The 71,606-nt window shown below is 44.7% G+C and overlaps 2 protein-coding genes across 2 annotated transcripts in view; both read left to right on the top strand.

The window, feature by feature from the left end:
* Positions 1-13,193, top strand: part of LOC308665550 (lymphocyte antigen 6E-like) — a gene marked incomplete at both ends in the record, with an annotated part of 25,777 nt that extends 12,584 nt beyond the window's left edge. Inside the window, 2 exons of the mRNA XM_081323610.1 lie at positions 6,667-6,789; positions 12,985-13,193. Of these exons, the coding sequence (XP_081179736.1) occupies positions 6,667-6,789; positions 12,985-13,193 (332 nt within the window). The remainder of the gene's footprint in view (positions 1-6,666; positions 6,790-12,984) is intronic.
* Positions 13,194-30,871: 17,678 nt separating this feature from the next.
* LOC308665009 (lymphocyte antigen 6E-like) lies at positions 30,872-50,873 on the top strand. The gene is made up of 3 exons (XM_081322586.1): positions 30,872-31,025; positions 48,588-48,707; positions 50,109-50,873. Exons 1-3 carry the CDS (start codon positions 30,971-30,973, stop codon positions 50,315-50,317), a joined length of 384 nt encoding a protein of 127 aa, XP_081178712.1. The 5' UTR covers positions 30,872-30,970; the 3' UTR covers positions 50,318-50,873.
* The last annotated feature ends 20,733 nt before the right edge of the window (positions 50,874-71,606 follow it).

The following is a 71,606-nucleotide window of genomic DNA, read 5'->3' as shown; positions in this document are numbered from 1 at the left end:
GTTGTCTGTCTGCAGTTAAATTCCAAAGGAATTGCAAAACTAATTTATTTATTATTTATTTAATTCAATTTATATACCACCCTTTTCCCGAAGGACTCAGGGCAGTTTACAAAGCAAAATTAAAACAATACAATATAAAAATTAAAATAAAATTAAATCAATAGCCCCAAAATTTAAAATTAGAATTTAAAAACCTTAAAACCCCTCAGTCCAGGCCAGCTAACTCAAAAAGCCAGGTTTTTAGGTCCTGGTGAAATGAACGAAGGTCAGGGGCGATCCGGAGTTCCACCGGCAATTGATTCCATAGGGCAGGCGCGCCCACAGAGAACGCCCTCCCCCTGGGGATCGCCCACCGGCATTCCCTGACTGGCGGGACCCTGAGGAGGCCCTCCCTGTGGGAGCGCACAGGACGATGGGAAGTTGATGCCGGCAGCAGGTGCTCCCTTAGATAATCCGGACCCAAGCCATTTAGAGCTTTATAGGTCATTACCAGCACCTTGAATCTCACCCGGAGGGCAACCGGAAGCCAATGCAGCTCACGGAGAAGAGGTGTTACACATGAGTATCGGGAAACTCCCATCACAACTCGCGCGGCTGCATTCTGCACCAGTTGAAGCCTCCGCGTGGTCCTCAAGGGCAGCCCCATGTAGAGAGCGTTGCAGTAGTCTAGCCGGGAGGTCACGAGCGCATTATAATAATAATAATAAATCCATATAGAGACTTCAACCTTTTTTTAAAATTTTTTTTATTGATTTTCTAATTTTACATTGAAGTGTTTAAAAAGTGGCATGGAGGCTGAGTTACTCGATAATTCAATGACATACAAGGATCCTTAGTCTCCAACTAGCACATTAAACATTTCCTCTCTTTTCCCCTGTTTACTGTCTCATGTTTAAACTAATACAATTCTTATTATATCGATTTAAAAAAATAATATCCTTACATGTATCAATAATGTATAGCTTACACATATCCTGGTTATTTTAACATTCAGTAGAGACTTCAACCTTGTTCACAGATGTGTGTGTGTCTGTGTATACATACATACATATATATATATACACACACATATATATACACACATACATACATATACACACATACATACATACACATATATATGTGTGTGTGTATACATATATACCCCTTCATGGATTACTGCCTTGTCATGGCGAAGGGGCTTGCGTAATTCAATGAAGCTATGAGCTATGCCGTGCAGGGCCACCCAAGACGGACAGGTCATAGCAGAGAGTTCTGACAAAACGTGATCCACTGGAGAAGGAAATGGCAAACCACTCCAGTATCTTTGCCATGAAAACCCTATGGACAGTACCAAAAGGCAAAACGATATGACGCTGGAAGATGAGCCCCTCAGGTCGGAAGGCGTCCAATATGCTACTGGGGAAGAGCAGAGGGCTAGTACTAGTAGCGCCAGAAAGAATGAAGCGACTGGGCCAAAGCCGAAAGGACGCTCAGCTGTGGATATGTCTGGTGGTGAAAGGAAAGTCCGATGCTGTAAAGATTTTTTCTCCATAGGAACCTGGAATGTAAGATCCATGAATCAAGGAAAACTGGACGTGGTCAAACAAGAGATGACAAGACTGAAAATTGACATCTTAGGTATCAGCGAACTAAAATGGACAGGAATGGGTGAATTTAATTCAGATGACCATCAGGTATACTACTGTGGCCAAGAATCCTTCAGAAGAAATGGAGTAGCCTTCATAGTCAATAAAAGAGTAGGAAAAGCAATACTGGGATACAATCCTCAAAATGACAGAATGATCTCAGTTCGAATCCAAGGCAAACCATTCAATATCACAGTAGTCCAGGTCTATGCCCCAACCACCAGTGCTGAAGAGGATGAAATTGACCAGTTCTATGAAGCACTACAGCACCTTATAGAACTAACACCAAAAAATGATGTTCTTATCATCATGGGGGATTGGAATGCTAAAGTAGGAAGCCAAAAGATAACTGGAATAACAGGCAAGTTTGGCCTTGGAGTGCAAAATGAAGCAGGGCACAGGCTGATAGAATTCTGTCAAGAGAATACGATGGTCATAGCAAACACTCTTTTCCAACAACCCAAGAGACGGCTCTACACATGGACATCACCAGATGGTCAACACAGAAATCAGATTGACTATATGCTCTGCAGCCAAAGATGGAGAAGCTCTATACAGTCAGTAAAAACAAGACCAGGAGCTGACTGTGGCTCAGACCATGAGCTTCTCCTTGCAAAGTTTAGGCTTAAACTGAAGAAAGTAGGGAAAAGCACTAGGCCACTCAGGTATGAATTAAATCATATCCCTGTTGAATATACAGTAGAGGTGACAAATAGATTTAAGGAATTAGATCTGATAGACAGAGTGCCTGAAGAACTATGGACAGAGGTTCGCGACATTGTACAACAGGTAGCAACCAAAACCATCCCAAAGAAAAAGAAATGCAAGAAAGCAAAATGGCTGTCTGAGGAAGCTTTGCAAATAGCTGAGGAAAGGAGGGAAGCGAAAGGCAAGGGAGAAAAAGAAAGATACACCCAATTGAATGCAGAATTCCAGAGAATAGCTAGAAGAGATAAGAATGCCTTCTTAAATGAACAGTGCAAAGAAATAGAAGAAAATAATAGAATAGGGAGGACCAGAGATCTTTTCAAGAAAATTGGAGAAATGAAGGGAACGTTTAATGCAAAAATGGGCATGATAAAGGACCAAAATGGCAGGGACCTAACAGAGGCAGAAGAGATTAAGAAGAGGTGGCAAAATTACACAGAAGAACTATACAAGAATGAGCTTAACGTCCCTGATAATCACAATGAGGTGGTCACTGACCTCGAGCCAGACATCCTAGAATGTGAAGTGAAGTGGGCCTTAGAAAAGCTGAGCAACAACAAAGCTAGTGGAAGTGACAGTATTCCAGCTGAGCTATTCAAAATCTTAAAAGACGATGCAGTAAAAGTGCTACACTCAATTTGCCAGCAAATTTGGAAAACTCAACAGTGGCCACAGGATTGGAAAAGATCAGTTTACATTCCAATTCCAAAGAAAGGCAGTGCCAAAGAATGTTCAAACTATCGCACCATTGCACTCATTTCTCATGCTAGTAAAGTCATGCTTAAAATCCTACAAGCTAGACTTCAGCAGTATGTGGATCGAGAACTACCAGAAGTGCAGGCAGGATTTCGAAGAGGCAGAGGAACTAGAGATCAAATTGCCAACATACGCTGGATCATGGAGAAAGCTAGGGAGTTCCAGAAAAACATCTACTTCTGCTTCATTGACTATGCTAAAGCCTTTGATTGTGTGGATCATAACAAACTGTGGCAAGTTCTTAAAGAGATGGGAGTACCAGACCATCTTATTTGTCTCTTGAGAAACCTATATGCGGGTCAAGAAGCAACAGTGAGAACTGGACACGGAACCACTGATTGGTTCAAAATTGGGAAAGGAGTCCGGCAAGGCTGTATACTGTCGCCCTGCCTATTTAACTTATATGCAGAGCACATCATGAGAAAGGCAGGGCTAGATGAATCAAAAGTTGGAATTAAGATTGCCGGAAGAAATATCAACAACCTAAGATACGCAGATGATACCACTCTAATGGCAGAAAGTGAAGAAGAACTAAAGAGCCTCTTGTTGCAGGTGAAGAAGGAGAGTGCAAAACTTGGGTTGAAACTTAACATTAAGAAAACCAAGATCATGGCATCTGGCCCTCTCAATTCCTGGCAAATAGATGGGGAAGAAATGGAGGTAGTGACAGATTTTATTTTCCTGGGCTCCAAGATCACTGCAGATGGGGACTGTAGCCAAGAAATTAAAAGACGCTTGCTCCTGGGGAGGAAAGCCATGGCAAATCTAGACAGCACACTAAAAAGCAGAGACATCACCCTGTCAACAAAAGTGCGTATAGTCAAGGCTATGGTCTTCCCAGTTGCAATGTATGGCAGTGAAAGTTGGACCATAAGAAAGGCTGAGCGCCAAAGAATTGAGGCCTTTGAACTGTGGTGCTGGAGAAGACTCCTGCGAGTCCCTTGGACCGCAAGGCGGTCAAACTGGTCAGTCCTAGAGGAGATCAATCCTGACTGCTCTTTAGAAGGCCAGATCCTGAAGCTAAAACTCAAGTACTTTGGCCACCTAATGAGAAGGAAGGACTCACTGGAGAAGAGCCTAATGCTGGGAAAGATCGAGGGCAATAGAAGAAGGGGACGACAGAGAATGAGGTGGCTGGATGGAGTCACTGAAGCAGTAGGCGTGAGCTTAAATGGACTCCAGAAGATGGTAGAGGACAGGAAGGCCTGGAGCAGGGGTCGGCAACCTAAAAAAGAAAAAGAGCCACTGGGAACCGGTTCCATCACAAATTAAAAAATGAGGGAGCCGCGTGCGTGTGTCCATGCACGCGCATGCGCAAAAAGGTTTTTTGCGCATGCGCGGACGCACGCGGCTGCCATTTTTTTAAAAATGAGATGGAACCGGTTCCCGGTTGCCCGATGGCGACGGCCCGTCTGCAAAGCTGCCGCTTTCGGCAGCTTTGCAGACGGGCCGTGGCAGCTTCCTCAAAGAGCGGCGCCCCTGCCCATTCCGAGAGGTGCGCGCGCACCTCTCCGAACGACCGGAGGTGCGCGCGTACGTCCGCGCGAATGGGCAGCGGTGCCGCTCTTTCAGGAAGCCCGCCGCGGCCCGTCTGTGAAGCTGCCGAAAGCGGCAGCTTAGCAGACGGGCCGCAGCAGCTTCCGCAAAGAGCGGCGCCCCTGCCCATTCCGAGAGGTGCGCGCGCACCTCTCCGAACGACCGGAGGTGCGCGCGTACCTCCGTGCGAAGGGGCAGCGGCGCCGCTCTTTCAGGAAGCTGCCGAAAGCGGCAGCTTCCTGAAAGAGCGGCACCGCTGCCCGTTCGCGCGGAGGTACGCGCGCACCTCCCCAAAGGTTTGGGGAGGTGCGCGCGCACCTCCGGTCGTTCGGAGAGGTGCGCGTGCACCTCTCGGAATGGGCAGGGGCGCCGCTCTTTGCGGAAGCTGCCGCGGCCCGTCTGCTAAGCTGCCGCTTTCGGCAGCTTCACAGACGGGCCGCGGCGGGCTTCCTGAAAGAGCGGCACCGCTGCCCATTCGCGCGGAGGTACGCGCGCACCTCTCCAAAGGTTTGGGGAGGTGCGCGCGCACCTCCGCCCATTCGGGGAGGTGCGCGTGCACCTCTCCAAACGGGCGGTGCCACTCTCCATTTGGAGAGGTGCGCGCGCACCACTGCCCGTTGGAAGAGGTGCGCGCGCACCGGGCGGCTGGGAGCCGCAAGAGACGGCTCAAAGAGCCGCATGCGGCTCCGGAGCCGCAGGTTGCCGACCTGTGGCCTGGAGGAATGTTGTCTATAGGGTCGCGATGGGTCGGACACGACTTCGCAGCTAACAACAACAACAATACATATATATATATATACACATACACACAAACACACACACACACACACACACACACACACACACACACAAAGTCCTCGAACACTGGGATGGATAAAAAACAGTCATTTATTGTTAAAAGGTCATTGGAAACAATAAAAAGACTGTTTTTTATCCATCCCAGTGTTCGAGTTCGTTATACTTTATGTGTGTGTGTGTGTGTGTGTGTGTGTGTGTACTTTATACTTTAAGTAATTTGAGGACTTTATACTTTAAGTATTTATGCCTGGGATTCATATTTTTAAAATTATTAAGAGAACACACACACACACACACACACACACACACACCTACAATTGTTTTAAAAATTCGAGTCCCGGGTGTATTCATGATAAAAATCACAAAAATCGCTGATCTTCGAGACTAAAAAATTTATTAGAAACTAAGCTTTTGTCTGCATCTGCTGACATTGTCAAAGTATAAGTCAGGATCTGGGAAAGCTCGTTTTTATAACCCTTTAGAATTTAACAATTTGGACAAGGCATGTGTAAAGGGTCCGTCCATGTCCAGGCAGTATTTTGGTTGCCCAGTCTCTTAAAAGCGTCCAGTGATGGAGCACCCACAACCTCCGGTGGCAAGCTGTTCCACTGGTTAATCGTCCTCACTGTCAGAAAGTTTCTCCTTAATTCCAGGTTGCTTCTCTCTTTGGTCAGTTTCCAACCATTGTTTGTCTTCTTGCCTTCATGCACCACATTAGCTTCCTGGCTTACTTACTGCATTACAAGTAGTCCTCAATTTACAAGAGTTCAAACAGCAGCACTAAAATAGTGATTTATGATCTTTGTTCTTTCATAATTACGACTGTTGCAATATCACGTGATCAAACTTCAGATGCTTGACAACTGACTGACATGGATGACGATTGCAGCGTTCCGGGGTTATGGATTCCTCTTTTGTGACTTTCTGACATGCCAAGCCAAGGAGGAAGCCAGATTCATTTAACAACCGGATTCCTAACTTAACATCTGCCATGATTCACTTAACAACGGTGGAAGGAAAGGTCGTCAAACGGGGCAAAACTCACCAAACAAATGTCTTGCTTAGCAAAGGAAATTTGTGGGTTCCCGTTGTAGTAAGTTGAGGGCTACCTGTATTCCCATTTTTGTCTTTATTTTATGATGCTGATAAGGCTTTGCAAAATTGCCAGGATCTCTCCCCGTTTCATGACATTACTCTAATCTGTGCGTCTCTGTGTTTGCTCCTATGAACCCCTTTGCAGTGTCTTCGCTCATGTGCTTCAAGTGCGACAAAGTGGAAGATAACTCGCAATGCTATTATAATATAGAGACCTGTAAAGAAAACCAACCCTACTGCACCACACAATATTTTGGTGGAGGTACAGGTAAGTGGATGCAGCCCTCTGGGAACTTTTCATTATAGAATAGAATAGAATAGACTAGACTAGACTAGACTGGAATGGAATGGAATGGAATGGAATGGAATAGAATAGAATAGAATAGAATAGAATGGAATGGAATGGAATGGAATGGAATGGAATGGAATAGAATAGAATAGAATGGAATGGAATGGAATGGAATGGAATGGAATGGAATGGAATGGAATGGAATAGAATAGAATGGAATGGAATGGAATGGAATGGAATGGAATGGAATGGAATGGAATGGAATGGAATAGAATAGAATAGAATAGAATAGAATAGAATAGAATAGAATAGAATAGAATAGAATAGAATTAGAATAGAATAGAATAGAATAGAATAGAATAGAATTAACAATTAGAATGGAATGGAATGGAATGGAATGGAATGGAATGGAATGGAATGGAATGGAATGGAATGGAATTGAAAAGAAAATATGGAATAGAATAGAATAGAATAGAATAGAATAGAATAGAATAGAATAGAATAGAATAGAATAGAATAGAATAGAATTACAGAATAGAATTACAGAATAGAATTACAGAATAGAATAGAATAGAATAGAAAATATGGAATAAATAGAATAGAATAGAACAGAACAGAACAGAACAGAACAGAATAGAATAGAATAGAATAGAGTAGAGTAGAGTAGAGTAGAGTAGAGTAGAGTAGAGTAGAGTAGAGTAGAGTAGAGTAGGAGCAGAGCAGAGTAGAACAGGACAGCACAGGACAGGACAGGACAGGATAGGATAGGATAAAATAAAGAATATTCTTTATTGGCCAAGTGTGATTGGACACACAAGGAATTTGTGTCCGGTGCATAACTCTCAGTCTATGTACAAAAGCAACAAGTGATAAATAATCATCATAAAACTACATTCATCATAAATCATAAGATACAACACTCAGTGATAGTCATAGGATACTAAGTACGCAAACAACATAAATCATACTAGGATACCAAATAAAGCAATGTAAATCATAAGATACAAGCAAGAAAGTCATAGTCGTAAGAAGATAAGGATAATAGCAATGCAGTCTTACTAGACAGTTTGACAGTGTTGTGGGAATTAGTTGTTCAGCAGAGGGATGGCATGGGGAGAAAAAATGGCCTTGTGTCTAGTTGTGTTGGTGTGCTATGTCCTATAGCTTTGATTTGAGGGTAAAAGTTGGAACAATTATATCCAGGATGTGAAGGGTAGTGGAGAGATTCAGCCGGTTCACACCAGTTCGGCAGAACCAGTAGCTAATTTTTTGTTGCCCGGGACTAGAATGGACTTCCGGAAGTGGCATCCATACAGAGAACTGGTTGTTCACATTTTTGAATTCCACCACTGGATTCAAATATGTGAACAGCTGGTTCTCTGCGTAGATGCCACTTCCAGACGTCCATTCTGGGCCTGGGTAACAAAAAATTAGCAACCGGTTCTGCCTAACTAGGGACGCGGTGGCTCAGTGGGTTAGGACGCTGAGCTTGTCGATCAGAAGGTCGGCAGTTTGGCGGGTCGAATCCCGAGTGCCGCGTAACAGAGTGAGCGCCTGTTACTCGTCCCAGCTTCTGCCAACCTAGCAGTTCGAAAGCACGTAAAAACGCAAGTAGAAAGATAGGGACCACCACGGTGGGAAGGTAACAGCGTTCCGTGCGCCTTTGGCGTCTAGTCATGCCGGCCACATGACCACGGAGACGTCCTCGGACAAGCGCTGGCTCTTCGGCTTTGAAACGGAGATGAACACCGGCCCCTAGAGTTGGAAACGACGAGCACGCGTGTGCAGGGGAACCTTTACCTTTACCTCTGCGTAAGTGGTGCGAACTGGGTGAATTCCACCACTGGTGAGGGGACCTGTAGATATTTTCTCAGCCCTCTTTCTGAGCCGTGCAGTATATGGATCCTCAAGGGAAGGCAGGCTGGTAGCAATTGTTTTTCTTGAAGTTCTAATTGTCCGTTGAAGTCTGCGTCTGTCTTGTTTGTTTTTTGTGCCAAACTTTTACTACTTCTTCTTTTTTTTTTAAACTTTACTGTTGTTTCCTTCGACATTGCAATCTTCATTCTGGAAGAGGAGGTCCTTCCCCTTTCAAAACAGATTCTTAGAGGTTTCTTGGGTTAACAAGGCACATATTTTTGCTGATCAAAAATTAAATCAATCAAAGCACGTCTTTTTCAAATGAGTAAATCAATCAGAGTACATATTTTTCATCAGCAAAAATACGTGCTTTGATTGATTTACCATTTTTAAAATATGTGCTTTGATTGATTTAATAATATACAATAACAACAAGAACAAAAATAAATAAATAAAATAAATAAATAAATAAATAAATAAATAAATAAATAAAGTTGGAAGGGACCTTGGAGATCATCTAGTCCAACCCCCTGCTCAGGCAGGAAACCCTATACCAGTGGTGGCAAACCTTTTGGAGACCGAGTGCCCAAACTGCAACCCAAAACCCGCTTATGTATCGTCGGGTGCTGGGTGGGCGTGGCCCATTGGGTGGGCGTGGCCCATTGGGTGGGCGTGGCTGCGGTGGTAACGGCAGACTGGGTGGGACTAAAAAGTTCAATCAATTCCAACTTTGCGAGATCTTTTTTTTTCCCCACGAGAAGTTGAAATTGATTGATTGAACCTTTTTTTTATTTTTTTAGCCCACGGCGGCAGAGGCCTAACACAAAAAGATTTTATAAAACCTAGCTGAAGGCCTAGGACTGGGGCGACAGCACACGTGCCCACAGAAAGGGCTCTGTGTGCCACCTGTGGCACGCGTGCCATAGATTCGCCACCACAGCCCTATACCATTTCAGACAAATGGCTGTCCAGTCTCTTCTTAAAAACCTCCAGTGTTGGAGCATTCACCACCTCTGGAGGCAGGTGGTTCCACTGGTTAATTGTTGTAACTGTCAGGAAATTCCTCTTTAATTCCAGGTTGCTTCTCTCCTTGATGAGTTTCCATCCGTTGCTTCTTGCCTTGCCTTTGGGCACTTTGGAGAATAGCTTGACTCCCTCTTCTTTGGGGCAGCCCCTGAGATACTGGAACACTGCCATCATGTCTCCCCTCGTCCTTCTCTTCATTAAACTAGACAGACCCAATTCCAGCAACCGTTCCTTATACGTTTTAGCCTCCAGTCCCCTGATCATCTTTATTGCTCTTCTCTGCACTGTTTCCAGAGTCTCAACATCTTTTGTGTGTGTGTGTGTGTGTGTGAGTGAGTGTACGCGCACGCGTGTGTGTGCTTTGATTTACCAGTCAGCCTAATATCAATAGCTGGGAAGATACTGGAAAAGATAATCAAAAAAACAGATCTGTGAACACCTAGAAACAAAGTTATAACTAAAAGTCACCATGGGTTTGTTAAAAACAGATCATGTCAAACCAATCTTATTTCATTCTTTGACAAAGTGATTAAATTACTAGACCAATGAAATGTTGTGGACATCAGCTCTATTCTGATTGATTGATTGATTACCTCAATGCTATGGTTCTCAAACATGGCAACTTTAATACATGTGGACCCCAAATCTCTGGGGAATTCTGGAATTTGAGGTCCACGTGTCTTACAGTTGCGAAGGGTTTGACAAACACTTCCTTAAACATATAATCTTTGCATCTACATTTGATAATACAATTTCTCCCCCTGTATTTTGACCTTCAATACTAGTAGATCTATACATCTATTTGGAAGATCTGAAGGCTTCCTTCCCTACAAACCAACCAAAATCCCAAAATCTTTCTTTTCTTTAAATATATTTTTATCAAGAATTTTAATTAAAATAGTAAGTTACTGTAAGTTAGAAAAGCAGAAGAGAATGGAAAGAATTAAAATGACTGTGAAAAGCAAGAGAAGAGAGAAAAGAATAGAAAGAAAGAAACACACACACAAATACACATCTATCTATCTATCTATCTATCTATCTATCTATCTATCTATCTATCTATCTATCTATCTATCTATCTATCTATCTATCCACGCACACACACATCTATCTATCTATCTATCTATCTATCTATCTATCTATCTATCTATCTATCTATCTATCTATCTATCTATCATCTATTTATATCTATATCTATGTATCTATCTATCTGTGTATCTATCTATCTGAACTATCTAATGAACTAAGGCTTGCGACCAAAGTCAAAAATAACAAAAAAGCTTCTTTCAACATATAAAAACAAAAAAAAGTTAAGGAAATGTTTGGTCCATTAGTGGGGGAAAGTGGCAAGGAGGTGACAAGCAACAGGGAGAAAGCAGAACTATTTAACTCGTTTTTTGCATCTGTCTTTACACAAAGGGAAAAAGCAGTCCAACCTACCAAAAACAGTTCCATAAAAAACAGAATAGAAACACAAGTTAAGATAGGCAAGAAAATGGTAAGTGAGCACCTGTCCAGCCTAGACGAGTTCAAATCACCAGGACCAGATGGATTACACCCCAAGGTTCTCAAGCAACTGGCGGATGTGATCTCAGAACCACTGAACTATATTTTTCAAAGATCCTGGAGCACTGGGGAACTACCAGAGGACTGGAAGAGAGCTGATGTAGTTCCCATCTTCAAAAAAGGGAAAAAAATAGATCCAGGAAACTACAGATCTATCAGCCTGACCTCAATACCTGGGAAGATTCTGGAAAAGATAATCAAACAACAAATCAGCGAACACCTTGATGCAAACAAAGTCATCACTAAAAGCCAACATGGGTTTCTCAAAAACAGATCACGCCAGACAAACCTGATTGCATTCTTTGACCAAGTGACAAAATTAGTGGACCAGAGGAATACTGTAGATATAATTTATTTGGACTTCAGTAAGTAGATCACAACCTACTACTTGATAAGATAGAAAAATGTGGGTTAGATAGCATCACCACCAGCTGGATTCGTAGCTGGCTGACAGGCCATACTCAGCATGTGGTCCTCAATGGAACTGCATCTACATGGAAGGAAATGTGTAGTGGGGTGCCCCAGGGCTCTGTTCTGGGCCCAGTGCTCTTCAACATCTTCATCAATGATTTGAATGAGGGCATAGATGGGGAACTCATCAAATTTGCAGACGACGGCAGGAAGAGCCAATACTCCAAAAGATAGGCTTAAGATACAAGAGGATCTGGACAGACTTGAACACTGGGCGCTATCTAACAAAATGAAATTCAATGGTGAAAAAAGTAAGGTTCTACATTTAGGCAGGAAAAATCAAATGCACAGGTATAATATAGGTGGTCCCTTGCTCAGCAGTGAGAGGGATCTCGGAGTCCTAGTGGACAATCACTTCAGTAGGAGCCAGCAGTATGCTGCAGCTGCCGAAAAAGCCAACACAGTGCTGGGCTGCATTAACAGAGGGATAGAATCAAGATCGCGTGAAGTACTAATACCACTTTACAATGCTTTGGTAAGGCCACACCTGGAATACTGCATCCAGTTTTGGTCACCACGATGTAAAAAAGATGTCGAGACTCTAGAAAGGGTACAGAGAAGAGCAACAAAGATGATTGGGGGACTGGAGGCTAAAAAAATATAAGGAACGGTTGCTGGAATTGGGTATGTGTAGTTTAATGAAGAGAAGGAAGAGGGGGGACATGATAACAGTCTTCCAATATCTCAAGCAGTCTTCCAATATCTCAAGTAAAGTTAATAACTGTTCACCCCCTATAAAGTTAAACAGATCTCTTCATTCCATATCCCATTGATTGATTAATTGATTTATTAAATTTATATGCCGCCCTTCTCCCGAAGGACCCAGGGCAGCTCACAACAATAAAAAATTAAGAAAAAGTACAAAAATTAAAAAAGAATTAAACAATAAATATGATAAATACATGACAATTTAACCTGATAAAACCCTAATTTAAACCATAATCAGTCCAGACCCGCTTGTTGAAATAACCAGGTCTTCAGGTCATGGCGGAAGGCATAAAACATCAGCTTTTCAATGCTGGTGCCATCAAAATGTCAATAAAGGGTCGCCAAAACTGCCTCCCCCCCCCCAAAAAAAAGTTTTATTTCAACTTTGATCAAATAAGCCAACTTTGTATTCCTTTCTTTTAGTTCTTTTAGAACAGCCAGACTTATTATTTCAATCAGCTACTCTTGGGGAGGAGAATTTTTTTATTTTATTTATAAAGGATGGAGACAAAATAACGGTTTTTAAATTTTCTTCCTGACCTGCAGGTGACCGTCACAAGCAACTGATCACCAAAAAGTGTTCTGAGAGGTGCCCCGAAGTAGAGTTTGATGTCGGTCTGATGGCTTTCTCTATGAAATGCTGTAATACTTCCTTCTGCAACACAAGCGGTGCTGTCGGTGTGAAGACCAGCTCCTTTTTGCTACTGGTGGCCACCTTGGCCAGTATCGTCTGCACCCTTGGGGCCAAGCTGTAATGAGAGACTGCCTCCAACCTATCCTGGAAAATTGTAGGTTAAAAAGAATATCTCTCTTGCTTCTCGGCTCTGCTTCGATACTTTCAAATAATAGTCCAGCCTAGTTCTGGGGAACACCTCGGTTGTGTCCGACCTACATGGACCTTTTCTTGGGTCAAGCGCCTGATTCTCCTTTCCTCTCCGACGGTGATTTTTGCAGATGTTTGTGACTTCTTTGCAACTGCTCCTTGGAAACGCCAGCCCACAGAGTGACCAAGGTTGTGGGCAGGGGGTAGTAAGATGCACTACTGTAGACTTGTGGAATAAGCCCTCTAGGTAGTGCTTTACTCCTCCTGGGAGAAGAACCCCAAGCCTTGCTTGAAACAACCTTGCTTGCAAGGAAATCTACTTAGGGGTGATGATCCCACTTGCTTACTTTACACTTGGGCATCTATGGAGATTCTCAGCCATCCAGGCCAGGGCTGTCCCAAAGGTGCTTTTTTTCAGGAGGCAACTGGACTTTTTGTTTTTCTTTGAAGACATTTCTGCTTCTCATTCAAGAAGCTTCTTCAGCTCCGACTGAATGGTGGGGAATGGAAGGATTTATACTCCTTGCAGACAGCTGGTCATTTGCATCCTTTTAGAGAGTCGGGGAGGCCACCTGTGTCCTCAGTCAGTGGTGCAAATGGAAAACAGGAACTACTTGTGCTTCAGTTTGAGATGCAGACAACACAGAATCATCCCCAATAGCCTTCGCCTGTCTTCAACAGTGAAGGGACCCAGGCCAGAAAACATCCTGCAGGAAACACGGCTCCACGTCACAGTCCTTTCAGCTGTTCCAAGAAGACTCCACACCCATTTGCACAGATAAACCTCCCAAGTGGCCTCAACGACTCTTTCCAAAAGGATGCAAATGACCAGCTGTCTGCAAGGAATATAAATCCTTCCATTCCAGTCAAAGCTGAAGAAGCTTCTTGGATGAGAAGCGAAACGTCTTCAGAAAGAAAAACAAGAAAGTCCAGTTGCCTCCTGAAAAAAAAGCACCTTTGGGTTTATAGTTGGACCTCGTCCTTGATTAGCTCAACTGTTGATAAGCTGGCTGTTTCAAACATCAAGGAGTTATATTTCACATGTGGTGAATTGTTTAGAAATGAATGCCTGGTGTCATGCCATCCAGGGTTTGCTAGATAAATTGCCTGGACTCACACAGCGTGCTGAGCCATCAGAACATGATGTACAGTCGACAAGGATTGTCTTTACAGGCAACATTCAGCCATATGGGATTGGGTTTGGTCTTAGGCTGATTGGGTTCATGGTTGAACAAAGGTTTGTTTTACTTAGAGAAGGTGAAAGGGTTTTTTTTCCAGCAATATTGCCCAAAATACTCAATAGTAAGATGGGCAGCATATAAAGTTAATAAATATATTTATTTACACACACACACACACACACACACACACACACACACAAACTGAATGGGGCCAACGCCACCTTTTTCCCAAATCAGTTGGCCACAAATAAATCATTTGACAAATGGCTTAATATTAATTAACTTTGGTTAATATTTTTCACGTGGTGCTGCCCTTTAGATTCCTCTAGAGGTGGAATCTGTACAAGAAAGAATAGAATAGAATAGAATAGAATAGAATAGAATAGAATAGAATAGAATAGAATAGAATAGAGTAGAGTAGAGTAGAGTAGAGTAGAGTAGAGTAGAGTAGAGTAGAGTAGAGTAGAGTAGAGTAGAATAGAATAGAATAGAATAGAATAGAAAACATGGAATGGAATGGAATGGAATGGAATAGAATAGAATATATGGAATGGAATGGAATACAATGGAATAGAATAGAACAGAACAGAACAGAACAGCATAGAACAGAAAATATGGAACGTAATCAATACAGATTTCACTCTGTAAAACATTCCTAATTCCATTAAGAATGCCTTGGATTCTGATCATTTTGTGACATTATGCACCATTTCAAGATTTACTTAGGAGTAAGTCGGGTACTTTCAACACTGGGACACATTTGGTGAGCATCTTTAAAATTAAAGCACCTTTTTCTAAAAATTCCAGATTTCGCCCTATTCAGAAGGGGAAAATTAATCCAAAGGGATGCCATTCAAACAATCGAGTGCATTTTTTTCTCTCTCTCTCTCTCTCCCTATACCCTTGTAAAGTGTGTATTTTTCATAATGCTTTCCAAACTAAATAATGTTAATAATAAAAAGAACATTAAACCTTTCTTGTGGTTTGTCTCTCTCTCTCTCTCTCTCTCTCTCTGTGTGTGACATGTTTGTGGAGCTTTAAATAACCACCTTGTTTTGATGTTGGTTGCTTTTACAATTGCCAGTTTATGATGAAAACTACTTTATCTTTCTTACAAATTCATAGTATAAGCAACAGGTCAACCCAGTGTTTCTCAACCTCAGAAAATTTAAGATCTGTGGACTTCATGTTCCAGAACTGAAGCTGACAAACCTGGCTGGGGAATTCTGGGAGCTGAAGTCCAAACATCTTAGAATTCTGGGAGCTGAAGTCCAAACATCTTAGAATTCTGGAAGCTGAAGTCCAAACAGAATTCTGGGAGTTGAAGTCCATGCATCTTAGAATTCTGGGAGCTGAAGTGCAAACACTTGAGAATTCTGGGAGCTGAAGTCCAAACAGAATTTAGGCAGTTGAAGTCCATGCATCTTACAATTCTGGGAGCTGAAGTGCAAACACTTGAGAATTCTGGGAGCTGAAGTCCAAGCATCTTAGAATTCTGGGAGCTGAAGTCCAAACAGAATTCTGGGAGCGGAAGTCCACACATCTTAGAAATCCCCAGCCTGTGGCCCGTTCAGAACTGGGCCACGCAAGCAGTGGGAGAAGCATTTGCTTGAGCAGTAGGAGCTCATGCTTGCACAGAAAGCTCCGGTTTTGCAAGTAGTGCGCGCATACACCCACTGTAAATAGAACTGTGGCATGTAAGCAGATGTGCCCGCTGCTATCTATCCTACCTCTCTCTTCTCTCTCTCTATCCTATCTTTCTATCCTATCTAACTATCTCTCTCTCTCTAACCATCTATCATCTGTAAATCTCTCTCTCTCTCTCTCTCTCTCTCTCTCTCTCTCTCTCTCTCTCTCTCTCTCTCTCTCTCTCTCTCTCTCTCTCTCTCTCTCTCTCTCTCTCTTCTCTCTCTCTCTCTCTCTCCTATCATAGCGTGCATTCAAATGCAGGACCCAAAGCAAAGAATGAAGACTTACTGGGCCTCTGGTTTATAAACTCTGGTTTATTCAACAACACTTTGAGAAAACATGGCTTATAAAAATCAGTACCGAACTCCCTCAGCAGATGGCAGCCTTAAACCAACTTTTCTCTCTCTCTCTCTCTCTCTCTTTCATCATGTTCAATTCTTAAAGACTGGCAGGACAAGTCCCTGCCGTTTCCTTGGCAAGGCTTTTCAAAAGGACTTTGCCATTGTCTCATTCCTGAGGTTGAGAAAGAGTGACTGGGCCAGGATCACCCAGCTGGCTTTGTGCCTAAGGTAGCAATAGTACTTAAACTTCTATGTAGACTTCTATTCAGCAGCAACCAAAGAAGCTAACACAATCCTGGGTTGCGTAAACAGAGGCATAGAATCAAAATCAAGTACTAGTACCAATTAACAAAACCCTAGTAAGACCACACCTGGAATACTCCAGCCGGTTTTGGTCACCATATCACAAAAAGGATGTTGAGAGTTTGGGGAAAAAAATCAGAGAAGAGCAACTAAGATGATCCAAGGCCTGGAGACTAAAACGTACGAAGAACGGCTATGGGACTTGGGTTTGACGAGTCTAAATAAAAGAAGAAATAGGGGAGACATGATAGTAGCATTCCAGTATTTGAGGGGCTGCCACAAGGCAGAGGGGGCCAGGTTGTTCTCCAGAGCACCAGAGGGAAGGACGAGAAACGATGGTTGGAAACTGATCAAGGAGAGAAGCAACCTGGAATTAAGGAGAAATTTCCTGACAGTGAGGACAATCATTGGAGATCTTTAAGAAAAGACTAGACAATCACCTGTCTGAGATGGTGTAGGTTCTCCTGCTTGAGCAGAGGGCTGGTCTAGAAGACCTCCAGAGCCCCTTCCAGCTCTATTCTATTCTATACCGCTTCACAGTGCTTTTACAGCCCTCTATAAGTGGTTGACAGAGTCAGCGTGTTGCACACACACACACACACACACAAATCCGGATCCTTGTTTTACCAACCTTAGAAAAAGGGAAGGCTGAGTCAACCTTGAATTTCATCAAGATTGAACTCCTGTGCACAACCACGGCTTCCTTCCTTCCTTCTCCTCATTTCCCTCCCTCCGTCCCTCCCTTCTGTTGGAAGAAAAGTCTTCATCGTGGTTCAGTCCAGGCTGGGAACAAACATGGTGACTGCTTTAGGAAGAAGGTCGCAGTTTATTGAAGAGGAGAGCCAGACAGGAAGATGGTTCTGGCAGAAAAGAGAGTGTTGGGTTTTATACCCTCTGGAGCCTTTTGTTTGGAGTTGTTCCTGTGGCATGAATTTTGACCTGAATCTGAGTGTGCCTTTCTGGTATTCTGATGGTGATGGGTTATTCCTATTATGTCCAAAGGTCATATCCTGCTTCCCTGTGGCTATAGCTTATGTCTCTTAGAGTTTGGGTGGGGTATGTAGAAAACCAAGATCATGGCATCCGGCCCTCTCAATTCCTGGCAAATAGATGGGGAAGAAATGTAGGTAGTGACAGATTTTATTTTCCTGGGCTCCAAGATCACTGCAGATGGGGACTGTAGCCAAGAAATTAAAAGACGCTTGCTCTTCGGGAGGAAAGCCATGGCAAATCTAGACAGCACACTAAAAAGCAGAGACATCACCCTGTCAACAAAAGTGTGTTTAGTCAAGGCTATGGTCTTCCCAGTTGCAATGTATGGCAGTGAAAGTTGGACCATAAGAAAGGCTGAGTGCCAAAGAATTGAGGCATTTGAACTGTGGTGCTGGAGAAGACTCCTGCGAGTCCCTTGGACTGCAAGGCGATCAAACCGGTCAGTCCTAGAGGAGATCCACCCTGACTGCTCTTTAGAAGGCCAGATCCTGAAGCTAAAACTCAAATACTCTGGCCACCTAATGAGAAGGAAGGACTCACTGGAGAAGAGCCTAATGCTGGAAAAGATTGAGGGCAATAGAAGAAGGGGACGACAGAGAATGAGGTGGCTGGATGGAGTCCCTGAAGCAGGAGGCGTGAGCCTAAAGGGACTCTAGAAGATGGTAGAGGACAGGAAGGCCTGGAGGAACGTTGTCCATGGGGTCGCGATGGGATGGGTCGGACACGACTTCGCAGCTAACAACCACAACAACAACATGTAGATTTTAGGTCTTTGTCTTCTTAATGTCCTAGCTCCCTAGATTTACATCTGCATCTCTATAGAGCTGGTCCCTGCTTGGAGGAGGGAGACCTGAGGCTATTAAGAAAACTGGACTTACTTTCCTGCCTCTTCAAGATCCTTTGAGGAAATATATTTTCCTGCCCTTTTAATGTTTCCTTCTCTGGGGAGCTGACTTCCCACACTTCCTTCCTTCCTTCCTTCCTTCCTTCCTTCCTTCCTTCCTTCCTTCCTCCCTTCCTTCCCTCCTTCCTTTCTTCCTTCCTTCCTTTCCAAGCAATAGCACTTAGAAATATACCCCTTCATAGTACTTTACATCCCTCCGTAAGCAGTTAACAGCCTGTTCCCCCCCCCCAAAAAAAAACTATCTGGATCCTCATTTTACAGACCTCAGAAGAATTGGAGGCTGAGTCAGTCTTGCTCACTGTCTCCTACCCAACTTGTCAACTCCTGGGAGTCAACCTATTCTCCAAAGCACCTGGGCGCAGGTCCGGAAGTAACGGATGGAAGATCATTAAAGAGAGACGCAGCCTAGAAGTAAGATGAAATTTCCTAAGAATGAGAACCAGCGGAAGGACTTGCCTTCAAAAGTTGTGGGTACTACATCACTGGAGGCTTTCAAGAAGAGACAGGACAGCCTATTGTACAGGGTCTTCTGCTCGAGCAGGGCGTTGGACCAGAAGACCTCCAAGGTCCCTTCCAATTCTGATATTCTGCTAACTAATCAGTGGAACACCTTTCCTCCAGTAGTTGGGGTGCTCCATCAGTGGAGGTTTTCGGGGGAGGGGGGGAGATTTTCAGAAGATTATTGGACAACCATTTAGAACATAAAATAACAGAGTTGGAGTGACCTTGGAAGTCATCTAGTCCAGCTCCTCGCCAAAGCAGAAGAGTCTATACCATATCAGACAGGTGGCTGTCCAGTCTCTTCTTGAAAGCCTCCAGTGATGGAGCTCCCACAACTTCTGGAGGCAGGTCCTTCCACTGGTTGATTGTTCTCACCATCAGGAAGTTTCTCCTTAATTCTAGGTTGCTTCTCTCCTTGATTGGTTTTCATCCGTTGCTTCCTGTCCTGCCCTCTGGTGCTTTGGAGAATAATTTATAATATAATATAATAATAATAATAATAATAATAGAGTTGGAAGGGACCTTGGAGGTCATCTAGTCCAACCCCCTGCTCAGGCAGGAAACCCTATACCATTTCAGAGAAATGGCTGTCCACTCTCTTCTTAAAAACTTCCAGCGTTGGATCATTCACAGCTTCTGGAGGCAGGTTGTTCCACTGGTTAGTTGTTCTAACTGTCAGGAAGTTTTTCCTTAGTTCTAGGTTGCTTCTCTCCTTGATTAGTTTCCATCCGTTGCTTCTTGTCCTGCCTTCAGGTGCCTTGGAGAACAGGTTGACCCCCCTCATCCTTGTGACAGCTGCTCAAATACTGGAACACCACTATCCTTATTTTCACTATTCTAGACATACCCAGTTCTACCTCTCTACATCCATACATTTGTTTGAAATGGCATAGGTCCTCCGGCTTGAGGTTGGACTAGAAGACCTCCAAGGTCCCTTCCAACTGTATTTTTCTATGTTCTAAGTTTCAGTTTCCAGGCTGATGCCTTCAGAATAGAATAGAGGTGGAAGGGACCTTGCAGGTCTTCTAGTCCAACCCTTTGCTCAAGCAGGAGAACCTATACCATATCAGATAAGTGACTGTCCAGTCTCTTCTTGAAAACCTCCAGTGATGGAGCTCCCACAACTACTGGAGGCAAGCCGTTCCTCTGGTTGATTGTCCCCACTGTTAGGAAGATAATAATAATAATAATAATAATAATAATAATAATAATAATAATAATAATAATAATAATAATAATAATAATAATAATAATAATAATAATAATAATAATAATAATTTGGAAGGGACCTTGGAGGTCATCTAGTCCAACCCCCTGCTCAGGCAGGAGACCCTATACCATTTCAGACAAATGGTTGGCCAGTCTCTTCTTAAAAACTTCCAGTGTTGGAGCATTCACCACTTCTGGAGGCAGGTTGTTCCACTGGTTAGTTGTTCTCACTGTCAGGCAGTTTCTCCTTAGTTCTAGTTTGCTTCTCACCTTGAGTAGTTTCCATCCGTTGCTTCTTCTCCTGCCTTCAGGTGCTTTGGAGAATAGCTTGACTCCCTGTTCTTTGTGGCAGCCCCTGAGATACTGGAACACTGCTATCATGTCACACCTCACCCTTCTCTTCATTAAACTACTAGACATTCCCAATTCCAGCAACCGTTCCCTATATGTTTTAGCCTCCAGTCCCCCAATCATCTTTGTTGCTCTTCTCCATACACTTTCTAGAGTCTCAACATCTTTTTTACATCATGGAGACCAAAACTGGATGCAGGATTCTAAGTGTGGCCTTACCAAGGCCTTGCAAAGTGGTATTAACCCTTCACTTGATCTTGATTCTATCCCTCTGTTAATGCAGCCTAGCACTGTGTTGGCTTTTTTGGCAGCTGCAGCACACGGCTGGCTCATATTGAAGTGATTGTCTACTAGGACTCTTAGTTCCAGGTTGCTTCTCTCCTCGATGAGTTTCCATCCATTGTTTCTTGTCTTGTCTTCTGGTGCTTTGGAGAATAATGTGACCCCCTCTTCTTTGTTGCAGCCCCTCAAATACTGGAACTCTGCTATCATGTCTCCTCCCCCCCCCGCCAGTCAAGGTTCATCAAACTGCCTCCAAAACAAGCGTGGGTGATCCCCAAATGCTAAAACCAAGTCAGAACTGGAACCCATAGGACATTTCAGGACTTTAGGGTGGACTGGCCAAATCCCAGAAATGGCAAGGACATTCCCACTTTGGATCCTGCTGCTGCTGCCAAGAAAACGCCACGGGCATGCCCGCGAAAACTCCAGAAGATTTTTGAGATGGTCACAAGAAGGGTTTCCTTTCGTGACGGAACTCTGTGTGTGGGTGGAGGTTAAGAGAAGGCAAGGCAACCTAGTTCCTAGGCAGAGGTGGGGCTGACTTAAAACAAATGGCCTCTTTTGCCCTGCTGGCTGTCGATCTCAGAAAAGAATCTGAAAGCAAATGCAATTTGCTAAGGTCAGCCAGAGACTGTTCACGATAAGCTGTCCAATTCAATAATAATAATCAATAAACCTTTATTGTCAAAGTACAATATGTGTACATTGAGATTAGCTGAGCCTCCCCCCGCCCTGTGCTCTCTCCCCCCAACACACAGTGACAACAAACCCTCCATCCCACCACACCATGTGAACCAACTACACCACACACCGGCCTCCCAAGTCAATTCTGCATAAGTTCACAGAGATTATATCCCATTTAAAAGCCTAACAGCCCACGGATAAAAGCTATTTTTCAGCCTGTTGGTACGGCTGGCTATACTCCTATATCTCCTATCGGATGGTAGGAGAGTAAAGAGATACCGTCCAGGGTGTGAGTCATCCCTGAGAATCTTCCTCACTCTTCCAAGGCAACGAGCCCTGGTGAGGTCATCCATTGGTGTCAGGGAACAGCCCACAATGTCTTGTGTTGGGCTCACTACCCTCTGTAATACTTTCCTGTCCGCGGCTGTCAGACCAGCATACCAAACCACAATACCATACGAGAGGACGCTCTCTATAGTAGACCGGTAAAAGAGGGTCATTAGCCGTTGTTCTACCCTGTTCTTCCACAAGACCCTAAGAAAGTGAAGCCTCTGTTGGGCCTTTCTAGCCACCTGGGTTGTGTTAACTTTCCAGGTCAGATCTTCACAGAGGTTTTGTTGTTAGTTGCGAAGTCGTGTCCGACCCATCGCGACCCTATGGACAATGTTCCTCCAGGCCTTCCTGTCCTCTACCATCTTCTGGAGTCCCTTTAAGCTCACACCTACTGCTTCAATGACTCCATCCAGCCACCTCATTCTCTGTCGTCCCCTTCTTCTCTTGCCCTCCATCTTTCCCAGCATTAGGCTCTTCTCCATTGAGTCCTTCCTTCTCATTAGGTGCCCAAAGTGTTTGAGTTTCAACTTCAGGATCTGGCCTTCTACAGAGCAGTCAGGGTTAATCTCCTCAGATAGATAGATAGATAGATAGATAGATAGATAGATAGATAGATAGATAGATAGATAGATAGTTGTTGTTAGTTGCGAAGTCGTGTCCGATCCATCACGACCCTATGGACAACGTTCCTCCAGGCCTTCCTGTCCTCCACCATCTTCTGGAGTCCATTTAAGCTCACACCTCCTGCTTCAGTGACTCCATCCAGCCACCTCATTCTTCATCGTCCCCTTCTTCTCTTGCCCTCCATCTTTCCCAGCATTAGGCTCTTCTCCAGTGAGTCCTTCCTTCTCCTTAGGTGGCCAAAGGATTTGAGTTTCCACTTCAGGATCTGGCCTTCTAAAGAGCAGTCAGGGTTGATCTCCTCTAGGACTGACCGGTTTGATCGCCTTGCAGTCCAAGGGACTCGCAGGAGTCTTCTCCAGCACCAGAGTTCAAAGGCCTCCATTCTTTGGCGCTCAGCCTTTCTTATGGTCCAGCTTTCACAGCCATGGTTGCCACCTTAGTTCCTCTCTTATTAGAATTTGCTAAACTTAGTTTTAACATCAGTTCTTTTTTTAATCTTGGGCTTAGCTATATATGAAGTCAGGCCCTTTGGTTGAGAGATGATTGAAGGTGCAAATCCATAATTATATAATCGATCACGTGACCACAGGATTCTTTCCACAGTCGCGAGGGTGAAAAATGGTGGTGGGTTCCTTTTTTCTCCCCCCCCCCAGTGAGGTCAGAATTAGAACGGTCCCCAACGGTTGTAAGTTGAGGACTAGCTGTATATTTTGCAGTGCCCTGAAAAGTCCGATTTACTAAAAGGAAGTTGAACAATGTGTGACTCACCAGATGACTCTAAGCTTTGGCTCGGGGAAAACAAAAGAGCCGGTTTTGTAAGCACGGGTTGTGCCCAAACAAACAAGTCATTATTACAACTCTTTCAGTACCGAAAGACAACAACTGGATTGCTCCATCTGAAAAAACCTTGCTGCCCCATTTTTGACCAGTCTATCTTATTGTGTGGATGCGATTGTTTTGTGATTCCTGGGTTCTGTGACTTAGGAGAATTGGATCAATTCAAGCAGACGTGGTTAAATCAGTCGTGGCTTAGGGTATTGTGTGAGCACAGCTTATCTGGGGAATGTTCCTGGAATTGCCTTAGGAACTTCAACCAGTGCAAAAAGCAGGACCTTGGCTGCTGAGCTGAACACATTTCATTAAAAGGAGTAAGATTTGGGTGTTCACATCAGATGGGTTATGTTTTTATTTGATTAGGGTTTTTTTTAAAAAAATCCCACCTTTATTGCTCTATAACAGGGGTGTCAAACTCAATTTCATTGAGGGCCGCATCAGCATCGCGGTTGCCCTCAAGGGGCCGGGTGGGTATGGCCTGGGTGGGCGTGGCCTACTGGGTGGGTGTGGCTAGAGTGCGTATGGCCTACTGGGTGGGCGTGGCCAGCTCTACATCGTTGGCATCAAGGGTGCCTATGGGGGCCTGGACAGGAGTGGGACAGATCTGAGGGTCTCTGGCAGGAGGAGGGTCTCTGGGCCAGGGCCAAGGCAGTGGGGGCCGTTCCCTTCCTGTTTCCAGGATGGCTTCGTGGGCCGCATGAAACAACTTTGCGGGCCGGATCTGGCCCCCGGGCCTTGTGTTTGACATGTCTGCTCTATAAGTAACTCAAGATGATGAACATACCTAATACACCCCCTCCTCCTATTTTCCCCACAACATCAACCCTGTGCGGTGGGTTGGGTTGAAAGCTCCAAAGCGCCCCTGAAGGCAGGACAAGAAGCAATGGATAGAAACTAACCAGAGAGAGAAGCAACCTAGAATTAAGGAGAAATTTCCTGTCAGTGAGAACAATTAACCAGTGGAACAACCTGCCTCCAGAAGCGGTGAATGCTCCAACACCGGAGGTTTTTAAAAAGAGACTGGACAGCCGTTTGTCTGAAATGGCATATAGGGTCTCCCGCTTGAGCACGGGGTTGGACTAGATGATCTCCAAGGTCCCTTTCAACGTTATTATTGTGCCTTAGTAAGACCATCCTTGGAATATTGCATCCAGTTTTGATCACCACGTTGAGACTCAGTCTAGAAAGAGTGCAGAGAAGAGCAACAAAGATGATCAGGGGACTGGAGGCTCAAACATACGAAGCACATTTGCAGGAACTGGGTATATCTAGTCTAATGAAGAGAACGACGAAGGGTGACATGATAATAGTGTTCCAATATTTGAAGTGCTGCCACAAAGAAGAGGAAGTCAAGCTATTCTCCAAAGCACCTGAAGGCAGGAGAGGAAACAACGGTTGGAAACTAATCAAGGAAAGAAGCAACCTGGAATTAAGGAGAAATTTCCTGACAGTGAGAACAATTAATCAGTGGAACGGCTTTTGTGTGTGTGGGGGGGGGCACCATAATTTTGAACAGTTGATAAATGATCAGGGGTTACCTATCCCAGCTAGGACTGTCAGTATTAGTTGAGTCTCAGATTCTATGTTCGTTGCAATATTCCTTTTTTTTAAATAAATGAATCTTTATTTACATTTCGTGTTAAAAACACACCATACACCAACAAAGACAAAAAAAAACATTTACAATATACAAAAAACGAAGAAATCAAAAAATTGAAAACCATTTCAAAAATTTCACATTACATCTACTTCTAAACTAACAATTATATTCCACTCATTAAGTCTCTTATAACTATTCAACTCCAAAGCTTATTCATTAACAAAGACTATATCACTTCATTTTTGACCAACCTCCAAGCCACCCTCATTTCTTTAATCTTTTATCCATCCAAATATACCATTTATTCCATGATAGAAATGCTGGTGTCTCTTCTTTACCCTTCAACTTCTTGGTCAAGGTGTCTGCTTCTGCACAATCAAGTATTCTCCTAATTATAACTTCATCTGGCGGGGTATGATTTGCCTTCCAAAATTGAGCATACCCCATCCTTGCCGCCCTTAAGATATGTAAAACCAAATACCATATTTCCTTCTTAATATTTCCAGGCCTGGAGCCAAGCAGATACGTCTCTGGTTTAAGATCAACTAAACACCCTGTGATTTCCTCTATCCATTTTTGGATCCTCATCCAATATTCCTGTATGCACTTCCAACTGACATCTTTGGGTATCCTCCACTGAATCATGGTGGGACACCCTCACCCCTGTCTAGGGAATGAAACTCTTTGGGGAATATTAAAAGAGGCAGATACTTCCCCTAAAGGAGAAGAGGAGAAACATGTTCTCAAAGGCACAAAGCAGTCCCAATCTTCCTGCTATAGGAAAAAACAGCCTTAAGCAGAAGCCTGAAGTCTTTGTTGTTACTTGCCAAGTCGTGTCCGACCCACCGCGACCCCATGGACAACGTTCCTCCAGGCCTTCCTGTCCTCTACCTGAAGTCTTTAGGAATGTAGATTTTGTACCCGTTAAGAAAGCAGAATTCATAAGCAAAATGCTCTCACAGATGGCTGGAGCTGATGGGATTAGAAAAACAAAGACTCCTAAAAATCTACATTCCCCACCCAGCTCCAAGGACAGGGCATGACCTCCGAGCCACAATGGGAGTCAGGCCAGAATAATTAGAATAACAAAAGGGCACCTCAAGCACAGGTTAAAGTACATTTCACGAGGAACAGGCATCCCAATCAAGAAGCCCCAAAGAACGTATGAAAACCCACCTACTCTCAATTCAATTTTGTCAGCCATCCCAGAACTACATGCTGCTGTCACACTAGGTTTCTGGCTACCAAATAAACAGAGATCTCCTTTCCAAAATGCAGCCTGCCTTCAGTTCATTTCTACAGCGTCTTTCTCCCGGCTTGGAACCGGACCAGGTTTTTTTTCTTCCAACACCATGAACGGCTTTTTGAGATCATGGCATGCCTTTACAAAAGGTGGGTTCCCATGAATGTCCATAAGGAATGTCCTTTCAGCTTTCCTTATCTAATGGGGGGGAGGGGCGGGATAAGGGTCAAATTGTTCGATCAACGTGAATGGGAATTTAGCAGAATGTGTCATTTTAAGCTAGGGGCCTTCGTTTAAAAGTCTTGAGCCCAAAGTTTCGGTTGCTAAGCAGGACAGTTAAAATGGGGACAGTACACACCATTTTGTGCCCTTTCTTGCCAGGATTGTTAAGTTAGTAACACGGTTATCAAATGAATTTGGCTTCCCTATTGATTTTACTGGCCCAAAGGTCGCAAGAGGTGATCACATGATCCCAGGTCACTGTAAAAAGACTACTCAAAGTACTGTTAGTTGCAAAGTCGTGTCCGACTCATTGCGACCCCATGGACAACGTTCCTCCAGGCCTTCCTGTCCTCTACCACCTTCTGGAGTCCATTTAGGCTCACGCCTCCTGCTTCAGTGACTCCATCCAGCCACCTCATTCTCTGTCGTCCCCTTCTTCTCTTGCCCTCAGCCTTTCCCAGCATGAGGCTCTTCTCCAGTGAGTCCTTCCTTCTCCTTAGGTGGCCAAAGTATTTGAGTTTCAGCTTCAGGATCTGGCCTTCTAAAGAGCAGTCAGGGTTGATCTCCTCTAGGACTGACCGGTTTGATCGCCTTGCAGTCCAAGGGACTCTCAGGAATCTTCTCCAGCACCATAGTTCAAAGGCCTCAATTCTTTGGCGCTCAGCCTTTCTTATGGTCCAACTTTCACTGCCATACATTGCAACTGGGAAGACCACAGCCTTGACTCAAACTACTACAGAGATGCAAATGTCTGTAGAAAGTTACCAAACCACCCAGGCAATTTCACAAGTAGCTGACAATACAAAGGAGTCAACTGTACTTTGGGAATAGAAATCCGATCCCAATTTTTATTATGATGGTTTAAATAGAAAGAAGAGTTCCAAGAAAATTTACAACTTTTAACAGGACAAGTTTGGGACTTTTTCCTCAAGGATATTAACAAGGTTGAGAAATTCTTGAGAAAAAGGGAAGTTTATAACTACTTGACAAACATTCCAGTGAAGAAAAAAAATATATTCCATGAAGACAAGCTGGAAGGAGTGACTTAAATTTAATGAGTCAATTGGAATTAGGGTGGACTTCCTTCAGTCTGATATTTGTAATTGAACAGAAGTCTTAATCTAAAGTTTGAAAATGTATTTTTCCTTTCCGTTACATATGCTTATGTAATTCCTAAAGTTTGTAAAATATTATTGGAAGTGTGCTTGAAAATTTCTCTGTTAAGAGAAAAGTTAAAGAAAAAGATGTATTAGCTTAAAGAAAAATCTAGAGTCTTGAACAGGATGTATACAACAACAAGAAGAAAGATATTGTATGAGGGTAATTTGGAGGGAGTGACCTAAATTTAATGAGTTAATTTGAGTTAGTTGGAATTTTATTGGTCTGAAAGTGAACGTTCATGTAGGCGAAGTGGAAATTTTTTAAAAATATGTATTAATTAGAATGTTTTAATTTTAGAAATCTTTTTAAAGAAAAGTTTAGTGTTTTAAAATGGATGAAAAAAAATTCCTTTCAAGATTAAAAAAAATCCGAAAGAATACAGTGAATTTTGTTAATATCAATGGCGATAGATTATAAAGATCATTAAGAGCGAATAGAAATACATACTATTTCAACAGCAAGGAAGATAAAGCAGTAATGGTTAAATTGATTGTTCTATTCAAAGAGGAGAATATATTTATGTTTTCCCCGTCTGGATTTTGTGCTTTGCGATGATGAAAAGTAAAAATGAACCGTTGACTTTGCTTTTGCTGATTAGAGAGTTTCGCAGTTAAACATCTGCAAGGAAACCACCAAGGATTTTCTCTCAAAGGTGGCAGGGTGTGGGAATGGCCAGTCTAGACAAAACAAGGCTGACACCATGGCAGTCTTCCAGTATTTGAGGGGCTGCCACAAACAAGAGGGGAAGTCCACCTATTCTCCAAAGCGCCCAAAGGCAGGACAAGAAGCGATGGATGGAAACTCCTCAAGGAGAGAAGCAACCTGGAATTAAGGAGAAATTTCCTGACAGTGAGGGCAATTAACCAGTGGAACAGCTTGCCTCCAGAAGTTGTAGGTGCTTCATCACTGGACGTTTTCAAGAAGAGTCTGGACAGCCATTTCTCTGGAATGGTCTAGGGTTTTCTGCCTGAGCAGGGGGTTGGACTAGATGACCTCCAAGGTCCTTTTTAGCTCTGTTCTGATTGATTGACTGATCTCTTTTGTTTTCGAACCCGGAGCTTAGAATAGAATAGAACAGAACAGAATAGAATAGGATAGGATAGAATCTGGAAGGGACCTTGGAGGTCTTCTAGTCCAGCTCCCTGCTCAAGCAGGAGAACCTATACCTAGTCAACTGACTGTGCAGTTTCTTCTTAAAAACCTCCAGTGATGGAGTGCCCACGATTTCTGGAGGCCAGGTGTTCCACTGGTTAATTGTCCTCACCGTCAGGAAATTTCTCCTTAATTCCAGAATAGTTTGACCCCCTTCTTCTTGGTGGCAGCCCGTCAAATATTAGAATACTGCTATACTGTCCCCCACCAGTCCTTCTTTTCTCTAGACTGGCCATGCCCAAATCCTGCAGCTGTTCTTCGTATGTTTTAGTCTCCAGGCCTTGGATCATCCAGGGGTAGGCAACCTCGGCTCTTTTACGACTCATGGACTTCAACTCCCAGAATTCCTGAGCCAGCATGTCTGGCTCAGGAATTCTGGGAGTTAAAGTCCATGAGTCGTAAAAGAGCCGAGGTTGCCTACCCCGTGTCCTAGTTGCTCTTCTCTGATTTTTTTTTCCAAACTCTGAACATCTTTTTTGCGATACGGGGACCCAAATTGGCTGCAAGTATTCCAAGTGTGGTCTCACCAAAGCAGTACTAATATTTTGTGAGATCTTGATCCTATGCCTCCGTTGACGCAACTCAGGATTGTGTTAGCAGCTTTTTTTTTTTTGGCTGCTGCTGCTGCACACAGCTGGCTTGTAGTCCCTCTCACAGTTGCAGTGTTTGAGCCAGGTCTTCCCCAATCTGTACTCTTAGCTTTTTTTTTTTCTTGCCTCAATGTAAAACTTTTGCTTTTTCTCCACATTGAAGCTCAGGTTGTTGGAAAGGGCGCATTGTTCAAGTTGGTCAAGATTTTTTATTATTATTATTATTATTATTATTATTATTATTATTATTATTATTATTATTATTATGAAGAAGAAGAAGAAGGAGAAGAAGGAGAAGAAGAAGAAGAAGAAGAAGAAGAAGAAGAAGAAGAAGAAGAAGAAGAAGAAGAAGAAGAAGAAGAAGAAGAAGAAGAAGAAGAAGAAGAAGAAGAAGAAGAGCTTTTTTTGTAAAAGAAAAAGGTGCCGGAACTCACACATGTCATACAACCTGCCTTGCCTACCTTACAAGGTTCCATCCAAAAAAGGTGCCGGAACTCCGTTCTGAGCGTTCTATGACAAAAAAGCCATAATAATAATAATAATAATAATAATAATAATAATAATAATAATAATAATAATAATAATAATAATAATAATAATAATAATAATAATAATAATAAGAAGAAGAAGAAGAAGAAGAAGAAGAAGAAGAAGAAGAAGTTGGAAGGGACCTCGGAGGTCATCTAGTCCAGTGTTTTTCAACCACTGTTCCGCGGCACACTAGTGTGCCGCGAGATGTTGCCTGGTGTGCCGTGGGAAAAATTGAAAAGTAATTATAAAATACTTTCTTTGTGTTTATTTGATTCCTATTCAAGAGAATTACTTTATATATAGTCAATATAGGCACAGAGTTAAATTTTTTAACATTTTCTAATGGTGGAGTGCCTCGTGAATTTTTTTCATGAAACTTTGCCCAAAAAAGGTTGAAAAACACTGATCAAGTCCAACCCCCTGCTCAGACAGGAAACCCTAGACCATTTCAGGCCAATGGCTGTCCAGTCTCTTCTTAAAAACTTCCAGTGTTGGAGCATTCACCACCTCTGGAGGCAGGTCGTTCCACTGGTGAATTGTTCTCACTGTCAGGAAGTTTCTCCTTAGTTCCAGGTTGCTTCTCTCCTAGCTGGATCTGGGTTTGTCTCCCGGGGTGTGTGTGTGTGTGTGTGTGTGTGTGTGTCGGCTACTCTTGCCAGCTCGGTGTCCTCAGCCAATCCTCTGGACGAGTCCGGGCGCTTCCCAGCCCGTCCCTCGCCGCCCGCCTTCCCGGTCCTGCCCAGGCCAGCCGGGAGAAACGAAAGCTGGGCGGGGGGGGGGGACGTCCCAGCTGCGCAACGCCCAGCCCGAGCGGGATTTGCCGAGCGGGCGCACGTGGCCGCCTGCCCGCCGCCCCCTCCCCAGCCCCTCTTCTACCCCCCCTCTCTCCCCCCCCCTCTCCCCCAGAGGTGGCCAGCCCAGCCAGCTGCCAGCATCTCCTTCCTCCGGAGCGCAAGAAGAAGCCTCGGCGAGCCCGCCGGGATGAAGGCGCCCTTGGCCATCCTCCTCCTGACCGCCTGCCTCTGCCTGGACGGCGGTGAGACCTCTTGCGCAGCCCCCCCCCAGCCCAGCCCAAAGCCCCCCCTCCCCACCCCCGGGCGGGGAATCTCCTGCCCCCCCCCCCCGGAGGGGTTCCTTCCCTGCCTGCCTTGCCTCGCCGACCCCTCCGCCCTCTCTCGCAGGCTCCGCGCCTGGAGACCCCCACACCCCACCCCGGGCCAGATCGGGAGCCGGCGCTTCGGCGCTGCGCAGCCCGGCGGCGGCGGCGGCAGATCCCGGAGTTCCCAAAAGGAATCTCGGGGTATGGGGTGGGGAAGACGGGATGGCTCCCTTCCCTTCCTTCCTTCGTCTTTTCTTCTTTCCCCCCCCTCCCTCCCTCTGTCCTTCCATTCTTCTTTCCTCCCTCTCTTTCTCTCCTCCCTCCCTCCGCTCCTCCTTCCTTCCTTTTCTCCTCCCTCTCTTTCCATTCTTCCTTCCCGCCTCCCTCGCTCCATTCGTCCATTCTTCCTTTTCTCCCCTCCCTCTCTCCTTCCACTCTTCCTTTCCCTCCTCCCTCTCCTCCCTCCCTCCATTCGTCCGTTCTTCCTTTTCCTCCTCCCTCCCTCCGTCCTTTTCCCCTCCCTCTCTCCTTCCATTCTTCCTCCCTCCCTCTCCTCCCTCCATTCTGCCTTTTTCCCTCCCTCTCTCTTTCCATTCTTCCTTCCCTCCTCCCTCTCCTCCCTCCCTCCGTCCTTTCTTTCTTTTCCCCTCCCTCTCTCCTTTCGTTCTTCCTCCTCCCTCCCTCCCTCCATTCGTCCTTTCTTCCTTTCCCCTCCCTCTCTCCTTCCGTTCTTCCTCCCTCCCTCTCCTCCCTCCATTCTTCCTTTTTCCCTCCCTCTCTCTTTCCATTCTTCCTTCCCTCCTCCCTCTCCTCCCTCCCTCCGTCCTTTCTTTCTTTTTCACTCCCTCTCTCCTTTCGTTCTTCCTCCCTCCCTCTCCTCCCTCCATTCTTCCTTTTTCCCTCCCTCTCTCTTTCCATTCTTCCTTCCCTCCTCCCTCTCCTCCCTCCCTCCGTCCTTTCTTTCTTTTTCCCTCCCTCTCTCCTTTCGTTCTTCCTCCTCCCTCCCTCCCTCCATTCGTCCTTTCTTCCTTTCCCCTCCCTCTCTCCTTCCATTCTTCCTCCCTCCCTCTCCTCCCTCCATTCTTCCTTTTTCCCTCCCTCTCTCTTTCCATTCTTCCTTCCCTCCTCCCTCTCCTCCCTCCCTCCGTCCTTTCTTTCTTTTTCACTCCCTCTCTCCTTCCATTCTTCCTCCCTCCCTCTCCTCCCTCCATTCTTCCTTTTTCCCTCCCTCTTTCCATTCTTCCTTCCCTCCTCCCTCTCCTCCCTCCCTCCGTCCTTTCTTTCTTTTTCCCTCCCTCTCTCCTTTCGTTCTTTCTCCTCCCTCTCTCCTTCCTCCCTCCCTCCATTCGTCCTTTCTTCCTTTCCCCTCCCTCTCTCCTTCCATTCTTCCTCCCTCCCTCTCCTCCCTCCATTCTTCCTTTTTCCCTCCCTCTCTCCTTTCGTTCTTTCTCCTCCCTCTCTCCTTCCTCCCTCCCTCCATTCGTCCTTTCTTCCTTTCCCCTCCCTCTCTCCTTCCATTCTTCCTCCCTCCCTCTCCTCCCTCCATTCTTCCTTTTTCCCTCCCTCTCTCTTTCCATTCTTCCTTCCCTCCTCCCTCTCCTCCCTCCCTCCGTCCTTTCTTTCTTTTTCACTCCCTCTCTCCTTCCGTTCTTCCTCCCTCCCTCTCCTCCCTCCATTCTGCCTTTTTCCCTCCCTCTCTCTTTCCATTCTTCCTTCCCTCTCCTCCCTCCCTCCCTCCGTCCTTTCTTTTTTTCCCTCCCTCTCTCCTTTCATCCTTCCTCCTCCCTCTCTCCTTCCTCCCTCCCTCCATTCGTCCTTTCTTCCTTTCCCCTCCCTCTCTCCTTTCATCCTTCCTTCCTTCCCTCCCTCCCTCCCTCCCATTTCTTTCTCTCCTTTCTTCCTGCTTCCCTCATTCATTCCTTTTTCTCCACCTCCCCCCCCCGCCCCCCCTCATTCCCGCTCCTCCAGCCAAGCTTCTGGGCCTTCTAAACCGCGCGTGCTTCGTTTATTGCGCAGGGTTGAGCCTTCTGGAGGCTGAATTTCCTCTCTGGAGAAGGGGAGGGGGGGTGGAGGAGGAGTTGCTGCCCCCCCTCGGGTTCCCAACGGCCCGGTGGTCCTGGACAGGGAGGGGCCGTTTGGTTGCCTGCCTTATACTAGTCGAGGCCAGCCTGCAGAAGGGCGGCTGGTGTCTTTCTCATGGGGTGGGGGGTGGGGGAGGAGGAACCCCACTGGGATTGCTGGAATGGAAGACAAGGGGGTCATCAAGGTCCCCACTTTGCAGAGGTGGAGATTGGGGGGGCTCTGTGTAGGGAAGTGGGGGAGGAGGGCGAAGCTTTAGACGGGGGTCTTCAAACTTGGCCCTTTGATGACTTGTGGACTTCAACTCCCAGAATTCCTCAGCCAGCCAAGCTGGCTGAGGAATTCTGGGAGTTGAAGTCCACAAGTCATCAAAGGGCCAAGTTTGAAGACCCCTGCTTTAGGCTGTCCCCCCCCCCCCCGTGGTTAATGCATTTGTCGTTGCAAATTCTTTAATCTTTAATCCCATCCAACAATGGGTGTCCCAAGTTGGTTTCTTATCACTTGAGGAAAGGGCTCGCTTGAGGATCAACGTCCCGGCCGGGGGGGGGGGGGTCCTCGACTTAAAACCATCACAGCCGAGTCCCAAACTTTCTGTTTCTAACTGAAACATTTTCTTAAGTCAGTTCGCCCCCATTTTAGGACCTTTTTTTTTTTTACCGTATTTGTTAACCGAATCGTTGCAAATTCTTGAATCTTTAATCCAGGGGTCTTCAAACTTGGCCCTTTTATGACTCGTGGACTTCAGCTCCCAGAATTCCTCAGCCAGCCTGCCTGGCTGAGGAATTCTGGGAGTTGAAGTCCACGAGTCATAAAAGGGCCAAGTTTGAAGACCCCTGCTTTAATCCAACAATGCGTGTCCCAAGTTGGTTTCGTATCACTTGAGGAAAAGGCTCGCTTGAGGATCAACTTCCCGGCCAGGGGTGGTCCTCGACTTAAAACCATCACAGCCGAGTCCCAAAATTTCTCTTTCTAACTGAAACATTTCCTTAAGTCAGTTCGGCCCCATTTTAGGACCTTTTTTTTTTTACCATATTTGTTAACCGAATCAGTGCAGTTGTTAACTTAGTCACACCGTTGTTAAGCGAATCTGGCTTTCCCCCCCTCCCGCTTGACTTTGTGGGACGCTGCGACCGTCGTGAATATGAGTCGATTGCCAAGCGACTTGAGTTTTGATCACGCCACCCTGGGGGAATGCTGCGACGGTCGTACGTGTGAAACCTGGTCAGGAGTCACCTTTTTCAGTGCAGTTGTAACTTTGTTCAGCAAATTGTTGTTAAGTTGAGGACAACCTGTAGTTTCTTTTTTCTCAGGAACAGCTTCATCAGTTTAACCCAGAGGTCTTCAAAGATGGCCCTTTGATGACTTGTGGACTTCAACTCCCAGAATTCCTCAGCCAGGTGCACTGGCTGAGGAATTCTGGGAGTTGAAGTCTGCAAGTTATGAAGGGGCGATAGTTCCCACATGCTGGCTCAGGAATTCTGGGAGTTGAAGTCCTCAAGTCATGAAGGGGCCATAGTTGCCCCAAGCTGGCTGAGGAATTCTGGGAGTTGAAGTCCTCAAGTCATGAAGGGGCCATAGTACCCCCATGCTGGCTGAGGAATTCTGGGAGTTGAAGTCATCAAGTCATGAAGGGGCCATAGTTCCCCCACGCTGGCTGAGGAATTCTGGGAGTTGAAGTCCTCAAGTCATGAAGGGGCCATAGTTCCCCCATTCTGGCTCAGGAATTCTGGGAGTTGAAGTCCTCAAGTCATGAAGGGGCCATAGTTCCCCCACGCTGGCTGAGGAATTCTGGGAGTTGAAGTCCTCAAGTCATGAAGGGGCCATAGTTCCCCCATTCTGGCTCAGGAATTCTGGGAGTTGAAGTCCTCAAGTCATGAAGGGGCCATAGTTCCCCCACGCTGGCTGAGGAATTCTGGGAGTTGAAGTCCTCAAGTCATGAAGGGGCCATAGTTCCCCCATTCTGGCTCAGGAATTCTGGGAGTTGAAGTCCTCAAGTCATGAAGGGGCCATAGTTCCCCCATTCTGGCTCAGGAATTCTGGGAGTTGAAGTCCTCAAGTCATGAAGGGGCCATAGTTGCCCCACGCTGGCTGAGGAATTCTGGGAGTTGAAGTCCGCAAGTTATGAAGGGGCCATAGTTCCCCCATTCTGGCTGAGGAATTCTGGGAGTTGAAGTCCTCAAGTCATGAAGGGGCCATAGTTGCCCCACGCTGGCTGAGGAATTCTGGGAGTTGAGGTCCACAAGTCATGAAGGGGCCATAGTTCCCCCACGCTGGCTGAGGAATTCTGGGAGTTGAAGTCCACAAGCCATGAAGGGGCCATAGTTTGAAGACCCCTGATTTAATGCAATGTAAGAAGGCATTGCCGCTCTTCTAATTTATTATTTGGATTTCCCCTTTCATTATTAAGACATTCTGGCTGGTTTTTGCTTGTAAATCCATTTGGCATCTTTTTCCTTATCTCTGACCTTTCTATCCATTTTCAGATCCACGACTTTCTCCATCTCATATTTATCATATAGTTCAGCATATTTTTTTTTAAAAAAAACCCAAATCCACAAACCTTCTTGTTTGGATTTTTCCCCCTCCCCTCCCCCTCTGGGTGCCCTCCAGATCTTAGCACTGGGGAATTTGCAAGTTGGAAACCCCCAGGTTTGTAGAATGTTACATTGAAGGTGGGGGAAAAAAAACATCACAGTGGGGCTGAAAGAGGTAGAACATTTTAAAAATAATGGTCAGGAGTGGAAGACCAGGTCCACAGTTAAGGTTAAAATTAACTGATTTATTGCTAACAGTCTCGGTTAATAATCAGAAAAGAATGGAATGGAATGGAATGGAATGGAATGGAATAGAATAGAATAACACAGTTGGGACGTTGGAGGTCTTCTAGTCCAACCCCCTTGCTCAGGCAGGAAACACTGTACCATTTCAGACAAGTGGCTGTCCGGTCGTTCCACTGATGAATTGTTCTAACTGTCAGGAAATTCCCCCTTAGTTCTAGGTTGCTTCTCTCCTTGGATTAGTTTCCATCCATTGCTTACTTCAGTAGGCTTACAATGATAAAATTACAGCAATCTTTCCCTCTAAAATTAATTAATTCCTAGCAGTTCCGTAATCGCATACATTTTGAACCACCCAATCCTAAAATTAATCCTAAAATTAATGGAGTATTTCTTTGGGTTTCTAACACAAAGCCCAAAAGTGGTTTCCCCCCCACAGAAACAAAATCTTTTCTTCAACCAGGGTAGTTAACTTTTGCCCTCCGGGCCAGTTTAATTAACTTCATTATCAATTAATCCATGGTTGGAATCGATAGATTTTTTCCCCCCGTCTCTCTGCCTACAAAAGTCTTGCTGCATTTATCACAGTCTCATTTTTTTTTCTTCTCCAAGTGCTTATCCATCAAACTTAAAAGAAGAATGTCCGGTTTCAAGTGCACATTTGTTTTAAGAATTCTCTCAATTAAAGTGCATATTTGATCATATATATATGTATATGTATATGTAAAGGTAAAGGTAAAGGCTCCCCCGCACATGCGTGCTAGTCGTTTCCGACTCTAGGGGCCGGTGCTCATCCCCGTTTGAAAGCCGAAGAGCCAGCGCTTGTCCGAGGACGTCTCCGTGGTCATGTGGCCGGCATGACTAGACGCCAGAGGCGCACGGAACGCTGTTACCTTTCCACCGGAGTGGTCCCTGTTTTTCTACTTGCATTTTTACGGGCTTTCGAACTAGTAGGTGGGCAGAAGCTGGGACGAGTAACAGGCGCTCACTCTGTTACGCGGCACTCGGGATTCGACCCGCCAAACTGCCGACCTTCAGTTTGACAAGCTCAGCGTCCTAACCCACTGAGCCACCGCGTCCCATATATATATATATATACACCAATAAAGAAAAATATTTTAGCTGAGGGTTGAACCGTGGGGTCCTTGGTGCTCTCTGGACTTGGTATGTTTCTTGCTGACCTTTCATCCCACAACTTGTGAGTCCTAAATGATATAGGGTCTCCTGCCTGAGCAGGGGGTTGGACTAGAAGATCTCCAAGGTCCCTTTCAATTCTGTTATTCTCTTATTCTGCTGTGGCTATGGGACTGCAAAACCTGAAGCATGATAAGCCGGCACATGACTTTGAAATGGGAACTGAAAGCCTGAGATTTTCACAGTTGCCCAGTTGTGTGACGATATATATATATATTTTTCATCTCCTGCTTTATTTAACAACAAAGAGCGGAAAGCATGCAAATTAGCTCATAACGAACTCTAAGCAGTCTGGGCTTTTAATAGGAAGGAGAAGTCAAAATCTGCCACTCAGTTCCTCAAAATAAGACTGGTTTTCTGCACTGTCACCACAAGCCTAATCCTTCACCCTAAGATGGGCCACATGAAAATTTAATAAATAAATAAATAAATAAAGAAACTTCAACTGCCAGGATTGCCCTGCTGGTTTGCTGGCTGAGGAATTCTGGGAGCTGAAGTCCACAGGTCTTACAAGTTGCCCAAGTTTGAAAAATGCCGATTTAATTGAAGCATGAACGCCAACATTTCTTCCCTCCTCCTGGCATATCTTCTGGGTTGGGGCTAAATCTGGGTTGGCAGGAATTCTGTCTGAGTGGGAGTTAGGTGTCAATACATTCTGGAAAAGGTTTGTTGTGACCCGTGGAGGTGTCTTCAGTGGCTTCTAGGTTAGTTAGCTTTGTGTGGAAAAAGCTGGAAGGTTGAGGACAGGAAATGCAACACCTCCCTCACCTTTTTCCAAATTTGTTCTCAGAAAATGAGGAAGTGATCTATTAAGCTGCATCGATCCATGCACAATTGACCAGAAATGGTCAATACTGTTGGTTCTCAAGGTTGAAGAGTTGAAGAACATCTGTTGGGGTTGAGTGTGGCATCCTGTCCTTTGAGGCTTCTTTGGCTTTCTTGTGTCTTCTCAGTGTCTTGGTTGTTCAGTTTTTGGAGGAGCCCCCAGTGCTGCTTGGAGATGGGCCACCACGAGGGCAGATCTTGGCTGTAGAGCAGTACTTGCCAACCTTGGCAAACCTAAGGTGGGTGAAGTTCAACTCCCAGCTGGATGAGGAATTCTGGGAGTTGAAGTCCACCCATCTTCAACTGGCCTTGGTTGGGAAATACTACTCTACAGCCATGGTCTTCCCTCGTGGTGGCCCATCTCCAACCAGCACTGGGGCTCCTCCAAAAACTGAACAAACAAGACACTGAGAAGACCCAAGAAATCTGGACAATGGTTGACAAACTTTGTCCTGTCCTGAGTGGGTTGGCAGGAACAGTACATCCAGGATCGAGAACTTACCCAAATGAGGAGATGAAAATGGGACAGAAAGAGGAAACCTAGTGAGGGTGTTAGAAGAAGTTGGGCCACCTGGGTAGGAGGCCACATCTGGAAGTATGAGTTGGGGGGGCAGGGGGAACCCCAAACAGAAAGTGTGTCAGTCCACCTGCAAAGTCTGGAGGAACTCAGCTCAGAATGAGCCTTGAGGGCCCAAGTGTGCCCACTCCTCCTCAGCAGAAGACCCACAGATCGACCTTCACTTCCTTAGCAGCCACCAAAAAAGCTAACACAATCCTGGGTTGTATAAACAGAGGCAGAGAATCAAGATCATGTGAAGTATTAGTCCCGCTTTATAAAACCCTAGTGAGGCCACACCTGGAATACTGCAGCCGATTTTGGTCCCCATATCACAAAAAAAGATGTCGAGAGTTTGGAAAAGATTCAGAGAAGAGCAACTAAGATGATCCAAGGCCCGGAGACCAAAACATATACAAAGAACGGCTGCGGGACTTGGGTTTGGCTAGTCTACAGAAAAGAAGAAATAGGGGAGACATGATAGCAGTGATCCAGGATTGGAGGGGCTGCCACAAGGAAGAGGGGGTCACATTATTCTCCAAAGCACCAGAAGGAAGGACGAGAAACAATGGTTGGAAACTGAACTTAACCTAGAATTAAGGAGAAACTTCCTGACAGTGAGGACAATCAACCAGTGGAACAGCTTGCCACCAGAAATCGTGGGCGTTCCATCACTGGAGATTTTTAAGAAGAGGCTAGACAGTCACTTATCTGAGATGGTATAGGTTCTCCTGCTTGAGCAGGGGGCTGGACTAGAAGACCTCCAAGGTCCCTTCCAGCTCCATTCTATTAAGATGAAGCTGAGAAGGTCATCTGATTCTGCTTGGAAGAATCGTATTTGCCAGAACCAACTTATTTCCAAGTTGTAATTTTTGGCTTGTTTCCTTTTTAAAAACTAAATAAATAAATGAAAAGCTTGCTAGCTTTTCTACAACCAAACTCTGGATTCTCAAACCACCCCGTGTGGCATTCTACAGGAGCCCACTCATAATAACATGGTTCAATCCAGGGGCTAAGAATTCCTCTATGGATCCCTGATGAAACAGGAGGGGGGGGCAGGATTTTGCAACCTTGATGGTTGAAGTCACAGGGAGGGGAGGGGGATCAGTGCCAGGAACACTTATCTCAGCAGGAAAGAACGTGGACTTCTGAAGGTCAAACCAAGAGGGTGAGAAGGCTTTTGAGACCTTCAGAGATATAAGCCTAATCTCCAGTTCACAGAGAGCCAGAGAAAACGAGCCCTGGGTGGCTTTGTAGAAGTAAGTAGCTGAACCACATCTCCCAATGGTCCCATCCGGGAAAGGAGTGGAGAGGGATGCTGGGAGTTGTAGTTCAGGAGCCTTTCTTTGGAAGACCACCTGTTGGCCAACCCTGAAGGTGTCTTCCCAAGAAGAAGCAGCTGGTCCGGGTGGCCAAAGGAATTAAGGATGAGTACAGATAGTCCTGGAATTGTGGTCATTAAGCAGGTCATCCCATTTTTAGGACTTTTTTTGTGGTGATTGCAAAGCGAACGCAGTGGTTGTTAAGGGAACCCCATTGTCTTCCAATGGGCTTTTTTTGGGGGGGGGGCAGGAAGAGGAAGCAAATACACTTTCTGGCAAAAAAAAGTGTCATAAATCACAATCGTGTGTACGGGATGCTGCAGACGGCCATGGGTTGATTGCCGAGGGCCTAAAATGTGATCATGTGACCCCAGAGGGAGGGGCAGCTCTCAGATCTTTCAATCTAGCTCCTAGGTATCGTTTTTGGTCTTCCTTATAACTTTGTATCGGTCATAACACGAGGACTACCTCTGCAGGCCATCTCTGCATGTTGAAGGACATGGCAAGCTGCGTGCATGCTGGGAAACCTTTTTAAAAAGTTAATATAATAATAATAATAATAATAATAATAATAATAATAATAATAATAATAATAATAATAATAATAATAATAATAATAATAATAAAGTTGGAAGGGACCTTGGAGGTCATCATCTCCAACCCCCAGCTCAGGCAGGAAACCCTATACCAGGGGCGTAGGCAACCTTGGCTTTTTTTTTATAACTTGTGGACTTAAATACCCCAAATTTCTGAACCAGCCATGCTGACTCAGGAATTCTGGGAGTTGAAGTCCACAGTAAAATAAGAGCCAAGGTTGCCTACCCCCTGCCCTATACCATTTCAGACAAATGGCTGTCCAGTCTCTTCTTAAAAACTTCCAGTGTTGTTGAAGCATTCACAGCTTCTGGAGGCAGGTTGTTCCACTGGTTAATTGTTCTGACTGTCAGGAAGTTTCTCCTTAGTTCTAGGTTGCTTCTCTCCTTGGATAGTTTCCATCCGCTGCTTCTTGTCCTGCCTTCGGGCGCTTTGGAGAATAGCTTGACTGTCTCTTCTTTGGGGCAGCCCCTCAGATACTGGAAGACTGCTATCATGTCCCCCCTCATCCTTCTCTTCACTAGACTAGAAATACCAAGATTTGGAGGACAGGTCATCCTCAGATCCAAGGAGGAGTGTGTGGGTGGTAACATGGACTTCATAAAAGTCTTCCTGGATAGTTTGTGCAGTTCTAGATTTGATCATGTTCAAAGGACTCTTTATTAGATGTTCTGTTATGAAGTACCACTTGGAATATTGGATCAGCTTTTTGGTCACCACAATATAAAAAAAGATGTTGAGACTCTAGAAAGAATGCGGAGAAGAGCAACAAGGATGCTTAGGGGACTGGAGGCTAAAACAAAAAGAACGGATGCAGGAATTGGCTACGTCTCAGTGGGTTGGGACGCTGAGCTTGTCGATCAGAAGGTCGGCAGTTTGGCAGGACAAATCCTGAGTGCCGCATAGCAGAGTGAGCGCCTGTTACTCGTCCCAGCTTCTGCCAACCTAGCAGTTCGAAAGCACATAAAAATGGAAGTAGAAAAATAGGGACCACTCCGGTGGGAAGGTAACAGCGTTCCGTGCGCCTTTGGCATCCAGTCATGCCGGCCACATGACCACAGAGACGTCCTCGGACAAGCGCTGGCTCTTCGGCCTTGAAACGGAGATGAGCACCGGCCCCTAGAGTCGGAAACGACTAGCACGCATTGGCCATTGTCGGGACTGGCTTTCCTTTTTTTTTTTTAAGGGTTGCCAATGTCCATTGTTGAACAAAACTGGGAAATCGAAAGCTAAAAGCCTGAAAGGAAAGCCAGTGGGGCAAGAAAGAGAAACACATTTTTTTTAAATTTATGGATTTCTAAAGCTGCCCTTGCAAGCTGTTGCAGAAAACCAGCCTAGGAAATCAAAAGTTAAAAACCTGAAACGAAAGCTGAACGGGGGGAAAAAAAGTTAAAAGTGTGATTTTTCTATTTTTTAAAAATTATTATTATTAGTTTTAGGCTGTCCCTGCAAGTTGTTTTTGATAAAATCTCCCTAGGAAATCGAAAGCTAAAAGCTTAAAATGAAACTTAGATGGGCAGGAATGAGGAATGTGCAGTTTTACAGACTCTTTATCCGGGTTTTTTTTGGAGAAAAGGGCACTGAGGGTTTCCTTTGCGAACAAAGGATGCAGTTGGGAAGAAATCCAAATAAAACAAAAGAGATTGGGAAAAAAAAGGAAAGAAAAGTTGTTTTATTGTTTTGTGGAAAATTTGCCTGGGCAAACTTTGCTCATGTGTCTTCTCAGGCTTATTAATTCCTTTACTTTTAAAAATAAATAAATTTCATTGACTTAACTCTACAACCATTTATCCAGAATGGTATAGGTCAGGACTTCCTGCTTCAGCTGGGGGTTGGACTAGAAGACCTCCAAGGCCCCTTCCAAGCCTTTTATTCTATTATTCTGTCGTAGTAACTGCTTTCCTTTTTGTCAAGTAAAATTCTCTTCAATCTGTCAAAAGAATGATTTGGGATTCCAAATTAAGCCAGGGTAGTAGTAGTAGTAGTAGTAGTAGTAGTAGTAGTAGTAATAGTAATAGTAGTAGTGATGATGATGATGATGGTGATGTCGGGACCTTTGAGGTCATCATCTCCAACCCCCAGCTCAGGAAGGAAACCCTATACCAGGGGCGTAGGCAACCTTGGCTTTTTTTTATAACTCGTGGACTTAAATACCCCAAATTTCTGAACCAGCCATGCTGACTCAGGAATTCTGGGAGTTGAAGTCCACAGTCAAATAAGAGCCAAGGTTGCCTACCCCCTGCCCTATACCATTTCAGACAAATGGCTGTCCAGTCTCTTCTTAAAAACTTCCAGTGTTGGAACATTCACCGCTTCTGGAGGCAGGTTGTCCCACTGGTTAATTGTCCTCCCTGTCAGGAAATTCCTCCTTAGTTCCAGGTTGTTTCTCTCCTTGATGAGTTTCCATCCGTTCCTTCTTGTCCTGCCTTCTGGTGCTTTGGAGAATAGCTTGACTGCCTCTTCTTTGGGGCAGCCCCTCAGATACTGGAAGACTGCTATCATGTCACCCCTCGTCCTTCTCTTCACTAGACTAGAGATACCAAGATCTGGAGGACTGGTCATCCTCAGATCCAAGGAGGAGTGTGTGGGTGGTAACATGGACTTCATAAAAGTCTTCCTGGATAGTTTGTGCAGTTCTAGATTTGATCATGTTCAAAGGACTCTTTATTAGATGTTCTGTTATGAAGTACCACTTGGAATATTGGATCAGCTTTTTGGTCACCACAATATAAAAAAAGATGTTGAGACTCTAGAAAGAATGCGGAGAAGAGCAACAAAGATGCTTTTAGGGGACTGGAGGCTAAAACAAAAAGAACGGATGCAGGAATTGGCTACATCTCAGTGGGTTAGGACGCTGAGCTTGTCGATCAGAAGGTCGGAAGTTTGGCGGGTCGAATCCCGAGTGCCGCGTAGCAGAGTGAGCGCCTGTTACTCGTCCCAGCTTCTGCCAACCTAGCAGTTCGAAAGCACGTCAAAATGCAAGTAGAAAAATAGGGACCGCTCCGGTGGGAAGGTAACAGCGTTCCGTGCACCTTTGGCGTCTAGTCATGCCGGCCACATGACCACGGAGACGTCCTCGGACAAGCGCTGGCTCTTCGGCTTTGAAACGGAGAGGAGCACCGGCCCCTAGAGTCGGAAACGACTAGCATGCATGTGCGGGAGAACCTTTACCTTTACCTTTAGTTTAATGAAGAGAAGGACGAGGGGTGACAGGATAGCAGTCTTCCAGTATCTCAGGGGCTGTCCCAAAGAAGAGGGAGTCAAGCTATTCTCCAAAGCACCAGAAGGCAGAAAAAAATGGATGGAAACTAGTCAAGGAGAGAAGCAACCTGGAATTAAGGAGAAACTTCCTGACAGTTAGAACAATTAACCGGTGGAACTGCTTGCATCAAGAAGTCGTGGGTTCTCCATCACTGGAGGTTTTTAAGAAAAAATCAGGGACAGACATTTGTCTGAAATGGTGAGGTTGGACCAGACCTCTAAAAAGGCCTCATTCCCACTCCTGTTATTCTCCGTTGTTTCTTCATTATTCGCCTTGTCTTCCGATAAGGAACAGCTCATAAACATTGGCCATTGTCAGGACTGGCTTTCCTTTTCTTTTCTTTTTAAGTTGAACAAAACTGGGAAATCGAAAGCGAAAAGCCTGAAAGGAAAGCCAGTGGGGCAAGCCCTTGCAAGCTGTTGCAGAAAACCAGCCTAGGAAATCAAAAGTTAAAAACCTGGAACGAAAGCTGAACGGGGAAAAAAAAAAAGTTAAAAGTGTGATTTTTCTATTTTTTTTAAAATTATTATTATTAGTTTTGCTGTCCTTGCAAGTTGTTTTGATAAAATCTCCCTAGGAAATCGAAAGCTAAAAGCTTAAAAAGAAACTTAGATGGGCAGGAATGAGGAATGTGCAGTTTTACAGACTCTTTATCCGGGTTTTTTTTTTTGGAGAAAAGGGCACAGGGTTTCCTTTGCGAACAAAGGATGCAGTTGGGAACAAACCCAAATAAAACAAAAGAGATTGTAAAAAAAAGGAAAGAAAAGTTGTTTTATTGTTTGGTGGAAGATTTGCCTGGGCAAACTTTGCACATGTGTCTTCTCAGGCTTATTAATCCCTTTACTTTTTACTTTTAAAAATAAATAAATTTCATTGACTTCACTCTACAACCATTTATCCAGCATGGTATAGGTCAGGACTTCCAGCTTCAGCTGGGAGTTGGACTAGAACACAGGTCTGCAACCCGCGGCTCCGGAGCCGCATGCAGCTCTTTCAGCCATCTCCTGTGGCTCCCGGTCCTCTGCCATGTGCAGTCCAAAAAAGAAAAAAAAAAGTGGGACTAAAGAAGTTAAAGCAATCAATTCAAACATGCAGGGTAGGTGCATATCTCGCCTTGGCTCCACTCTTCAGTCAAACCCTGTTCTGCGCATGCGCGCATGTACGCGCATGCGCACACATGTTTTGCGGCTCCCAGTTTTTCCTTTTATGAGGGAACCGGTTCCGAGTGGCTCTTTCACTGTTTCAGGCTGCTGACCCCTGGACTAGAAGACCTCCAAGGCCCCTTCCAACCCTTTTATTCTATTATTCTGTCGTAGTAACTGCTTTCCTTTTTGTCAAGTAAAATTCTCTTCAATCTGTCAAAAGAATAATTTGGGATTCCAACTTAAGCCAGGGTAGTAGTAGTAGTAGTAGTAGTAGTAGTAGTAGTAGTGATGATGATGATGATGGTGATGTTGGAAGGGACCTTGGAGGTCATCTAGTCCAACCCCCCTGCTCGGGCAGGAAACCGTACACCATTCCAGACATGTGGATGTCCAATCTGTTCTTGAAAACTTCCGGGTTTGGAGCATTCACCGCTTCTGGAGGCAGGTTGTTCCACTGGTTAATTGTTCGCAATGTCAGGAAGTTTCTCCTTAGTTCCAGGTTGCTTCTCTCCTGGATTAGTTTCCATCCGTTGCTTCTTGTCCTGCCTTCAGGGGCTTTGGAGAATAGCTTGACTGCCTCTTCTTTGTGGCAGCCACTGAGATACTGGAAGACTGCTATCATGTTCCCCCCTCGTGCTTCTCTTCACTAAACTAGACCTACCCAGTTCCTGCAACAGTTCCTTATATGTTTTAGTCTCCAGTCCCCTGATCATCTTTGTTGCTCTTCTCTGCACTCTTTCTAGAGTCTCACCATCTTTTTTACATCGTGGTGACCAAAACTGGATGCAGGATTCCAAGTGCGGCCTTACCAAGGCGTTGTAAAGTGGTATTAACACATGATCTTGATTCTATCCCTCTGTTGATGCAGCCTAGCACTGTGTTGGCTGTTTTGGCAGCTGCAGCACACGGCTGGCTCATATTGAAGTGATTGTCCACTAGGACTCTGAGATCCCTCTCACAGTTGCTACTATTGAGCAAGAACAAATCAAAATGAAATCCAGACATCAGTGAGGAAAGGAGATTTTATTTATAAGGTAGCTTGTCCTTGGTGTGGTTCTTATGGGGTGAGAAATTGTATACATGCTGATTCTAGGGTGACATTTAATGGGCACGTGTACATGCTGACCTCAGTAGAAGGAGCTGATTAAATTTTAAGTTTTTATTTAGCGTATGGCATCTACAGACATCGTTCAGTCACTGATACACGAATCTAGTTTAAATAATTGTAACCAAATTCAGATACTTGGCAACAGTCCTAAACATGATAAATATGAACCAAATGCCAAGCATCTGAATTTTAATGACATGATCATGGGGATGCTTGCAGAGGTCGTAACGGGGGAAAAAAGGATCATAAGTTCCTTTTTTTTCAGTTCCCTTTTAATTTTGGAGGGTCACTAAATGAATGGTTGTAAGCTGAGGACTGCCTGTACTGCAACAGTGATTTCATTGATGCTCTCAAGAACCTTGAATTAAAATCCTTTGGTGTGGGGTTGATCGGATAGCTTACTCTTTCCACTGTCTTGTTCCGTGGCTTTGGACTTATGCCTTGTTCAGTCTCAAATTAGAGAGAGACCCCAGATGTGACATGTCATCATGACCGCCTAATAATAAAGTTGGATGGGACCTTGGAGGTCATCTAGTCCAATCCCCTGCTCAGGCAAGAAAACCCTTATACCATTTCAGACAAATGGCTATAGGAGTGTTTACGTGATTTCCATCCTCGGGAGAAATTTCTCCTTCTTTACCCGGTGGGGGATCCAGATTATAAATATAATGTGAACACCTCCATTGAATTACAGGTTAGTCCTCACTTAATGACCGGTCATTTAGCCCCCATTCAGAGTTACAAAGGACCCTCCGAAAGCTACTTATGACTGGTTCTTGAGTTCCAGAGTCCGAAGCTATAAATAAAACTTGAGTTCGACCCTTTTTAACAATTTTGAGTCAGGACTTTGCTTGGAATATTCAGCTGTTCGCCTGCACTCCGTTGCGTTTCTCAAAAAGAGACTGGACAACCATTTGAGTTTTGAGTGGCAAAATGAAAATAATGATTATTCAAGCTGCGGTGATTAAGTATGATTTTTAAAGCTTCAGTAATCGTAATTTTCAAAGCGTCAAAGATTAAGTACAGTTTTTAGACTACAGTTTAATAGGCTACCATCTAATTACCTGACGTCCATTCCCTGATTCTATAAAAGGAGAAATGCAGTAAAAAGTTTGGATTCTTTATTGCAATTTTATGGAGGCCTGCAGTGTCAGCTGATAGTCAGCAGGTGGGCAATATCTCTTGCAGTGTGAGCTGATGGCCAGCAGGTGGCGTCCTCTAGCTTTGCAGGGATGTTGTATGAATCTCTTCTATCTTTTTACCTTTGGGTGGGATCATTATTGTGAAAGTTTCAAAGTCGTCAAGTAGGTGTAAAGTCATGTAAAGTAGTTGATCAGAGGTCTGGAGACCAAAACGCACGAAGAACGGCTGCAGAATATGGAACATAGAATAAAAGAGTTGGAAGGGAGCATGGAGGACATCTAGTTCAACCCCCAGGTCGAGTAGGAGACCCTATATACCCATTTCAGACAAGTGGCTATCCAGTCTCTTTTTGAAAGCCTCCAGTGATGGAGGACCCACAACTTCTAAAGGCAACTTCTATTCCACTGGTTGATAGTTCTCACTATTAGGAAATTTCTCCTTAGTTCTAGGTTGCTTCTCTCCTTGGTTAGTTTCCATCCGTTGTTTCTCGTCTTGCCTTTTGGTGCTTTAGAGAATAGTTTGACCCCCTCTTCTTTGTGGCACCCCCTCAAATATTGGAATACTGCTATCATGTCACCCCTGTTTCTTCTTTTCTTTAGACTAGCCAAACCCAATTCCAGCCTCTGTACTTCCCAAGTTTTAACCTCCACTCCCCTAATCATCTTTGTTGCTTTTCTCTGTACTCTTTCAAGATTCTCAACATCTTTTTTATATTGTGGTGACCAGACCTGGATACGGTATTCCAAGTGTGGTCTTACTAAGGCTTTGAAAAGCGGTACTAATACTTCTTCCACATGATCTTGGTTCTATCTCTCTATTAATTCAGTGGTTGCAAGTCCCGATGGATGAAGTTACGCACCGAAGAATGAGAAATGGAGCTGTATTAAAGATTTGTGTTGGGTTTTTTTTTAAATTATCATCATTTAATTATTTTTTTAAATAAATAACTCACTTATAATTTGACTGATCCAAAGAACCCTGGCTGGTTTTCATGCTTGAAATGAAAGCCAGTTGGTTTCTAGAGGAGACAGCGACTTTTTGTCCCACCTTGAACATGAAAGCTAGTTGGGTCCTAGACCAACTGCCAGGAGTGGTGAGTTCTAGTCCCACCTTAAACATGAAAACCAGTTGGGTGATTTTGAGCCAATCACCAGGAGTTGGTGAGTTCTAATCCCGTCTTATTCATGACAACCGGCTGAGTGATTTTGGGGCAATCCCTAGGAGGTGGTGAGTTCTAGTCCTCCCTTAACCCAGCTGGGTGACTTTGGGCCAAACACCAGGTGACTGTGAGTTGTCATCCTACCTGAGCTATTAAAGGAACGTGGATGACTTTGGGCCAGCCCACCTCATAGGGTGTTTATGGGGAAAATAGCAGAAGGACGGAGTAGCAGAGATGTTCACCACCTTGAGTTACTTATAAATATAATAAAGCAAGTTAAAATAAATAAAACAGTTTCACTGCACATCTCACCTTTCTGAAATCTTTTCTTCCAGTTTTCTCACTGGTCTGTTGGTCGTGCGACAGTGTTGAATCAAACTGGAACTGCTGGAGGATGCAGGTCTGTTCCGATCAGGACAACTACTGCGCCACCACGTATACCGGTGCTGGGATTGGTACGTTCACTTTGGCCTGGTGAAATGGCAGGAGGACCATACCACTTCCTCCAAGGGTTGGCCTGCTAGATCGGGGTTCCCCAGCCTGTGTGCTAGGGCCTACTACTGGTCCGTGGCCTGTTTGCAACCAGGCCATGTGAGTGGTGGGCTGGTGTGTCCACGTACACACGCGGCCCTATTCATGCGAGCGGCGGGTGCCGTCAGCCACGCTTGCATTTGCGATGGGCGCTGGTGCTCGCAGCCCCACTTGCGTGCACCCACCGCTCGCATGAACGAAGTGCACGCGCACCTGCCCCTCGCACAAAACAATCCTCTCTCTTCCCCTCACGCCGGGCCGCCAACCTGGAAAGATTGGGGAATGGTGTGTTAGATCATACCTGCAACTGAGGGACATTATATTTCCCCCCCAAATCTATGTTTTTGCTCTCCTCGGTGTAAATACACATATCCTATTGTCACCTGGTCCCCTTTTGCAAGCTTCTGACAAACAAAGTCTGTGGGGAAGCCAGATTCACTTAAGCGCCGTAGTGAGAAAGTTCATAAAATGGGAGAAAACTGACTGATCAAAATTCAGACGCTTGGCCACTGACTCATATTTATGATGGTTGCAGTGTCCCGGGGGTCACGCAATCCCCTTTTGCGACTTTCTGACAAGCAAAGTCAATGGGGAAGCCAGATTCACTTAACCACTGTGTTACTAACGTAAGAACTGGAGTCATTCACTTAACAGCTGTGCCAAGAAAGGTCATAGAATGGGGTAAACCCCCCTTTAACAGCCCTCTCGCTGAAGCCGACGGAACTGTTAGGCTCAATTAGGATTGCATGTCGAGGGCTACTTATTAGTTACAACCATGAGCAGTGGTGGGATTCAAATCCCTGAACAATTGGTTCTCTGCGTGGATGCCTGCCTGGGCCTCTGAGGCCTAGAACGGACTACTGGAAGTGGCATCTCCGCACTTCTGGTGCACCATTCTAGGCCTGGGAGGCCTCCAGGCCTCTGAGGCCTAGAACGGACTTCCGCCTCCCAGGCCTAGAATGGTCCACCGGAAGTGCGGGGATGCCACTTCGGGTAGTCCGTTCCAGGCCTCAGATGCCCAGGCCCGCATCCACGCAGAGAACCAATTGTTCAGGGATTTGAATCCCACCACTGGAGGAGGCCTCCCAGGCCTAGAACAGACTTCCAGAAGCAGTGTGCATTCAGCCGGCTCTTTGAACTCAACCAAATTTACTTACCAGTTTTGCCGAACCGGTGCGAACCGGCTGAATCCTATCACTGACCATGAGGCTAAATCTGAAAGCTCTCTGTTAACAACCGACTGTTGTATTTAACTCTCAGAAAGTCCACAAATGTCTTCTGTTCTTTCATAAACACCCTATTTTGTTTTCCCCCTTTCTGGACAGGTGGATATTCTTCACAGTCAATCAGCAAGGGCTGTGTGCCGATTTGCCCCAAAGGTGGGATCGATATTGGCATCGCGGCCATGTCGGTCAACTGCTGTTCCTCGTTTTTGTGCAATATCAGTGGGGCCAACAGCATCCATATCAACCACTTGCTGTTGGCCTTGGCTACACTTGCCACTTTCTTCTATCTCTTTGGACCCAGGCTGTGATGGAGACGCATCTCCTCCGGCTGCATCGAGCGGCCGAACGTGGTCCAGAAATTGTTTCTTGAGAATGCCATTCGACTGTTCGTTTTTTTAATCTGAGGTTTTACTAGCTTTATGTTAATTCTTTTCTCTTTTTGGGGGGTGGGGGAGGTGTTTTCTCGCATTGCTTGGTGTTGTCAGGAGATGGAGGCATAGCCAAAAGGAAAGAGAAGCTTTTGGCCCACAACTTCTCGAGTCAACTTTTTAAAGATTTGCGGACTTCAATTCCTGGCTGGGGAATTCTGGGAGTGGAAGTCCACACATCTTAACATCAATGAGATCTAGAAATACTGCTCTACTTTGTGGCAAAGTTTGAAATCATTAGAGGCCTTAAAATGTTTTTGCTTGGGTGAGAAGATGTAGCTCTGGATGAAGGTCCGTTTTGCAAATGCGTTTTGTCTGTTACATTCACTCTGTTAACCTTTGAAATCATTAAAATATATTACATTTTACATTAAGCACGATTGTGGGGCGGCGCCATGGGCTTTTTGAATGGAATAAACGTTTTGATTCATAACAATTCCCTTTCTCGTTTCTCCTTCCTTTCCTCGCCCTGTCCCATTATGATTTTTTTCAGGACCATGTTTTATTTAGGGTGCTGTTTGTTCAATTCTTTTTTAGCGAAGGGCCTGTTCCGGTGGGAGCTCCGACAAAAATCAAATGAGACACAGTTACCTAGGACCATAGGGCTGGAATGGATCTTGCTGGTCTTCTTGTCCAAACTGTTGTTCAAGCCAGGAGATCTTACACCCTGCTGGTCAAATGTTTATGCAGAGAACCTCCAGTGATGAATGTCCCAAGTGTTTTTTTCAGGAGGGTCTGAAAAACTTACCTGTTTTTCTCTGAAGACGCTTTGCTTCTCATCCAAGAATCTTCTTCAGCTCTGACGGGACGGTGGGGAAGGGAAAGATTTATACTCCTTGCAGACAGCCAGTCGTTTGCCTTCTTTTAGAGAGTCGTTGAGGTCACTTGGAGGTTTACCTATTTGTGTCCTCAGGGTCACCTGAGTGGGGCAAATGGGTGTGGAGCCTTCTTGGCTGCAGGATGTTTTTCTGCCCTGGGTCTCTTCACCTGTTGAGGACAGGTGCAGGCTGTTGGGGATGCGTCTGTGTTGTCTGTATCTCAAACTGAAGTGCAGATGGTTCCTGCGGCCTGCAATGCTTTCTGGAAATCTGTTCATACCCTGGCACCATTCGAAGGGGATTCATCCCAAAGTGCACAGCCAAATGTCAGGTGACCCTGAGGACACAGAAAAACTTCCAAATGGCCCCAACCGCTCTAAAAGAAGGCAAATGACCAGCTGTCTGCAAGGCATATAAATCCTTCCATTCCCCACCCTCCAGTCAGAGCTGAAGAAGCTTCTGGGATGAGAAGCGAAATGTCTTCAAAGAAAAACAAGAGAGTCCAGTTGCCTCCTGAAAAAAGCACCTTTGGGACAACCATGACCTGGATGACGGAGAATCTCCATAGACACTTCCAGTGATGGAGCATCCGCAGCTTCTGAAGTCAAGCTTTTCCACTAATTATCTTCTGTCTCAGCCTACGTGAGTCCTCGTTATGCTCACAAGGAGAAACCCCTCTTCCAAGAAACAGGCAGGAACCACAAGAAAAGCCAACCCCTTTTATTCTCACAGACCTGAGTCAATGTCCAAGGCGAACAAACACAGTCCACAGAAACTCCATCCTCAACACAAATGGTTGCCTTTGACAACCAGCACCTCCCACACCTTCCCTTTTATAGTTCAGCCAAGTGTGGCTTCCTAATGCCTTCTCCTTTGCCTTTGGAGCCGCCCCATTGCATTCCTCTGTCCTACTCTCTTTTCTTGCCAGTGCTTTCGTGCATCCTGGATATTTCCCAGCTGTGCTTCATCCCTGTCCAACTCAGGCTCCCAGCACAGCTGTGTCTCAGCCTGAGTGTGAGTAGAGGGGCCAGGCTCTTCGTCCAAGTGTAAGTCTTGGAGCTCCTCAGAGCCTTCCTCTGACTCTGATGTCACTCCAGGCCCCTCCTCCTCATCTGATTCCTCAGACTCAGCTGCCAGATCCACTGGCTGGTGAGGAATCACAACAGATTAATTTTTCTCACAATCAGGAAAATTTTATTTTATTTATTTTTTTATTTTAATCCCATTTATATCCCACCCTTCTCCGAAGACTCAGGGCGACTTACAATCTAAGCACAAATCAAATGTGCTTAGCACATTTTACAATGGATCCGTCTTTAACAAGCTTCCATCCATTACTTTTAGTCCACTCTTCAGATGTTATGACTCAAGTCATAGATAGAGGCAGGCTTCTGTAGAGTCCTTTACTGTTCTTTTAAAATCCACAACAAATGGCCCCACAACAGCCGGTAAGGCTCCACCGAAATGTCCCTGAAGGCAGCCACTCACAGACCCACAAACAAAAGCCAATAAACAACAAAGCCAATTTGCCTACAAAGACAAGGTGCAAACTCTGGGCAAGGCCCAGAGTCAAGGTCCACAGAACAAGGCAAGTCCACAAGGCACAGACAGAAAACACAAGTCCAGGCGTGAGTTTTTCCAAGGCCGGGGGAGTGCATGCCAAAGCAAACAATTGTTCCCAAGAAGACAATCTTCCCCCCAGCCTTTGCTTAAGTCAACCCAAGTCACGTGTTCCTTGTGAGAAGTGGCAGGGCGGCCTCCTTGCCAGCAGCCTCACAGACCTCTGAGCTTGCCTCCGCTCTGCTCTCCATGTCCATGGATTGAGTGGGGGAGGCAGCTGTTCCTCCTCAGAGGGGATCTGCCACCTATCAGCAGCACTGCCTACCTGCAGCCAATCCTCCCCTGTGTCTCAGGGCAGGCAGCTCTCAGTCTGGTCAACCACCTCCCCCAATGCCTGAGGGACCTGGGACAGCGTCATCCTCAGACCCTGGCCTCTCCAAATATTCCAGGGGAGACATGCCGTCCCAGTTCCAAATCCTCCTCCTCTGAACTGGGATCCTATGGGGCCATGACATCAGGTGCTTTGGAGGAAATCAAACTGTTATTCTCTTGGTGGGCCCTCAAGTTTTGGAAGACAGTTCCCATGTCCCCCCCCCAATCCTTCTCTTCTATAGGCTAGACATATCTATTTCCCTCAACTGTTTATCGTACGATTTAGCCTCCAGATCCCTTATTATCTTTGTTGCTCTCCTTTGCACACTTTCTAAGTTGCATCTTTTTGGTATCATGAATTGGGTGTAGAACAGAAGTCCCTGAAGCAAGGCAGTAAGACGAGAGCAGTTGAAATTGGATTGAAATTCACCAGGGGTTGGAAGAGTCAACTTCAGGCAACCGAGGGGTTTTTGTGGACTGCTTGTGTGCACTGAAATACCTGTGGGCAGGGGTAGGCAACCTTGGCTCTTTTATGACTTGTGGACTTCAACTCCCAGAATTCCTGAGCCAGCATGGCTCAGCTTGGAAACCTCTCCCTTTCCCCTCAGCATGGCTGGCTCAGAAATAATGGGAGTTGAAGTCCATGAGTCATAAAGTGGCCTAGGCTTAGGCCAGGGGTAGGCAACCTTGGCTCTTTTATGACTTGTAGACTTCAACTCCCAGAATTCCTGAGCCAGCATGGGGGAACTATGGCCCTTTCATGACTGGTGGACTTCAACTCCCAGAATTCCTGAGCCAGCATGGGTCAGCTTGGAAGCCTCTCCCTTTCCCCTCAGCATGGCTGGCTCAGGAATTCTGGGAGTTGAAGTCCACCAGTCATAAAAAGAGCCAAGGTTGCCTAGCCCTGGTCTAGTAGGTAGTACATATTATCGGTCCTCAGCCAAGGAAAGTTGCCTGGCAGGGACTAGGAAATGCACCTTCTCTGGTGTAGCCCCTCTCTTCTGGAATATTCTCCCCCAGGATAACCTCAAATCTGTTGAATTTTCACAAGGCTTGGTTGTGTGTCCAGGCCAGAGGCCCAGAGCTTGCTGACTGGGGAATTATGGCACTTGAAGTCCATGTGTTTTCAAGTTGCCATGGTGGAGATACGTTGAGTTGGATGGAGTCCATAGTTCCTTGATTGGGAAGATCACCAATCAGAAGACTCTGGATACTTCTGACTCCAATGGAACCCTAAGCATTCAACAATGGCCTGTTCCGTGGCAATTTGCAGGCTGTACGTCTGTCGAGAAGGCTTGGCGTGACTCCGAGAATATTTTAGGGGGGTCTATTTCAGGAAGGCACAGGTGCAGCTTAAAAGCAGGTAGGCGACAATAGCCCTGGAGCTGGGGCTGAGTGGTAAATGGACATGGATTTAGCCACATCACAATACTGAGACACATCCTTACTGCACGGTTATATTCACAGACTGCAGAAATTTGATGATGATGATGATGATGATGCTAATAATAATAATAATAATAATAATAACAATAATAATAATAGTAGTAGTAGTATTTGGAAGGGACCTTGGGGGTCATCTAGTCCAACCCCCTGCTCAGGCAGGAAACCCTATACCATTTCAGACAAATGACTGTCCGGTCTCTTCTTAGAAAGTTCCAGTGTTGGAGCCTTCACCACTTCTGGAGGCAGGTTGTTCCACTGGTTAGTTGTTCTAACTGTCAGGAAGTTTCTCCTTAGTTCTAGGTTGCTTCTCCCCTTGATTAGTTTCCATCCGTTGCTTCTTGTCCTGCCTTCGGGCGCTTTGGAGAATAGCTTGACTTCCTCTTCTTTGGGGCAGCCCCTGAGATATTGGAAGATACAGTAGCTATCATGTCACTCCAATCCTTCTCTTCATTGAACTAGACATACCCAGTAACAGCAACCGTTCCTTATATGTTTTAGCCTCTGAGGATAAAAGGGGGAAAGATGGTATCTTTGTCCTCCCCTCAATCCTTAAAGATTGTCAGACCAGTTGAACAACTGCAAACCCAAGTAAGAAAACATAGAGCTCTGTTAATCCAATAAAAAGGTAAAGGTAAAGGTTCCCCTGCACATGTGTGCTAGTCGTTTCCGACTCTAGGGGCCGGTGCTCATCTCCGTTTCAAAGCCGAAGAGCCAGCGCTTGTCCGAGGACGTCTCCGTGGTCATGTGGCCGGCATGACTAGACGCCAAAGGCGCACGGAATGCTACTTAACGCTAGTTAATCCAATAGCTCAAGGCAAAAGAACGATTAGGGTGATGGTGGAAATACCAAGGTGGACATTAGATGGTGCTATTTTCCTCCTGTTGGATAAGCTGTTCTCCTGCAATTTCTGAAGTCCATCTTTGAACATGAGGTCCAGCGAGGTGCAAGTTGGAAAAAGGGGATACAATCAAAGTGGGTTTTGCCCTCCCTTGAAAATTAATCTGCTTGTAGGTTTCTTTCCCCCCAGGCATGGAGATATTGGAGGAGAAGAACCGGGCTGGTCTATGGTGGGACCACTTTTTCCAACTCACCCATTTGTCTTTGGAGATCCTCAGTCATCCAGGTCATGGTTTTCCCAAAGGTGATTTTCAAAAGGCAACTGGACTTTGTTTTTTTTCTTGAAGACGTTTTGCTTCTCATCCAAGAGGCTTCTTCAGTTCTGACGGAATGGTGGAGAATAGAAGGTTTTTTTTTTAATTGAAAAGTTTTACAATACATTTTTTTAACAAAGCAAAACCCCTCCCCACCCCCTCCCTCCCTTCCCCTTCTCCCCTCCCTGACTTCCCAGAGCTCAATACAGGGTATAAAAATACAAACAATCATAGTCTACCTTATGCAAACAACAATAAACTATTAAATCTATCGCACTTTAACTCTTATAAACTAACTACAAGCAATATAAATATCACATCAATACTTATTCAAATGCTAGGTGAAACTTTTTAGTCCCATATTTATTCTGGATATAATCAATCCATCTTCTCCACTCCACAATATATCTCTGTTGCGACTGGTCTTTCAAATACGCTGAAATCTTTGCCATTTCCGCCAGGTTGGAAACTTTTAAAGTCCATTCTTCTATAGTCGGCAGTTCTTCCTTCTTCCAATATTGCCCTACTAAATGTCTCGCTGCCGTAATTAAATTCAAGATCAACTTAGTGTCCACAACAGTAGTATCCGTAATAATGCCCAGTAAAAACAGTTGCAGACAAAACTTTATCCTTTTCTTAAATATCTTTTGCATATTCCACCAAATTTTAATCCAAAAAGCTTTAACCTTTTTACAGGTGAGAATAGAAGGTTTTATATTCCTTGCAGTCATCTGGTCATTAGCGCTCTCCCTGAGAGCTCTTCAGGACACTTGGGGGGTTTATCTGTGCCCTCAGGGTCACCTGAATAGTGAAACACCTTTCAGCAGCTCCACACCTATTTGCACTTTGATTCAGGTGACCCTGAGGGTGCAGATAAACCCCCAAGTGGCCTCAATGACTCTCAGAGAGTTAAGGAGTGACCTTCAGATGACTGCAAATAATATAAACCCTTCCATTCCCCACCAGTCAGTTGAAACTGAGGAAGCTTCTTGGATGAGAGGTGAAATGTTTTCAAGCAAAAAAAAAAACAACAACCCAAAGAAAGTCCAGTTGCCTTTTGGGGAAAAAAAGCACCCTTGTGTTATGCACACAACAGTTTTGTTTCGATTCCTCCCCATGTTAAAATTCTTCCGGCATCTGAAGAGCTTTCCTGCAAAGCAAAGGTCTTTAACATGGTCTCCTACGCTCAAAATGGGCATCTCCCTATTTATCTCCTTGGCGGAGCAGCACGGCTTCTGTTTTGTGTCGGTTCCTTGGGTGTGAAAAGAGGCATTTCTTAGCTCCCGTAGTGACGCAATGCTTTTCTGCACCAAACCCAAAAGGGAACCTTCAAACTTGGCGGCTTCGTCGTCGCGGATGAAGTCGAGAAAGGAATGAAGAGCCATCTTCTGGTTGTCTCGCTGACCATTATCTTGCACGTCAAGGAAGGTGAGCGGCATTGGTACGGTAGCACCCATAATTTCCCCCCCCCTCTTTGGGGATGCTGAATAAGAAGAGCCACTTTGAGCTAGTGGGTAAGGCACCAGGCTAGAAAGTGGGAGATGGTGAGTTCTAGTCCTCCCTTAGGCACGAAGGTCAACTGGGTGACTTTGGCCCAATCACTGGGAGATGGTGAATTCTAGTCCTCCCTTAGGCACGAAGGTCAACTGGGTGACTTTGGCTCAATCACCAGGAGATGGTGAATTCTAGTTCTCCCTTAGGCACAAAGGTCAACTGGGTGACTTTGGCTCAATCAATGGGAGATGGTGAATTCTAGTCCCACTTTAGGCATGAAAGCTGGCTGGGTGACTTTGGGCCAATCACCAGGAGACCGTGAGTTCTAGTCCCACCTCAGGCATGAAAGCCAACTGGGTGACCTTTGGCCAATCACCAGGAGATGGTGAGTTCTAGTGTTAGTCATGAAAGCCGGATGGGTGACTTTGGGCCAGGAGATGGTGAGTTCTAGGTCTGCCTTAGGCATGAAAGCAAACTTACAACTGTAATTGCCAGCCTCAATTATGTTTGTAAGTTGAGGAATATCTGTATTTGCAAAGCCTTGTTTGCTGGCTATTGATTGTAAACAAACAAGCAAACATATTTGCATGTAGAAAGCGAAATACATTCACTAAGATGGATGTTCTGCAGATTTGGAACAGATGGCCTATATCTACATAGTCCCCACATAAATTAAAAATAGGCACAAACCCCTGACTGACTATGATTAGATTTCAGATAGTTCCTCCTTGTATCTTCTCCACAATACGAGAGTCTAGATTGTGTAGGCCTTAAGAATAAATACTGTGGTGTTTTGAGCTCCTCTTGTGTCATTCACTCATTCGTATTTAAAACAAGGTAAAGGTAAAGGTAAAGGTTCCCCCACACACGCATGCTAGTTGTTTCCAACTCTAGGGGCCGGTGCTCATCTCCGTTTCAAAGCCGAAGAGCCAGTGCTTGTCCGAGGACGTCTCCATGGTCATGTGGCCGGCATGACTAGACACCAAAGGCGCACGGAATGCTGTTACCTTCCCACCGTAGTGGTCCCTATTTTTCTACTTGCATTTTTACGTGCTTTCGAACTGCTAGGTTGGCAGAAGCTGGGACGAGTAACAGGCGCTCACTCTGTTACGCGGCACTCGGGATTCGACCCGCCAAACTGCCGACCTTCTGATCGACAAGCTCAGCGTCATAACCCACTGAGCCACCGTGTCCCTTTTTATTTAAAACAAACAAACAAATGTTTTATTTATTTATTTGATTTATATACCGCCCTTCTCCCTAAGGACTCAGGGCGGTGAACAGTGAACATAAATAACAGAATGCACAAATAGTTATCTTAAAACAATAATTAAAACAGAAGCCATCAGACCAGACCGGATTGCTTAAACAGATATGTTTTTATGTTCAAATTGGTAGTTGTGTAAATCTGAACCCAGAAGCCTCAGGGCTGAAGCATGTGTCATTTGAGCAACATCTGGATGTAATAGTCCTTGGATGAATGGCTAATAGCAACCCTCTCCTAGATGGAGCTTTCTGAAGCTCAAGTATCTGGGCTCTGTGACTTCCTAGTTAGACAGCTACCACACTTGATTTCATTGTCCAAGTGTTTGATTTGATATGATTGTCAGGTCTATCCCAGCTTGGATATTCAGGAAAGAAAGACCCTCAACTCCATTTGTAGCAAAAGGTATACTTTTACTGAAGCCATGTGGTTACAGCTGTAAGAAGAAAAATCAGGTCCGAGCCGGGACTAAATAAAATGGAGGCTGGCTGCTTAGGAAAGAAGATTGAATGATGAGCAAAACCAACCACAGCATGCAGTTCTGGGACAGGTGACTGATGTGATGGCAGACCTGACAATGGTCTTATCTGCCACTCAGTAGATTTGAATCTAAGGGCTCAAGAGATCTCTTTACGTACAGCAGCTCCATATTTACATGTCACCCCTCATCCTTCTCTTCATTAAAGTAGACATATCCAATTCCTGCAACTGTTTTTATATGCTTTAGCTTCCAGTCCCCTGATAGTCTTTCTTGCTCTTCCTTGCCCTCTTTCTAGAGTCTCAACATGTTTTTTTGTATTGTGGTAACCAAAACTGGAGGCGGTATTTCAAATGTTATCTTTGTTGTTGTTAGTTGCGAAGTCGTGTCCGACCCATCGTGACCCTATGGACAGCGTTCCTCCAGGCCTTCTTGTCTTCCACTATCTTCTGGAGTCCATTTAGGCTCACGCCTCCTGCTTCAGTGACTCCATCCAGCCACCTCATTCTCTGTCGTCCCTTTCTTCTCTTGCCCTCAACCTTTCCCAGCATTAGGCTCTTCTCCAGTGAGTCCTTCCTTCTCATTAGGTGGCCAAAGTATTTGAGTTTTAGCTTCAGGATCTGGCAGTCAGGGTTGATCTCCTCTAGGACTGACGGGTTTGATCGCCTTGCAGTCCAAGGGACTCGCAGGAGTCTTCTCCAGCACCAGAGTTCAAAGGCTTCAATTCTTTGGCACTCAGCCTTTCTTAAGGTCCAACTTTCACAGCCATACATTGCAACTGGGAAGACTATAGCCTTTACTATACACACTTTTGTTGGCAGGGTGACTTCTCTGCTTTTTAGTGTGCTGTCTAGATTTGCCATGGCTTTCCTCCCAAGGAGCAAGCGTCTTTTAATTTCTTGGCTAAAGTCCCCATCTGTGGGGATCTTGGAGCTCAGGAAAACAAAATCTGTCACTACCTCCATTTCTTCCCCATCTATTTGCCAGGAATTGAGAGGGCCGGATGTCATGATCTTGGTTTTCTTAATGCTAAGTTTCAAAATGTTATCTTGCAAAGTAATATAAAGTGGTAGTACTATTTCAAATGATAAAATGAAGAGCAAAGCAAAATTCATTGCTTAGATCATCCATCCAGTGTGCTTGCCTCAGCAGAATGAGACTTTATATCATCTTGATCCAACGGTTGTCCAGTCTCTTCTTGAAAATCTCCAGTGATGGAGCACTCACAACTCTGGAAAGCCCGCTGTTCCCCTGACTTATCATTCTTATTGTCTTTGGGGGATGTTGATTCTACTCCTCTGCCTTTGCAACCTGGGATTGCGTTGGCTTTTTTTTTTGGCAGCTGCCGCACACAGCTGGATCACATCTAAGTGGTTGTCCACTAGGACTCCAAGATCCCTCTTGCAGTTACTGCTATTGAGCCAGGTAGCACCTACTGTTCACCTGTACGTTTGGTTTTTCTTGCCTAACTGCATAGCTTGTGGGTTGTGAAGACTTCTCTGTTCTCATGGGGCAACCTTGCTCGTCCGCAGATGCAATTCCATTGGCATAAAAATGTGTCCAACTTGAAGCCTTCCATTACAACATTATATGATCAAGTGGAGAATACGTCAATCTCACGACTGCAATGTTAACTGCAATTTCCCCCCCCCTACTTTCTTTGGCCTGATTATTTTACCCAGAGAAGTGGATTTTTGTAGCTCAGGATTGAACTGTGCAAGCTCCTTGGTGCTGATGATGTTCCCTTTACTTACATCTGTAAGTAAAGAGCAAAGCTCAGACAGCCTCGAAAACTCTGGATTGTTGTTTTTTGTTCATACCTTTCTCCTTGTCTTCTTTTCATGTGGATTTTTCTTCTTTCTGTCTGAAGGACCTCTCTCTAGCAATCCTGCAAAATGAAATCCTATGTCGAGTGTCCGAAAGGTGCTTTTTCAAAAGGCAATTGGACTTCCTTTGTTTTTCCTTGAGGACATTTTGCTTCTCATCCGTGGACCTTCTTCAGCTCTTCAAGGAAAAACCAAGGAAGGATAGAATAGAATAGAATAGAATAGAATAGAATAGAATAGGAAGGGACCTTGGAGGTCTTCTAGTCCAGCCCCCTGCTCAAGCAGGAGAACCTATACCTTCTCAGACAAGTGACTGTCCAGCCTCTTCTTAAAAACCTCCAGTGATGGAGCACCCATGATTTCTGAAGGCAACTTCTGTTCCACTGGTTAGTTGTCCTCACTGTCAGGAAGTTTCTCCTTAATTCCAGGTTGCTTCTCTCTTTAGTTAATTTCCAACCATTGTTTCTTGTCCTTCCCTCTGGTGCTTTGGAGAATAACTTGACCCCCTCTTTTTTGTGGGAGCCCATCAAATACTGGAATACCGCTATCATGTCAGCCCTGGTCCTTCTTTTCTTTAGACTAGCCAAACCCAAGTCCCGCAGCCGTTCTTGCTATGTTTTAGTCTCCAGGCCTTGGATCATCTTAGTTGCTCTTCTCTGAACTTTTTCCAAAGGCTCAACATCTTTTTTGTGATAGGGTGACCAAAATTGGCTGCAGTATTCCAGGTGTGGCCTCACCAGGTTTTTATAAAGCGGTACTAATACTCCACGTGATCTGGATTCTATGCCTCTGTTTATACAACCCAGGATTGTATTAGCTTTTTTGGCTGCTGCTGCACACTGCTGGCTCATAGTCAAGTGATGGTCCACCAGGACTCCAAGGTCCCTCTCACAGTCACTGTTTTTAAGTGCTAGGCTGCATTAACAGCCTTGGTGGAGCAGTGAGCTAATGCCTCCTTAAGTAACACCAGCTGCCTGCAATTAGTGCAGGTTCGAGTCCCACCAGGCTCAAGGTTGACTCAGCCTTCCATCCTTCCGAGGTAGGTAAAATGAGGACCCAGATTGTTGGGGGCAATTAAGCTGACTTTGTAATAATGCCGCTTGGGGGTGTGTGTGAAAGCCCTAATAAGCAGGCATATACATAGAATGAAGGCTACTGCTAAGCTTGTAAGCCGCCCTGAGTCTTCGGAGAAGGGCGGGATATAAATGGAATTAAAATAAAATAAAAAATAAAACAGAGGGATAGAATCAAGATCACGTGAAGTACTAATACCACTGCATCCAGTTTTGGTCACCACGATGTAAAAAAGATGTCGAGACTCTAGAAAGAGTGCAGAGAAGAACAACAAAGATGATTAGGGGGCTGGAGGCTAAAACATATAGGGAACGGTTGCTGGAATTGGGTATGTGTAGTTTAATGAAGAGAAGGGTGAGGGGTGACATGACAGCAGCGTTCCAATATCTGAGGGGCTGCCCCAAAGAAGAAGGAGTCAAGCTATTCTCCAAAGCGCCTGAAGGCAGGACAAGAAGCAACGGATGGAAACTAGTCAAGGAGAGAAGCAACCTAGAACTAAGGAGAAACTTCCTGACAGTCAGAACAATTAACCAGTGGAACAACCTGCCTCCAGAGGTGGTGAATGCTTCAACACTGGAGCTTTTTAAAGAAGAGATTGGACAGCCATTTGTCTGAAATGGTATAGGGTTGGACTAGATGACCTCCAAGGTCCCTTCCAGCTCTGTCATTCTGTTATTCTGCCTCCAGACGTTTCTCTATAGGTAGAGAATGTATATCAGCCATTCTCTATGTGAGACGGTAAGGTGTTGGTCTAGGAGGGGGAAAGCAGGCGGTTGGACTAGATGACCTCCAAGGTCCCTTCCAACTATGATGATGATGATGATGATGATGATGATGATGATGATGATGATGATGATGATGATGCCAGGTCTCACCCAATCTGTATTTGGTCTCCTGCTTTGAGCAGGGGGTTGGACTAGAAGACCTCCAGGGTGCCTTCCAGCTCTGTCATTCTGTTATTCTGCCTCCAGACGTTTCTCTATAGGTAGAGAATGTATATCAGCCATTCTCTATGTGAGACGGTAAGGTGTTGGTCTAGGAGGGGGAAACCAGCGTTCTAATCCTGGCTTGATGCTAAAAGCCTGTGGTTTTTCTTTTTGTCCAGTCATTTCTCCTCACGCCTAGGAAGAAGGCAAGATCAAATCACTTTCACAAAGGTTAACTAGCAAATTGCGCAGACCTGTTCTTCTTCTTGCCAAGAGTGTGACTCACTCACCCCCCCTCTCTCTCTGTCTATCTCACACACACAAACACACATGTTTATATAGCAGGAGAAGTAACACGATATGGGAGGCCTCAGGTGTCAGGGAATGTCTTTTCTTGCCAATTTTCCGTCAAATTGGCTTGATTTTATAATAATAATAACAAGTTGGAAGGGACCTTGGAGGTCATCCAGTCCAACCCCCTGCTAAGGCAGGAAACCCTATACCATTTCAGACAAGTGGCTGTCCAGTCTCTTCTTAAAAACTTGTTCCATTTTGAATTTTGTTCGGTTGCAAGCTTTTTTAACGCAGCTGTCGTGCTTCTTCAAGATTTATTGGCTAAATCTTGGTGCTGCCTGTATTTCGAGGGTTCCTGTTCGGGCTTGTCTCTTTCTGGATTTCATAACCAACCCCAAGACTTATTGTCCTGCCAAGCTCCTAATATTTCAGGACCTTTGGACGGAAGCCATTCCCCCCCCCCCCAAAAAAAAAAGAGGAAGCAAAGTTGCTTGAAGTTTTTGTTCCATCTCTCTCTGTGTGTCCAAGTCAGGATCACAGGCAATGCTGGAGCCCCTTTTTTCCTGTTTAGGTGGCAAGAACGTGGGCCTTAAATGTACTCTTTGTGGGAGGAGGAGGAGCAGGAAGAGGAGGAGGAGGAGGAGGAGGGCTAAAGGGGTGTCAAACTCAATTTCATTGAGGGCCACATCAGCATTGCGGTTGCCCTCAGGGGACCGGGTGGGCGTGGCTAGAGTGCATATGGCCTACTGGGTGGGCGTGGCCAGCTCTACATCATTACCATCAAGGGTGCCTATGGGGGCCTGGGCAGGAGTGGGACAGATCTGAGGGTCTCTGGCAGAAGGAGGGTCTCTGGGCCAGGGCCAAGGCAGTGGGGGCCGTTCCCTCACTGTCTCCAGGATGGCTTCGCGGGCCGCATGAAACCACTTCGTGGGCTGCATCCGGCCACCGGGCCTTGTGTTTGACATGTCTATTCTATTCTATTCTATTCTATTCTATTCTATTCTATTCTATTCTATTCTATTCTATTCTATTCTATTCTATTCTATTCTATTCTATTCTACTCTACTCTACTCTACTCTACTCTACTCTACTCCTGTTCTACTCTACTCTACTCTACTCTACTCTACTCTACTCTACTCTACTCTACTCTACTTCTATTCTATTCTATTCTATTCTATTCTATTCTATTCTATTCTATTCTATTCTATTCTATTCTATTCTATTCTATTCTATTCTATTCTATTCTATTCTATTCTATTATTCTATTCTATTCTATTCTATTCTATTCTATTCTATTCTATTCTATTCTATTCTATTCTATTCTATTCTATTCTATTCTATTCTATTCTATTCTATTCTATTCTATTCTATTCTATTCTATTCTATTCTATTCTATTTAAACATGGCCATCTCAAACCAGCCATGGGACAGCAGGCCATGGTGATTTGTGCTTAGATTGTAAGCTGCCCTGAGTCTTCGGAGAAGGGCGGGATATAAATGGGATTAAAATAAAAAAAAATTTGGGCTATGGGGTCCTTGGTGCTTGGTCATTTTGTTGCAGATGTTTCATGACCTATATAGGTAATATCATCATTGCTAGAAAGAAGTTGAGTTTCCAGAGAGGAGGAGGAGGAAGAGGAGGAGGAGGAAGAGGAGGATGAGGAGGAGGATGGGTCCTTGTGTTCTCTGAGCTTGGATGTTTTTGTGTAGACATCTCATTACCCAACTAGGTAACATCATCAGTGCTAGAAGGGAGTGGGGTTTGTGGAGAGGAAGAGGAGGGCTATGGAGGAGGGCTTGGTGGTTTTTCTTGCAGACAGGAGGAGGAGGAGGATAAAACAGTGATGCTTGTAATTGCAAGGACCAGTCCTAAGTCATTTCCGTTTCAGGATCCTGAACTAATGCCAATTCCATTCCACTTTCCTGTGCAGTTCCTTCGCTGGAATGCTACGCTTGCAATCAGACAATCTACTCTGGGTGTACAAGGATTAGGAATTGTTCCCACCATGAGCGTTTCTGCACAAGATACACAGGTAACCACGCAGCACACACGAACCAAGGCCTTTCTGTACGCGTGTGCAGTTAGTCCTCGCTTAGTGACTGATGTTACAGTGGCAGTGAAACAAGTCACCTGTGACTGATTCGTGTGCTTGAAACCATCACCGTATTTTGACACCCCCCCGCCACAGTCACATAGCAACTGGCACGTTTTTACGACAATTGTGCAGTGTCCTGGAATCCCGTGTTCTCCATTTGCAGCCTTTCCATCCAGGGGGGAAGCTGGGGTCACAGAAGGACCACCAAACTCACTTAACAACAGCCTGGCTCAGGTACAGAAATTTGAGGATTCCCTGTCTATGAGAGTCTGGCTGCAGGATTGCGGTTTACAGATAGTCTTCGGCGTACGACCGTCCTGGAGCCCAAACTTTCTGTGGCTAAGCCAGGCCGTTGTGAGGTGGGTTTCTCCCCATTTTGATATGCAGGCTCTGAGGTTTTGCTTGATTAAAAAAAAAATTACAGGAAACCAGAAGTTGCCTTCAAGGTTTATGTTTTTATTCAGCTGAACAAAGGCGGGCTTCTCTAAAAAAAAGAGAAAAGCCCTAAATATCAGCAAAGCCTTATTTTTATACCTACTTTGATTACATAAGCAATTCAGCCAGCAAAGCTGGCACACTTAAGATAAAGACTTCGCCCTTTAAGGCTGGCACACTGTAGGTAAGAAGGAAGAAAGCAGAAGGAGCTAATATGTTCCCTTTGGGGTGTTTCCCCAATCACCATATATGTTCCCAGGTGGGTTAGGATATTGGGTGTTTCCTTTACTGTCCTTTCGCAACCTCACATTCGTGGTTGTGCAGGTGGCCCGAGAGAGCCGGGCCATCTGCACGTATTCACAATTGTTACCGTCCCCTACATCCGGGTCAATGACCTTTCACAACCTTTCTTGCCACCGTCCTTAAGTGAATACTGTAGTTGTTAAGTTAGGGATGCAGTGGTCCAGCGATTCCGGCTCCCCCCCGCCCCCCCCGTTGACTTTGCTTGGCAGAAGGTTGCAGGGATGCCACGACCGTCATAAATATGAGTCAGTTGCCAAGAGCCTGAATTTTAATCGCGTGACCGTGGGGAGGCTGCAACGGTCGTTAAGTGTGAAAAATGGCCATAAGTCCCTTTCCCCCCCCCCAAGGCAACTGAAGCTTTGAGCAGCCACTAAACCAACGGTTGTAAGTTGAGGACAACCTGTATTGGGCTACTATGCCACTCAGCTAAAACCTGCACATTTTTTTCTTTGAGAACAAGAGGAGAAGCAGGAAACCGTGTCCATCCTGGCATTCTGGATTCCCGTTTGCCCATTTTTGTTCCTTTCCATGCCAGCTTTTCGCTTCCGTTGCAAATTCCTTTGGGACACATTTTTGTTTGTTTGTTTTACAAACTGCCAAAATGCCAAAAGCCCCCAACTTGGGATGAGGGTGGATGGACCGAAAGGCAGCCTTTGGAATATGGGCATAACAAGGATGACACCCATATTCCCCAATATTTAATGTAATTTCATATACAGCAAATGCCAGGTCTACAATTGTGAATATAGAATAGAATAGAATAGAATAGAATAGAATAGAATAGAATAGAATAGAATAGAATAGAATAGAATAGAATGGAATGGAATGGAATGGAATGGAATGGAATGGAATGGAATGGAATGGAATGGAATAGAATAGAATAGAATAGAATAGAATAGAATAGAATAGAATAGAATAGAATAGAATAGAATAGAATAGAATAGAATAGAATGGAATAGAATAGAAAATATGGAATGGAATAGAATAGAAAATAAGGAATGGAATGGAATGGAATGGAATGGAATGGAATGGAATGGAATGGAATGGAATAGAATAGAATAGAATAGAATAGAATAGAATAGAATAGAATAGAATAGAATAGAATAGAATAGAATAGAAAATATGGAATGGAATAGAATAGAATAGAATGGAACGGAACGGAACGGAACAGAACAGAACAGAACAGAACAGAATAGAATAGAATAGAATAGAATAGAATAATGAAATAAGAATAGAATAGAATAGAATAGAATAGAATAGAATAGAATAGAATAGAATAGAATAGAATAGAATAGAATAGAATAATGAAATAAGAATAGAATAGAATAGAACGGAATGGAATAGAATAGAAAATACAGAATGGAATGGAATGGAATGGAATGGAATGGAATGGAATAGAATAGAATAGAATAGAATAGAATAGAATAGAATAGAATAGAATAGAATAGAATAGAATAGAATAGAATAGAATAGAATAGAATAGAATAGAATAGAATAGAATAGAATGGAATGGAATGGAATGGAATGGAATGGAATGGAATGGAATGGAATGGAATGGAATAGAAAATATGGAATGGAATAGAATAGAAAATAAGGAATGGAATGGAATGGAATGGAATAGAATAGAATAGAATAGAATAGAATAGAATAGAATAGAATAGAATAGAATAGAATAGAATAGAATAGAATAGAATAGAATAGAATAGAATAGAATTATGGAATGGAATGGAATGGAATGGAATAGAATAGAATAGAAAATATGGAACGGAATAGAATAGAATAGAATGGAACGGAACGGAACGGAACAGAACAAAACAGAACAGAACAGAACAGAACAGAACAGAATAGAATAGAATAATGAAATAAGAATAGAATAGAATAGAATAGAATAGATTAGAATAGAATAGAATAGAATAGAATAGAATAGAATAGAATAGAATAGAATAGAATAGAATAGAATAGAATAGAATAGAATAATGAAATAAGAATAGAATAGAATAGAACGGAATGGAATAGAATAGAATAGAAAATACAGAATGGAATAGAATAGAATAGAATAGAATAGAATAGAATAGAATAGAATAGAATAGAATAGAATAGAATAGAATAGAATAGAATAGAATGGAATGGAATGGAATGGAATGGAATGGAATGGAATGGAACGGAATAGAATAGAGCTGGAAGGGACCTTGGAGGTCTTCTAGTCCCACCCCCTGCTCAAGCAGGAGAACCTATACCATCTCAGGCAAGTGACTGTCCAGTCTCTTCTTAAAATCTCCCAGTGATGCAGCACCCACAACTTCTGGAGGCAAGTAGTTTAATCTGGCAAGCCTGAATTGTGCTTTCCCCTTTTTCGTTTTATCTTTGTGAGAACAAGAGGGGTTCTCATATCTGAGTGGCTTCCTCAAGTTACCTTCTTGGGCAGGACTTAATCCCCAGTTATCCGCATTGGTGGCAATGCTTCCTCCTGTCCTTCACGTTCACCCCCTTTGCCCTCTATAAAAATATGCACACTGGAATAGGACAGCATTCATTACAGATGGAGAAATAAACCTGTTATGTATTGGGCTTGTGGTACTATACCACGTGCGTTGCTGGAGAACTAATGGTTCTCCAGCAACCCAAACAGGCCGTCTCCGGTTCTGCAATTGGTCAGCCTCAGGCAGCAAGCGCGGGTTCAATCCTATTGGCTGCTACCATAGGGCATGGCTATATATTGTGGCTGGGAGCAGCCCAAGCTCAAGTACAGTTCCAGCTTGAATAAAAGAATGAGTTGCTCTGTACTCAGCCGTGTGTCTTCATTCCTGCTCACCAGAGCCCACGACTTAACAAAACTAAAGACACGGGGGCCATCCTTTTTTCAACTGGCCCCTCTCTCCTTTCCCAAAAAGAGAACTTTGCAATGATTCTTTTCTGACAGGAGAGAATCTTTGTGGCTCAGCGTTGAATTAAGGGGGCCTGGTGATCACTCCCTTCTAGCACTGATGATGTTACCTAGTTTGGTAATAAAATGTCTGCAAGAAAACCACCAATTTCGGAGCGCACCAAGGACCCCATAGTTTTCTTCCTCCTCCTCCTCCTCCTTCTCCTCCTCCTCCTCCTCCTCCTCCTCCTCCTCCTCCTCCTCCTCCATCTAGGAGAGCACCAAGGACCCCATGTGTCTCTTATAGTGCACCAATTATAGGAGAACAACATGAAGGCCCTGGGAATTCATCTCCTTCCCCACAATACTGACACAGGAGGGACCTTTTCACCTCTCTTAACACACATACACACACAGCACATTCAGGTGTTTCCCTACTGTGGGATAATAGGAGATGACATCACTGCCCAACTGGATGGGGGAATAGTTGACTAACTGAAACTCAGGCCTCAAGGAAAGGAGCAGAAGGCCGCATTGTTTAACCTGTTGTATCTTTCCTTTCCTGTTTAGCTACTACTTTGTCTGGATTCCTGCTTCAAAAAGGTTGTGCAGTCAACTGTCCCATTCCTAAAAACTCCTGGCCGTCGCTGTATACTTTAACCTGCTGTCAGGAAGACAGGTGCAACCGTATGACGGTCGTAAGGTGCTCCAAACCTCTGTTAGCAGTAACTCTTGTTTTCGGAGCTTTGATTGATCTGGAACTCTGATTGGGGCAGAGACTACTTCCTTGTTTATTTATTTGTTTGTTTATTCATTCATTCATTCATGCGTTTGTTCGTTCAATTTCTACAGTCGTCCATTCTCAATCAAGGATTCGGGGAGGCTTACAGATTTTTGTTTTTTTGTTTTAAATATACATTACGGTGGGAAACACTTTAAAACAATAAAAAGCACAGTCGAACCAACGCAAACACTAAAAACGTCCACAAAATAAATATGAAACAAAATTTGGGTCCTCTTAATAACGCTGGCATTTCCTGCTTTTGCTGAAGGGCCGATGAGGAGACAACCCATTTCCTGAAAATAGACATTTATTGCTTTATTTTTGTGTGGTTTTCTGAAAGCTGACAAAGTGGAAATGAGCTTTGATGGACAGGCAGGCCTCATTTTCAATGTCCATGGATAATTTTCCCAGGAAAAGCCAGGCTGAATCAGAAGTCACAGTTGTGCCTCCATATTAAAAAGGGGATTGAGAATTTCACAGCACGGTGCATTGTGGGTCACAACAGAATCATAGAATCCAGGGGCTGGAAGGGACCTTGGAGGTCTTCTAGTCCAACCCCCTGAGAGTTCTAGTCCTGCCTTAGGCATGAAAACCGGCTGTGTGATTTTTTTTTCTTCAGCCAATCACCTGGAGGTACCGAGTTCAAATCCTGCCTTAAACATGAAAGCCAGCTGGGTGATTTTGGACCAATCACCAGGAGATGGTGGGTGACTTTGGGGGAAACACCAGGAGACGTTGAGTTCTAGTCCTGCCTTAGGCTCAAAGCCAGCTGGATGTCCTTGAGCCAGTCACTTTCTCTCAGCTCTGAGAAGGAGGCAATGGCAAACTACTTCTGAAAAACCTTGCCCAGCCAATTGCAGGGACTTGACTCTGAGAATCAAAAATGGTTGAATGGAAGGAGAAAATTAAGGGATATTAGGAAAGCAATGGTTGGCTGGAGTAAGGGTGAAGCTTGCCTACAAGACTAACATAGCAATTTATTAGCAGATAAATATGGGTCCTATCACAAGAAATATACTAAGGCAGTGGTTTATTCTTGAGGAATGAGGTCTAGCTGGAAAGAACCTAGAAGAAAATTAGGAGTTCACTCAGGATGAGTGAGATGTCCTTCTAAAAAGGATCCATCAAAGGGAAAACTCAATTTATATTAACAGAATAACTGAATAAGAGTTGGAAGGGACCAAGCAGGGAAAAACTATACCATTTCAGGCAAATGATTGTCCAATCTTTTGTTGAACCCTCCAATGTTGGAGCACCCACAACTTCGGGAGGCAAGCTGTTCCACTGATTGTTCCCGGAAATTTCTCCTTAGTTCTAGGTTAGTTCTCTCGATTAGTTTCCCTCCGTTGCTTCATGTCCTCCTGCCTTCAGGTGCTTGGTAGTAAACATCTATTCTTGTTTAGTCTTCCTCAGAGCCTCTACACCATCCAACCATATTTTGACCTGTGGAAGTACAAGTATCCTTCTTTATTCTGAAATAATCAGGACAAATTTTATTGAGGTTACAGAGTCACACCATTTATACATTACGTGGGTTAGGCTTGGGTTATCGAATCAGCATCCAGTTTGGAACCTATTGGCTTTTTGTTATGAAATGGCACCTCCTGACATTCAGCATTGCCACACCAGCCAGCCTTGTGAGTGTCAAGTCTACTTGGGATCTGTTTGGGGCAAAAGTAGGGCTGTTTAAGAATACAGTTGAGAGCTAATCCAGTCTTCCTGAACTTTCAGGGGCATTTGGACCACAATTCCCATCTTCCCTAGCCAGCATGTCCAAAGGTTTCTCTCTTTCCTGGGGTGTTTGGATCCCAATTCCCAACTTCCTTCGCCAACATGTCCAAAGCTTTCTCCAGGGGCATTTGGACCACAGTTTCCATCTTTCCTAGCCAACATGTCCAAAGAGGTCTCTCCTTCCAGGGGCATTTGGACCACAGTTCCCATCTTCACTAGCCAGCATGTCCAATGGTTTCTCTCCTTCCAGGGG

This window comes from Vipera berus (assembly GCF_964194415.1).
Source record: "Vipera berus genome assembly, chromosome: 3".
NCBI lineage: Eukaryota > Metazoa > Chordata > Lepidosauria > Squamata > Viperidae > Vipera > Vipera berus.
Note: the sequence above shows the minus strand (reverse complement) of the source record. Positions and strands in the feature narration are given on the sequence as shown.

Excerpts from the sequence above, each read along its gene's own strand:
- LOC308665009 (XM_081322586.1), top strand. The coding sequence starts at position 30,971 with ATGAAGGCGCCCTTGGCCATCCTCCTCCTGACCGCCTGCCTCTGCCTG. Across the intron at positions 31,026-48,587 it reads CTGCCTCTGCCTGGACGGCG|TTTTCTCACTGGTCTGTTGG; the intron begins GTGAGACCTCTT and ends CTTTTCTTCCAG. Across the intron at positions 48,708-50,108 it reads GTATACCGGTGCTGGGATTG|GTGGATATTCTTCACAGTCA; the intron begins GTACGTTCACTT and ends CTTTCTGGACAG.